The following is a 52445-nucleotide window of genomic DNA, read 5'->3' on the forward strand; positions in this document are numbered from 1 at the left end:
TTCAAAACCTATCAAACCCCGGAAATTAAGGTTTTAATTAACGTGTTTAATTAGTTCGCGTTTTTCATAAGTCCCCAAAATCTCATCAAAATTTTCAATTCGCGGTTTTCACCTCTATTTTGCAAGCCAACCGTTTTTTGTTTATTAAAAAAAACGTGCAGATTCGCTTCGCTATACTCTATTAAGTTCAACAATTCAAATTTTTCTTGAAATATCCAGAAAAACACAAAATATTATCCAATGTTTCCATATTCCTGCTAATCTTGTACAACTCTTTTCAAAAACATTCGAAATTCTAAAATTAACCAAAGTGTTTCCAAACATCTCATGAATAAGAGATATCACGTGCCACGTCACCACGATTTATGACTTTAATCAATTTATGGCTTCCACTTGGTTATCGGTGTGAGAAGGATTAAGAGAGTTGGTTTAAAAGGAGGGGAGAAGAACCATATCGGAATGCTTACAGAATTTTGAAAAATACGATGAAAAAGTATTTTTTATCTAAATTTCCCAGTCCATCTGTGTATCTGCCTATCCCATATCAATTCCCAGGATTCATATCCCTAGGACCCCTTCCCATCTCTCTTTTCTACCCTCACCCGGTACTAATTGACACCATCTCATTAGTCTCGTCGCTCCCTCTGAAATCTGAGAGAGCTCACTCAGATTAGCAGGAGCAAAATACTTGATGAATTATTATATTATAGTTGTTACACATTAGTAATAACATGAGAGAATATTATATGCGCGTTCTCTCGTGACTTTTACTTTTCTTTTGTTTTGTTTCTAGATAGTTGTCAGAATTGTTTAAACTTTTGCATAATGATTTTAATTCTGGCGTGTCTTTGGCGTCCCCCCTGCCTTTAAACTTTTATTTCGCTTTGTAAAACATCGAAAAACGTCGAAAAAGTGCCCTATAACTCCTACTTAACAACAGTCGCTAAGAACTTGACTTGGGAGATTTATGGGATTTTGTGAAAATGGAAGATTTATATATTCGTAGGATCATGACAAATGAGTTGTAGCTTTTTTGTAAGTGGATTCGTCACAGAAGTGCTTGAAGTTGTATAGGCAGAGATTTATGGGTTCGCGGAGGTGAGTTCAAAAAAAGAAAGTGACAAATCTGGGATACTGTAACTGAAAGACTATATATATTATATTTGGAATCAGCGTTTTCTCAGCTTTCCAATGATATAAGTCACTTAATATAACTCCAGGGTCCCTCGGAAGCCTTCCCTAGTAAGATACTCCATATCTATCAACTTGAGTCGCTGCGCAGTCAATTCGCAAATCCAGTCAAATATCTATTTCTAACCAAACTCTAACAATAAATTATGTACACCAGCTTGTTTTTTGCGAAACCGATTACACATATATTTTAAAGTATGTGAGACACTGCAAATTCGATATGTAGGTGAAATTTTAAGCACGTAGGCTGACAATCACAAAACTTATTGGTCAATATTCAAAGAAATTTAACCAATCCTCGTGACATCTATAAGTTTCTTGAACCCCAATAATAAGTGCACAATAGGTTGCACTAAGGGTACATAATCGGTCAGTTTGAGTGATCCGGATGTCCGTGAGGCGAGGGTGGGTGCAATTTGGGGTTCAAAGATACCTATGAAATCATAGAAACAATTTTTCTACAGAAAATGAGTTCATAGATTTGATTCTATTTAACAAGGGAAGTACACGACGGAACAACTTTATAAACTTGGCCATAGGCACTTTTGACCCTGAGGATTCCAAACAAAATTATTTTGTTGCTTTGAACTTACAGAGTTCTTTTCAGACCTACAAAGTTCAAATATACGGTATTTGATCCTTTTCATCCACAAAGCCATTCTCCCTATGCGCCTTTAAACCCCAAGGAGTGCTTGCGAATCGATAATAGTCTTTGAGAGCGTATTTTGGATTTCCCGCCATACAAGTCACGTTAGATCAAACTAACACTCCTACGTGCAAATCTTAACAATTTCTCCCTCCCCTCCCATTTGATCTACCTAAACCCACACCCTCCCTAAAAATGTAGTCCTACTACCCCCGAGAACCTTTTCCTTATTTCTCAACTTTTCTCAGAACAAATCAGCTCTCTCATATTTCCAAGTAGTACCTCCTTCCGCCCCTTCCACTAAGTCATTAGTCAATCGCTCCTTTCTAATCAGAGGTTTTCAATCAGTCTTGTTTTCTTGGTTCTCCGGTTGTCAGGTCAAGATTTGACGGAATATTTTTGAATTTTTCGTTTCTTCACACCACTAGTACTAACAACATGTCTTTTGTCTCAACAAAATAATTCAAGATCCAAATTCCTAATCTAAAATTCTCACACATGTGTATGTACATGGTGTCCACCCTCTCGGCTTCATTTTGAGACAAAATTCATTCCCATTGTTCTGTTTTATGTACTGCTTTCGAGATTATCACGTTAAGTCACTATTCTAGTTTGCATTGTACTCCAAACAAAAAACTCTAAGCTGTCAAAAGCGATTTACAAACATTTAGGATCTATCATGTGTTGTTTCTTAGGAGCAAACGGTTTATAAATTTGATCATAGGTACTTTCACCTGCTTGGGGTCTTTTTCTGCCATCAAAACCAGATAAATGTCTCTGCGAGCTGAGTTATAAACTCTCAAACGTTTCAAATGGTTAAGCCTTTTCACATAGTGTTCCAAATCCAAAATTAAAAAGTGTCCGCAAAGTGGTGTAGTGGTAATTCCCTTGTTAGTAGCCATAAGTGTCACCGGTTTTATTACAAATCCGGGACAGCTATCACAGTTATCCCAAAAATCTCAACTTGAGGAGCTTCGATGCAATATCGGAAAACAGATTCAGAATCAGCGTAAAATTTGCAACAAGATAAAATCTGTCTTTATTTAAAACTCCCTGTTGCCATAGCTCCACTGAACGTAATTCCGACTGCCAAGTTTCAGAATCCATACCTTCCCATATAGTTCTTACTCCGTATCCTCTTCCTATATGATCAAGTCGCTACTCATTTTTTCTCAGTATCTCTTTTCTCGATCCAAATCACGGGTGCATAGAGATGACAAAAAGCTCTATCCCCCTCCACCATTTCAGGTCTCATTCCAATTTTATGTGCTTTTTTCTTCCTTCTTCTCCTTTTCACCACTTTACGACATTCGGAAGGCTCTCCCTGTTTGTTTCTCCTGCTTCTCTTTTCCAAACTGAACCCTATTATTTTGTTCGTTTCAAAAAAAGAGGATAATCGCATGCCTAATGGACTTTGCCACGTCAGAGGTGTGGAGTTGTGGAGGAGTTGATGGATAAGGAAGTGGATATCCGCGGTGGAGTGGAAAAAGATCAGAAAAATATCAACTGTAGCTGTAAAACTGTTAAGCAGCAAAACAACTTGGTTATCTGAAAATGGGCTAAACTAAAAGGCTTAAAATCGGATAACCTAGAACCATTATCTGTATATCAAATTACATGTCGTCAAGGCCAGTGAAATGCGCCAAAGTCAACCCAGTCAGTTTCTAGAGCTTTCCTGACATCAGCACCATTCTCAGAACCGGTCGGTTTCGCAAGATTTCCCGTATTTTGCTTACAGAAAGATTAAAGAATTTGAAATTTCCCACCAAAGAAATTTTCCTGAGTGCGTCAATGGTGGCATTTTTCGAATAATTAGTAGAAAAAAGAATGGGAAAGTAAACTAAGAAAGGTTTTTCCGTAAACCTACATTATGATGGTAAGGATTTACGGTATTCTCCGTAAATGCACACATGACACCGTAAACTTTCTCAAAAGTTCCGTAAACCCATATCTCCCTCTGTAAATCTACCCAGCTTTCCGTAAATCTACACTACATATCTTTTTCTTATCAATCATTGAACCCTTTTCCCTCTCTAGGAACACCTACTCCCCGTGATTCTTCTGAATAATGACAATACATTTTTTTATATCTGTCTGTCGCATAGAATAATCAAAAAAAGAAAATGTGTGGTGTCTACATTTTTCTAATCAACTGATTTATCTTGATACATTTCTTTCTTTTTGATTTTTTTTGTAGGCTTGTGTATGTATGTATCAAAAGAAAAAGCAATTACTGATTAGGAGCTTAGGAGGTTTGATTGAACTCAAGTCAGATGTAGCCTTTCTATTTTATAAAAATGACTTTTTTCTAATGAAACCGAATCAGTGTAGACCGCCCCATCTCATTTTTCGGCACCTTTTGCATTAGAGCGTAACTACTCCAATTAGAGTAAGATGTAATAACCTATCAAATTTACGGGCCATGACTTTTTATGGTCATATTTTATAGCCTTAGATCAATCTTCCTTCTTATAACCGAGATTAATCGTCAAATGACGTCGTTGACATTTGAGAAGAAGGGAATATGCATTAGGCTACAAAAAACTAATATTAGAAAGAAAATCTTGTTAGAAAAAGATTATCAAAAGGATAAATAAGTTTGTTAATAAGAAGATCACGGAAACAATTGGAGATGCCACCAACATTTCTAATCCTTCGTGTTAATACATGTTTCTGCAGGGAAGGTCACCGTGGAGTTATAGGATAATACCTACATATATCATTTCAAAGCTGAGGAAATGCTGATTTCAAATATATAATCAATTTTTGTCCTTGAGGCCTGGTATTCGAGAAAAACGAGGTCAAAGTTTGGACTTGGTGACCATCTCTAGTTAGGCGGGATAAGTTGACTTTGAGATGTACTGTTTTAGGAAAAAGGTTGAGTTGGATGTAATAGATGTAGGTTGCTAAGGCAGTTTTTGTTCTCCTTACAAGACAGTTTTTTTTAGAGATTTCTAATTGATTCTAAGCACTCAATTCCAATTATTATCTTAGAAATCCAAACCGCAAATCTACGTGCTTCCCTCCAAATTCCAACAATTCTCCAGAATCTTCTCCAATAATCAGAAAACCTTCTGACATGGTTTTTGTACCCATTCTTCTCCAATTTTCTAGACGATTTTTATTCTTTTCTCACGATTCTCCATGTATACATCATCTGATTCTTCTTCTTCTTCTTAGTCATCCCTCCAAAAAAGAAAACAGAGTTCTCAAATTCACGACTCCGCCCTTTTCTCTCCTCCAGTAGAAGCAATTATATTCTCTACGTCTCCACTCTCTATTCGTCATTTTCAGAAACTCTTCTCGACTCCGCCCCCACAAACTTTCGAGGAGCGCTCTCTACTAAGCTCCGCCCACATTTTGTGCTGCCCCCAACATTTTCGAAAGAAAGAGAACTCATTCCATACACAACTCTGTCCCCCGGTCTCGAATCATGGTGCATCGACCCCTCTTCATCGCATTCCTCGCATTGGTTATCGTCGTCGCCACGACTTCGGCTATTTCGCTTCAGCAAGCTGGTAAGTCGCTTAGATAGCAAATGTTTTAACATGAATTAGACTTGACATGTATATGATAAGTTTCTATTAAGAGGTAAAATTTTGTGAAAATTTACACGAGCTTTGTGTAGAATTACGAGAGTCTTGTGTAAGTTTACGAGACTGAAAGCAAAAAGGCTAATTATAGATAAAAATGTTTTGAATAGTACTAGCATGAATAAGGCTAGACATAATTAAGATAGGTTCCTATTAAGCAGAGTCAAATTTTTTTTCGATTTACATGAGCCTTGTGTAGATTTACGGAAAGTTCAATGTAAGTTTACGAGGCTTGTCTCAAAAAGGTCTACATTTATATGATTTAAGTTTGTGTTTTGTAGAAAACCCGCAAAATTTAAAGAATACCCTAAGTGTCAATTTACGGGAGGTGTATATCAATAGATTACAAGCCTATATTTTAAATTAAAGGGGATCATCAGTGGAGTAGGCGTTTACTTAACCATAAGACCTTAGGAGTGTCTTCAGCATGTCTTTGTTAGTATTCCAGCCAATTTTAATTAGCTAATTTTTTTAGAAAAACTATTTTTGGTCATTGTAACTTTGTCAGTGTAACTTTGCCAGTGTAATTTCCAATTGCCAATTTTCGATAAACTTGCCGACAAAAATGTAGTTTTTTAAATATCCTTGTTAAGCATGTGTGATTTACTATCTTAGTCAATTACCAGCAACTTTGGACAGTAACTTTTCAAACATGTCTTTAATACCTGGTAGCAATTTGAATTCTTAACTTGCGACCCCCCTTCTAAGCCTCGTATATTTCAATCAGCACTCCCATTGACGAGAGTACCCACCCACACAATTGATTACACCTTAGAAACTCTTTCGTTATCAAATTATCTATGATTCAGGAATAAATCTCTCATGACATTTGATTCTCGTGATTTCCATTTCAAATCATTTCAATTTTCTCATGGGTTAAACTTCAGAATAATTGAAAATAGTCCAAAAACCAAAAATATATGCTATTCTCTCTTGACTAATGAACTTTTCCCATTAAGCTTCTCATCAAGAAAGCCTATTCCCTCCTTTATTTCATTTTCCCTTTTTTTTGGAAAAAGGATTTCGGCGCAAATTTTTCCCATTGTCTTCTTAAGAATAATATTTTTCACACTTAGGATTCAATTATCTGGGAACTCTTACAACTGCGCTCTACCGAAACCAGCAGAAAATTGCGTGAAGGGGATTTCAATGTTGTAAGAACTGTGCTTAGCTAATACAAAATCCCGTTTTCCCCATTTTCTCTAACCCATCTCCACATCCTTATACGTTTCCAATTTATATGAATAGTAGATGATTTTCCTTCCCAGAATCCCTTCTAGACACTAGATATATATGAGGAGACTTTTACGACTAACCAATAAAAAACAACCACTGAGACATAGAAATATGTTGTCTTTTTGCAGTGACGTGGCAAATACATATTGGTGAAAACGGGCGGGAAAATAAGGAAGAAAGAAAAAGAAATATGAGAAATTAGAGATGACGTAGGTAACTTGACTAGAAATTAGAACTTTTTGTGTCTGTAAGGCCAATTTGAAAAAAAGCTCAACTTTGACATGTCCCCTTGGTGTCACTTTTTGTCCCCACTTGTTCCAAATTACATTTTTCTTGTAGATCAAAGCCAGGGCTACATTTTTGTAGTTGACAACTTTTTGATAGCTCTTCACGATTTTGAGATATGCACCTTTAAAGATAGGAACTCGGAAGAGGGAGAAGGAAAGACGCAGACAGTCAGCCGCTCTCTTTTCTCTGCGTCTCTTATGGAAGACACTCAATTTTAAACGCGCATATCTCAAAAGTGTGCAGAGCTATCAAAAAGTTGTCAACTACAAAGTTAGAGCTCTAGGTCTGATCTACCAGAAAAACATAAATTTGAAGCGCTGGGACAAAATCGAACACTAAGGTTATATGTCTAATATAATAAAATTTCGTAAAAATCGGAATGCCCCAAATTCAAGTTCCTAAGCCTCAGATGAGCCCTAGCTACATAATAATGAAAATAATAGACATCTGGTTATCCAGACACAGCTACAGACTGTCGTGAAAATACAGTTTTAAAGTTCTGGTATTATCAGGGATCGTGATCGATTCTGAAAGTTAGGCTATACTACTTTAGACAATTTTCTAATGCACAAATCTTAACAACCTCCAATGGTAGCTTTTATATTACTACTTGCTAAATGCTCCTTATTAGGCTTAACACAGTAACTTGACTGTGTAAATGCTGTGAAAAAATGTTTTAAAAATCGAAAAAAAAACTGAAAGTTCCAAAAAAAAAGAGAAACTGAGCAAGCAGAGCACTGGGCGCCTCCTTTCTCAGAAATTCAAAAAAAAGTTTCCTCACAAAAGTAACCATACCAACACCCCTCCCCCCTTCCTCATTCTATTCTTTGTCTTTCCAGATGGCCGTATGAAGATGTGCCCACCTGGTGGCTCCACCTTCACAATGGCCTGGTCCATGTCGTGCTCGATGCGCCGAAGAAAACGAGATATCGGATCGATGTTCGGTAGGTCACAACACTGTGGGCAAAAACGTTCTGATAATATAAACCGTGTAGTTCACATGGACAATCACTTACAGTGATTTCAAGTTTTGTGCAGTGGAGCGCTCTTACACACCTTCAAAATTTCAAAAAAATTGTTTTCCCAAAAAATTCAAACTTCCCGCCATATCTCATAATTAAAAAAAAGTATATTTTCCACAGAATTCTGATAGAGCACTTTTGCATTTCGCTATTTTTTCGAAAAGTAATTACCCTCGTGTACTTCACGTGGACAATCAATTTAAATGAAAAATTCAAATTTGGGCTGTGGAGCGCTCTTACACACTTTCAAAGTTTCAAAAACAATTTTTTTTCGACAAATTCAAAGATCCCGCCAAACTTCCCGAAAAGGGCGAATTCGCTCTAGCGCACATTCTATACAGTTTGATGGAGCGCTTTTGTATATTTTTCGAAAAAACGTGTATTTCACGCGGATATTTTAAAAACATTTGAAATCACTTTAAAAAGAGATTTCAAATGTTCAAAATTTCAAAAAAAATTCAAATTTCGCGCCAAACCACCTAAATTCAAAATTTGCAGAGAAGCGAGCTCTGATCGCCCCATCGATCCGTCAACTCCAAACGATTTGTTGCCAAGTTGGATGCAACGTTGAGGATCTTCTCGCCTACTGTGCCCCCATCTAAGCCCCGCCCCTTTTTTCTCTAATTCTCTCTGTCTGTCTCTCTCTCTCTGTTCATCCATCCACCCGCAAAGCTTAAAATGTCAATCCTCTTCGTTGTCGTCGATCTTGAATGAAATGAATCAATACTGTTAATTATCTGGCGTTATTTTTTTTTGTCTTAAAGGGTATAAGGGCCCGAAAATTTATTTTAACAAAAAATATGAAAAAATGCAAAAATTCACCGAAAGATTGATATAAGGTGAAAAACAGAAAGGGGAGGGTATGCAAGTGCGCTCTGTTGGAATTTCAGAATCTTCGCTTAAAGTCCGAAAGAGCGCACAATTTGAATAGAAAGAGATCTGACAATAGAGATTTCAGGAGGGATGCAAGTGCGCTCCAGCGAAAAAATATCAGTTCAGTAGAGCGCACTTCAAAGGATATATTTGACAGAAATTCGTTGAAAGGGGACATTGTACAGTAACCATATGGAAGAAGAGAGGACCATTTGTAAGTGAAAAGAGAAAACTATAAATTTGAACAAAAAAGAGAGAAAATTAAATTAAAAAAATGAATAAAACAGATGATTATCACATCGGAATCTCGTCGCGTGGCAGCAATTTGAACGGATCTCCTTCGAACCACTGAAATAAAGGAATTTTGTTTATTTTTTCAAAAAATTTCAAAAGGCTTCAAAATGAATATTACGAGTCCAATAATATACCAAAATGTAGATCTCGACGAGTTCTATGTTTCTGATATAATACGGGACAGATTAGAATTCATTATTGTATCTAAAATCACAGAGAAACTACAAATTTTGGTGCCAAGTATGCCTATTCCAACATTCTCTTACCTGCAACAACTTAACCGTCGACATATTATTAACAAGTGGCACCAAGTAGTCAACATTCAGAATCTTCCTCGACTCCTCATAATCCGTCATCACCAATTGAACCTGTTCCGAGTTCGGATCCACTCCGGCCGCCCGTATGATTCTCTCGTATAAATGATGACTCCACATAATGACAACATGGTCGTGCGACTTTTTACTCCAATCGACAGTCGGTTTGACACCTTTTTCATCAACCGGGAATATCAAAGACATTAGAAGAAGGGCGAGACCGTGGAGACGGAAGAAGTCTTCAGCTTTCGAGTCATCTAACACTTCATGCACTAATGTTTTACATTCATTCGGTTTATTCGTCAGATACGAAAAGAATGCCGACAGCAACTTCACATTACTTTTCAGCATTTGTGAGCATTGAGCTATTTTTGGAGCTGTCAACTTCTCCGCCACTTCATAATAATCCGCCATTTTCAACTGATTCAAGTAGGTCATTGCGAGATTCAAATTGAGAAGAGCCATCGAGTTATTCGATGTACAGTCGTTGAGATGGAGTAGGTTGATAGCTGAGATGAAATGCTTCTCCGCGTATTCGTGTTGCCGGAAATAGCAACATTGGAGGCCCTGGAAAGATGGTGTTGTGAAATAATGATGTGTTCTAAACAATGGAAGTTCATTGAGCAGTAATCCGGATTCCAGATTCTGGGATTCTGGAATTCCAGGGTTTTTTTCGTTCCGGTTCCGGATTCCAGATTCCGGAAATCGAAAAATGTCCTTCCGTACAACTATGCTGACTTTAGACTGAAAAAATCGGTCGGTCCAACACCATTTCCGAGTAAGATAGACTGAAACTCCGGCTAACTATTTTTGATTAAGATTTTCTCAGAATGAACTAATTTCTACATTTTCTGTTGGCATAGAAACTCCCAATCCGATCGTATTCATCCTTAGTAAGGATTCCTTACCAAAACGTATTGAATATGCGGTGCAAAGTATCGATACAAGAGTGGACCACTCGATCGATGACACATTTCCAACATATCCCTAACATTGACGAGTGTCTTCTGAGGTCTACACGCCATAACATTACAACATGCCATCATTTCCAACGTCGTCATTTTTATCATATTAATACATCTGACAACACCGGGTTCTTGTGGTGTTCGAGTCGATTTATAGATGATTTCGTCAGCGTGTTTCACCACTAAATGATAGTATTTCTCGACACGGCCCGGGTTGGATTGGACGAGAGCTGAGATTATGTTCATGACGCATGCGAAGAGAGTCATCGACGTCTCGCCGAGCCATCTGGAAAGAGGAAAATGAGTTTTCTCTGGAATTTTAGTGATCTTAGTAGATTCCATACTTGCAAACCGGACCGGCGCGGAAATCGCTTCAAACTCAATATTATGGGCTTAAATGATCCAGAAACACATGAATTTAAAGCCAAAATTCAGGATTGCTAGCTAAAAATGAATTTTAGATATGAACATTTTAAGCTGAACCTCATTTCGAATTGATTTTAGCCGTAATTTCAGATTTTTAGATAAAAAATAGTTTGAATATACGAAATTTCAGTCGAAAATTCCAGTTTTTAGGTGAAAATGAATCCAAAATGTCTATGCTTTTTATTATAAATCGAATTTTTAGATTTTTAGCTATTTTTCACTTAAGAATCCCCTTTTTGGCCATTTTCGCGCTTTTTGGCACTTTTTCCCGGCCCGCGGCAGAATAAAGATCCGCCATCCGGTCCGTAGTAGGTCACAGGCGTTAAACTCGCTGAGATCTACATTTTGGTATATTTTTCAGATCATAGTATTGCGTTTTACGTATTTTGAGTGAGTTACGCCCCGGCCCGGTTGCAAGTATGGTATATTCCCTACCGAATTCCATGAATTTTCGTCTCTCCACTCGTCTGTGACTTCTGAATCTGTCTCAACAATTGTCTCGACGTTCTCGATTTTCCCTCATAAAACATATAGGCGAGTTTCGTACAAACATAGAAATCTTTAATACACTCCAAGTGTACTCTATCCTCCGGTGTCGTTTCCAATGACTTTATCATCGATCCGATTCTTGCGATTTCAGTTGCATTCGATTCTTCGTGCATCAATTGATAATTGACAAGAGTCCGTGTGATTCGGAAATATAACTCCATTTTCGGATCGCTTGATGACGAATTGATGGCTATTTGACACGCTTCGAATGCTCCTTCCACGTCTTTATCGATTTTTAGAATTTCCTGGAAAAATGGGATTTTTGAAAACTGAAAATTTCATAAAAAATCAGGTTTTCCCTTAATTTTTATAGTAAAAATCAGAATTTCTCTCAATTTTATAAGGATAAATCAGGTTTTTTCCTGTAAAAATGGAATTTTCACAGTTTTTAATAAATACATTTTTCAGAATGGGCGGAGCCTCTCCTCAACTCACAATAAGCTGAAACATCAATTTATTGGTGAGTACTGGATATCCACGAGACGTCGAGATCTCATGTCGGAGAGCCGATTTGATACCGGCGATAGGCCAATGTTGATCTGTAACTATGGGAGAGGGATGAAGGACAAGTGGATTCACGGATGGACAGACGGACATCCGGACTTACAGTGAATATATAGATCGGCAATCATCGATATTGCATGCATTCGATCACGTGTGTAGAATGTTCCCATTGGTAGCATTTTGTCGTACTGAAAATCTTTTTTTCAGTGAAAATGGACGGATGGATTTTGAGGAATTTTAGTTTGAAAATTGGGTTTCTGAGGGATTCGAATTAGGAAAATAGGTTTTTTCTTTTGGAAATAACGATTTTAGTGATGATTTTACTTCTAAAACCACAAAAAAAGGATTTTTGAAAAATCTTGGTCGAAAGTTTCGGAAATTCAAAATTTTTTCAGTTTTTATAGTCTCCATTAGTATTTTCAGTAAAATTTCAAACAAAACTAACTTCAAAATGAAGAAAAAACTGAAATAATAGAGGAAAGCAGCTTTAAATCAAAAATTGTGAATTCCAGGGATTCCCGATGGATTTTGAGGGATTTTAGATAAGAAAATAGGTTTTTTTGGTAAAAAGTAAGAAATGCACTCAGTTTTGACTGAAAATAACGATTGGTCATGGTTTTGTGAATTTCAGACTGAAAACACTCAATAATTCGAATTTTTACGAAATTTTTAATACTTGGAAAGAAAAACTAGTTGAAAGCAACGTTTTAAAAAGAAAATCTTATTTTAATCATTTTAATTTAAAAAAGAAGCAAAAATTCGTCGCCTTTTACTCAAAAATTGTTTTTCAATGAAAAAACACAATTTTGAATGAATTTCCACCTCTCAAAACACTCACCGCAATCTGAAGATGTGTCTTGGCCAATTCTGAATTTTCCGTGTAGAAAAACAGTAATTTTCCTAATTGTAAATTGCAAATCGCCTGCATTTCGTCGTTTATCTGCAGGGTGAGGGAGCTCTGGAATAAATATAGTGTTTAGAGGGTTTTCTTGAGGATTTCATCAAATTTAAATGCTTTTTTGCGTTTTTGAGCATTTTTTGAGTGGGAAATCAGGTTTTTTGAATTTTTTAGAAAACAAATTTTTTTGAAGAAATTAATTTTTAAACGAATTTTTCATGCATTTTTTATATTTTTGAGCAATTTCATTATATTTTTTATTAATTTTCAACGCCTACCCTTGCACATTTGATAGCCATTTTTAGTTTTGGTGGTTCCTGTGTTCGCAGCGCTTCCGCCATTCCCAACAGCGCTTTTGCCACTTCATTTTGGCTCATTTTCCTGCAAAAATTTATTATTTTTTAATTTTTCATTTCAAAAATCAAAAATTCCCTGAAATTTGATATCAAATAAGCTTTTATTCGAATCTGGCGGCTTGGAAATATCGAAAAAACAGAAAATCCGATTGGGGTCAGTAAGTGCGCTCTACTGCTCTCCTGATTTGTTTTGGCGCTGGGAAGCGGCAAATCAGGGTTTTCAAGGTGAAATCTAGTTTTTTAAGAAAAGAAAATGTGAAGAACGTGTTCAGAAGAAAGTAAGGAGCAGTTTGATATATAAAACTTTTATTTTTCATAAGAAATGCGAGTGGAAAAATTTAAAAGATATGGAAATTTCCTTAAGCATTGTAACCGACAAGCTGTTCTTGTTGTTTTCAATGGTTAGACACAATAAATAACTATTTTTAACGTTATTTATTTTTTGAAAAACCCGAATTAGTGACATTTTCAGAAAAATAGTATAGTTTGGAAAAAAAACTGAAATTTCAGCACCCCTCTAAAAATTTATATAATATTCTTCAGATGTTTGATGGATTAGAATTGTTGCAATATCCAAAGTCCATGAATAAATAAATGGTCTCATTGAAATTCCATTGAAGCCTCCGGATACGATGCGAAAAGGACGTTGTAAGCATACTTAATTAGACTTTTGCATATTCGGACATCCGGATAACTGGATTGACATTTGGACAGAGATTACATAATTCTGAAAACTTACAAAATTTTGACAATAGAGCGCAAATGCGTCATTTCCGAGTTCACAAAGTGAAACTGATAAGTTTTTAACAACCTGTCATTAAACACATTCTTTTTGTCAAATTGACACATCAATACGTGTCTTGTAATGTTCACATAGGTGTCAATTCAAGGAGCATCACCGTGACACAGCAACAAAATTATTTTTGTTTAACTTGTGTTTAACTTTTTCAGCGAAAAATTCAAAAAATTTGGTCCCCTAGGCTTCATTTTTGGACCATTTGCTTTACATTTGTATTTTTCTGGTAGATCAAAACTTGATCTTTATTTTTGTAGCTAACAATTTTTGATAGCTTCGCCCACTTTTGAGATATGCGCCTTAAAAACTTTTTCGACCTGCACCATACTTTCAAGCTCCGTATATCAAAAGCCTGCTGCAGAGCTATCAAAAAGTTGTTGACTACAAAAATAAAGATCTACATTTGATTTAACACAAGAATGTCAAGTTATTTTTCGTTTTTCCTCATTTTTTGAAATATTCTCACGATCCTGAGAAAAAAGAGTCATAAGTGGTGTGTAGAGTAAATATGATTGTTTTGAGTAATCCTACTTGTAGATCAAATTTATCCCACTTTTTTAAAAAATTTTCTGCTCAACACCCCAGTCCTGAATAAGGATGTGATGATTTTCACAGATTTCCAAACAGCTAACTTTGAAGAGGTGTTGTGCTTGAGATTGCCATCAATTTTTTCGAATTTTTTTTTCATCATGTCCCCTAAGCGTCACTTTTTGTCCCAAAATGTCCTAAATTCATATTTTTCTGATAGATCAAAACAAGATCTTTATTTTTGTAGTTGACAATTTTTTGATAGCTCTGCAGTGTTTTGAGATACGGAGGTTTAAATTTTGGCGCTCTTCAATGCGGAGGGAGAGGGGCAGAGAGAGCTCTCAGCTTTTAAGCCTCATATCTCAAAAACTTACAGAGCTATCAAAAAGTTGTCAACTACAAAAATAATGGTTTAGACTTCATCTACCAAAAAAATATAATTTTAAAATGTTTTGAGTAAAAAATAAGGCTTGGAGATAGTCAGGAACATGACCCTTCGCTGTGGTGCGAACAACCAATATTTCGCCCACTTTTGAGAGCACATATCTCAAAAGTGGGCGGAGCTATCAAAAAGTTGTCAACTAAAAAAATTAAGCTCTTGACTTGCTCTATAATATATCCAAATTTCAGTATTCAGTAGCAATCAATTTTTTGGTGACAATCTTCCAAACTTTAGTTAGATGCTTGTAGTACCTCCTATATTTTTGAAGGCGCATATCTCAAAAGTGGACGGAGCTATCAAAAAATTATCAACTACCGAAATGAAAATTGAGACCTAATTTCCCATAATTAAAGACATTCAGAACATAATATAAGCCTTCTTATGCGTGTTCTGAACAAATAAAGGAATCGTCTGTGAACCCTAGTGTCCGGATGTCCCCGGTTAGCATGTTATCTATATCCCTCAGATTTTATAATAATCCAAGTTTTCCAAAAAATCTGAATAGAATCTTACCTACACATACATAATCCTTCTCCTCAGTGTCCTCTCAAAAGTGTCAATAGAGAAAGAGAGAGCGAAGAGACGCAGACACGCTCTCTTTCTCTGCTCCCACTTACTCTCTCACCTCTAAATGATCGATAGAATGGGTGTAGAAGCGACACGGCGGGGAGTGTTCTCCTTCTCTTCGAATCGCTATACTCTCTGCGTCTCTCCACTCTTTCTCTCTCATTGTCTGCGTCTCTCACTCTCTCTCTTCTGAAGGGGAAGAAGACGTCCCGAGGAGCCCGGGGGGCTCTGTGAGCCTTCTATCTTTTCTCGCATTTTATTTTCCCACAATTTCTCTCTCTTTCCCTCTCCCTCCGGCCATCTATTTTCTGGAATAGCCAACACAAGCGGAGAGGGAGCTCATTTATTTCATTTGACCATTTATTCATCTTTTTCTCCTTTTTTCTCTTTTAGTTTCAATTTTAATGGAATTCCCGTAAATCCACACATTAGCCTCGTAAATCTACACACTTTTAGCATTTTAATATATTGAACTAAAAATTGCGTAAATTCACTCTAAAAATTCGTAAATCGACACGTTTTTTTTACGTAAACGTTGTTTTTTTTCTCGAAAATGAATATATTGCCGTCAATCCACACTTAGGATCGTAAATCAACACGTTAAAGTTTTAAGGTTGTAATTTCACAACGATTTTGCACAAAAACCCCCGTAAATCCACACCTAAATCCGTAAATCGACGCTCAACCCGTAAAAAGCAGTTTTTAGTTTAATTTTATATTAAAATTGTGGTTTTCTGAAATTTAATTAATTTTTTGAAAATTTGTCATTAGAGCGCATTTTCTTGTACGTTAACTAATTGTAATTACTTAGAATTTAGAAAAACCCACAAAAAGACATTTTTTGAAAATTTTGTGCCCTAAAAATATTAATTTCACTAAATTTTCTAAATTTCCACTAAAAATTTAAAACCTAGTGTTGAAAAATGTTTACAACAAATAAGTACAATGTTTATGTCTATTTTCCTGCTCATTTTCAAATTCTAGATCGTGTACTCCTCTCGGACAAGACAATTCAAATTTGTTCCCTTTTTGGGGGTTTTCAGACCTTTTTTGTCTGAAAATGACACCTTCCTATTTTTCACAAATTAGAGGGTCCCTTCACGTCATGCATACATAGTCTGTGAGTAAGAAGGGGGATAAGAAGAGATAACGGAAGTGAGAGAGAGAGACGCAGGGATAGAGAGAGAGAGAAGGCCAAATCGATGAGAGGGGTTCTTCCTCAATGTTCGTGTACATGCACTTCCTTATCATTATAATAACACTTGTAAATTATGAATGTTTATGTTAGATAGGTAACAGAATTCATAATAGTATTTTATGCCCTGTTATTTTAGTATGTATTCTGACAAAGAAACGCTCTTCAATGTTCTGGGTTATATTACGTTCTTAAATGTTTGACAATTATGGTAGACCAGATCTCAATTTCCATCTTTGTAGTTGACAATTTTTTGATAGCTCCGCCCACTTTTGAGATATGAGCTCTGTTCTTGAAGCTCCGAGTTCCTAACTGTCTCCAAGCCCAATTCCTTACTCAAAACGTATCGAAACTATTTTTTTCTGGTAGATGAAGTTTAGATATTCATTTTTGTAGTTGACAACTTTTCAATAGCTCTTCTTTTGAGATATGCGCCTCAAAAACTTCTCAAACCAACGTCAAACTTTTAACCTCCATATCTCAATACCCTGCGGAGCTATCAAAAATGTGTCAACTACAAAAATATAGCTCTTAACATTGTCTACTTAACCATTACAAATTCAAACCAAATGGAACACTATCTGTTACGCTAACAAGATCTTTACTCATACTCAGACTTCCCCCCTTCCTCGATGAAAGTGCCGGTTTCATTTTCTTTTATCTTCTCTCCTCCCTCCCCCTTGATGTTTTGTTTTATATTCCGTTTTCCGATTAAGTGAGCTTTCTCTTCTCCTTTTTCTCCTAGATTGGCTGATTCATGCACACACATTCGAAACAACCGGAGGGTATGGGTGTTCCCACGGGAACACCCCCCTCAACTCTTCTTTTTTCGTTGTTCTTCTAGTAAGAGTTGTGTTACTCCTTTTTCACTACTTTAACTATGCGTCACTATTTTTCTAAAAAAAAGTTAGGCAGTTTTCACAAAACTTCTAGCGTTTTGGCGCTTATATTGACTAATTTTGGAGGATTTTGAGATTGGTGGCGTAGAAATCCACAAATTCTAGGCCACGGACTTTGTCTCCCACTCAGGTATTTTTTCGCACTTTGCCCACGAAATGGGCAGCATGGCCCAGAGAAAAGGGCCGCGGGGCCTGCCCTACGCCGGCACTCGTGCCGATTTTGAGGGCCACATGGCCCATTTCGTGGGCAAAGTGCCGAGATTTGGTTCAACGCGCGGCATTCCTCTCCTTTCGCTCCTTACCATTTAGCACTATAATTAACCAGATTACACATTTTTGTACTTTACTACTATTTATTCATCAAAATTGAACACAAAATAGTAATTTCAGTAATAATGGGGAGTAATAAGATAAAATAAACTAGAATTTGTCAAACTTTAAAATGGGGAATAGGAATACAGGAGAAAAATATAATTTTCAGTAAAAGTTACAAATATACAAATTAAAACAAAAAATTTAAAGTAAACGCGAAAATTAACAGAGACGAGCAGTGGAGTAGCCGAAGCGCAAGTTGATGATGATGCTTGTATTGTTGAATTTATTTCTCGTTAAGCTGAAATTTGTCAAAAATTGAAAGATAAAAAGAAAAAAAGAAAATAGTAGCGTCTTACCTGTCTTATCGGCGGATCTGTGTAGATTGTCTCATCTTCTAATTGAACAAAGTAGCATAAAATAGAAGGACGAAAGAATTGAAAAAGAAACGAAATAAATTAGAAAAATCGTGGTGAAAAATCAGCGTGTGCTGTAGAGCGCGATTTCTCAACTTGTGCCCACTTCGGGCCAAAGTGGTGCCCAACCGGGGCCAAACAGGTGCCCAACCCGTGCCCACATCCAACCAGCTTCTCCTTTCGGCAACCAACTCTCCAGCTTGTGCCCAACCCGCGCCAAACTAGTGCCCACTGGGCCATGTGGCCCTTTTTGTGGGCAATTTGCCCTATTCAATGGCCACATGGCCCTTTTAACATTTTCACTGCCCAACCCTCGCCAAAAAATACCTGAGCACTTGCAAACCTCGTAACTCGTTTAAAACGCAATATTATGAACTGAAAAATATACCAAAATGTAGATCTCGGTGAGTTCTATGTCTCTTACATAATAGCAGACGGATGGCAAATTGTTAATGTGCCGCAAGCCGGACTAAAATGACTGTTTGCCCATTTTGCGTTTTTTGCGTAAAAATGTCGAATTTCTGCAGTTTTTTCGAGAAACGTGGATTTTTGGTGCCATTTTGATAGATTTTTCACACTAAAGTTGCAAAAAACAAACAGGCACTCGTATTATGTCAGTAACATAGAACTCACCGAGATCTACATTTTGATATATTTTTCAGCTCATAATATCAAGTTTGAAGCATGTTCGGTTTGTTGCAAGTATGTATGAATTATAGTTCCCTGAATTATTATTTTTTTTGCAAAAAATGTCTAAAGATTCAGAAATTCACACATTTTGTAATTCGATATTTCTCTTCTTCTTCTTCTTTTTTCAATTTCTTTGAACTATTGTCTCTTAAATCCACATGAAGACTCCGTAAATTCACAAAACCGTAATCTCCGTAAATTGACTCAAATGCACGTAAATCTACATGAATCCTTATCCAAAATGTTTGTATACCGTAAATCTACATGAAATTGTATGTATTCGCTTGGAGGTTGAAAGAAGCGTGTCGTGATAATAGATATAAATGAAGCCTCCGTAAATCTACTCCACCGTAATCCCTATGTACAAGATTTACGTAGTTTTCTTTTATAGCTCTCATCTCATCTATTAATGAACACCCCTTGATAATCCTCTATGGCAAACGGAAAGCGGTTCGATTTTAATTGTGTAATTTCTCTCTCTCTCTCTCTTTCCAACCAATCTATGTATCCCTTCCGACCGATAAACCGAATGATGAATTACTTCAAGTGAGGCGATGAGAGGAAAATGAGAGAAAAATGATGAGAGAGAAGATGATATTCGAATGCTCTTTCAGTGTAATCCAGGAGAAGAGAGAAGGGTCATACATATTGATTTTTAATTGGGCTATTTGGTGGGGGTGACCAGCTCTGTGCGAAATTTTTTCGGAAAGTTTTCGAAAAAGCCTGTCAAAAATTTTTGGATATTTCTACTAAAATTTTCAAAAATTATTTAGCAAAAATAGGGTCTACCTTACTTCGTGTAGATTTACGAGAGTGCTTGTGTAGATTTACGAGAGAACTAGTGTCGTTTTCGTGTTAAGAGCTTTACGTGTAGATTTACTGTATCTGTGGGTAGATTTACGAAGCTCGATTGCTTTGTTACTCTTTCCATGTGGATTTACGCCACCGTTTGTAGATTTACCTTACTTTGTGTAGATTTACAAAATTTTTGAGCTTTTTTAACGCATTTTCGATTTTTGTTTATTTTTTCTTCTTCTCCGGTCTTCTCAGCTATCTTTTTTCTCTCTCTCTCTACTATCCCTAATTTTTACCGATTTTTCCAGGTATCCATATATTGCGTGCCAACAATTCATTTTTTTGCCTCCCTCCATCCAAACCACCCATTTTCTCTCCGAACAAGTATACAAATCATGGGCGCAGTGCAGTAGTGCCCCTTTCTCAATGTCTCATGGGAGACGCTAGGCAAACATGATTTATAGTAGTACCTGTCAACCTTTTCCCTTTCTCTTTCTCCCTAAACCCGTTAGACACCTTTTTCGCCACGTTGTTCTTAGAATTTTGAATTTAGTGACATTCTCAACAGAGCGTAGTTACACTAGTTCACTCTTCTCACAATGCAGGTGAAGCTACGCCCACCACCAAAGTTATCAGCGCCCTTGATCCCTCATTCTGCCTTACATGTGTGGCCGAGTGGCTAACGCGTTCGTTTTTGATTTTGAGGGTCTCAAATTCGATTCCACATGGGTCGAAATCTTTTTTTTCTTTTTTTTTTAACATGAATCGTCTCTAGCCTAGGGACTAGAGCCTAGAGACTAGAGAAATGAAAAATTCAACCAAAAAATCGAAAACCTCATGAATTTCAGAGCCCCTTTCTGTTTCATTTCCTCTATTTTCCCTTCAAAAACATTCCGGGGGTAAGACGAAAGAGAAAAAAAACACATAAAAATCTTAATATTGCCCCGAGTACGCTGCCCATTTACGAGCGTAAAGACGACCCGGGCGGCGGTCATTTTTCCATTTTTCAGTTAGAGCCCTTTTTACTATTCATTTTGACCCCCCGAGGGCAACCGAATTGTTATTTTCAACATTTTGAGGTTTTTAGGTTGTAAAACTATCCAGAACTGTGTCTTATTTTAACGCGAAGACTAAGAGACCACAGGTGTGTGAGGCGTAAAGTCCGCAACGAACAAATTTGATTTTTTTTCGAGTTGCGTTGCGTACCCGTCGCGGTTTATACGACAAATCAACGTAAAAACCATTGACAGGTCTTTTTTGGCACCGTGCCAAACGTTATGGGACGGAGCGCGTTTCCGCGACCCGTGGTCTTTTCCCCTAGACCCCGTCACTCTCCAAATAATTTTTTCGCTTCTTTTCAATCCATCGTTCCAAGCCGAGTGATTAACAATTCTAATCTGTTCCTTATTCTTAGTCTCCCCCTTCTCAATGAGTCAGGATACATTGCGTCAGCTTCTTCCTCCCATCCCTTTTAATTTATAGCCATGTCCTTCAAACAGAGGACACTCTAATCTAGAAAAAGTGCACACAGCCAGCTAATCAAGGGAATTGAAATGCTCAAAGTTCTCGGTGAAGTCGCTCGTAAATCGACACTATTTGGAGATCGAAACTATTTGCTTAACCTCGAAAAATTCGAGTCTCTGGTTGAATCAGGAACAAAAAGTTTTCCTTAATGTTAAAGTGACAGTTCGGGGACAAGCGGGACATGCATTACCGAAACAAATGTTATTTTAGTGATCTCTGTAAAATTTGTGACGTTTCGATTCCATTGTTGACCTGATTCCGATCATTTTGATTTTTACCAAAACCGGCTTATTTTTGGACGGTTTTTGGACCAAAACTCAAATTGAACCAAAATTCGTCAATATTGAGCTCGAAACTTTGGAAATTTAGTGATGAACTCAAATTTTGCAGTTGTTTCCTATGAATCCCGATTCCTGCAGAAAAACGTAGTGACACATCCATTCTCTATGCAATCTGCGTCTCTCACAATCTCTCCCTCCGTTATCCTCTCTTTATACCAGTTTTGTAAAGTGTCCGTTGTCATTTTGTCCTTTTCGACACTTTTATTTCTCACAACTTTCGAAAAGGGACATCCGGATACACAGAGAGAAAGAAAGAAGAAAATATTTAATTAGCATAATTATGTGTGCATATTCATCATCATATATTTTCTTCTTTTCCTTTTTCTCTTCTTGACCACAGATTCCCATGAAAAGAAGGCTTCGAGAGCTTATTATTATTATTATTTGCTCCGTCTTCACTCCTTCATTTTCATTTACTTTCTTCTTCTCCCAAGTATAATAGATCGATACGAGGGTTTAGTAAATTTACACTAATTGCCATGTTGTATTGGTTTTAAGCACTAAGATTAGAACTTTTATGAGTATACGTAAATCCACTCAAGTAGCTCCGTAAATCTACATCAGAATTTAGTAAATCGACAAAAAAAACAAGTTTATTGCCTGTTTGCGAAGAACAGATTTCACCATAAATCTACAAAAGCTGCTCGTAAATCGACACTCCGAGCTTTCCCATAAATCCATATAGCATTAAAAAACTCGTCCGTAAATCTACGCCTGAATTTTTGTAAATCCTCTGTTGAGCACGTAAATCGACACGGCGCCCGTAAGTTTTGGATCTTAGAACGCTCCTAGCCAGTAAATCGACATAAACTTTTCGTAAATCTACACACAACCCCGTAAATCCACTTGACTTGATTTCTCCCCATTCTCTAAACTTTTTTTTTTCCAATTCTTGTCAGTTCAAAAAGTTCAAATCTCACTCTTCTTCCCTCCAAAAATAAAAAAGAATAGAGATTAGTATATTTGTTGCTACATTATGTAACAACACAAAAAAAGCGACAATTTTGCAATGATATTTCTTTCTTCTGGGATTAGTGGTTAGAGTCCAGAAACAGATAGAAGAAGAAGAGGAAGAGAAGAAACATGACAAATGAATTGGCATTCAGAAGAAGAAGACTTTGATGCTTCGTGTGGTGTGCTAGAAGACACTTTTCAAAAATTCCCTTTTGCTGGAAATATGCTCAAATGCAAATAATAGTTTTTGACTAAACGTGATTTTTTTGTAGTAGAGCATACTTGCAGCCTTCCGGAACAAAATCTTTACCTTTTTTGACAAATGCGCTCTATCGACGAATTTTGGCTCAATTTGAGTTTTGGGCCAAAAACCGTCCAAAAATATTCCGGGTTTTGGTCAAAAATCAAAATGATCAGAATCAGGCCAAAATTGGGCTCAAAACGTCACAAATTTTATAGAGATCACGAGAACAACACTGTGATGTGTCCGGTGTATCTCGATTGTCCCCTAACTGTCACTTTGTCATCAAAATTTGGCACTCAGCCAAGTCTTTTTTGGGGCCGTGCCAACCGTTGTCTGATGGAGCAGACCTATGTAAAAAGTCAAAGATTTTTTCATTTGTGTCAGTTTTCACATTCTACTTTACACCGAATTTCTGTCAGTTAATCCGCAAGTGCGCTCTATCGCTCTTTTCGGAAAAAAGTTCAAATACTCTTTCGTCCTCAATTTTTTTTCAATTTCCCTCTTTTCAGAGCATCAACTTGATGTGTTTGATGAAAGAGAGAGTAATTTCCCACGTTTCTCACTCTTATCTTTTACTCTCTCTCCCTCTCTCTTTATCTGACTGTCTGCGTCTCTCTCCCTCTCTCTTTCTCTAATTAATTCGGAAGAAGACACGAAGCATCCAATAATCTATGTCCTTTTCCCCCTTCTCTCTCTACTGGTCCATGAACAATTTCTATCGGTTTGCAGGCGATGTCATCTGAAGCGACGACGACGTCTCCAGAACACGCCGTCTCCTCCACAACAACACCATCCAATTCGGCCACGCCCCCTCCACCGAGCAAAGGGGGTGGAGCTCCTGGAGGGGGAGGAGGAGGGGAGCAACAACAAGTTCCATTCCGTATGCTTTTTATCTTTTCTGCGTTATTTTGACTTAAGACTGGAGTGAGAGTAAAATAATTGAATTTTCAAAAATTTGTAAATTGCGTTCTATTGACAAAAATTGAAGGGACGGTCAAAGCACGTCATGTTTATACTCATTCAAACCGCAATTTTACGCTGATTCAGAAAATACAAATTTCTTATTTGTTGGTCTAAACCTAATTTAGTTATAACACTCTAAAAATTTTGAAAAACTGTAACTCTGTTAATTTCTGAGGTATCAAGGTTATTTTTAGGCAAAAAATTTAATCAATTTCATAGGTTTCCGTTGAAAAATGAAAAATATACCACATTTTTACGCTGATTCTGAAAATATAAACTTCATAGTTGTAAGCTAAAAGCTTTTGACAAAATTTGTGAATCTATAGTTTTTTTTCAAAATTTTCTGAATACCTGTGCTTCCATGAATCTTCGAGAAATCTAGTTGGGTTTAAGACCGTTGGAATGTACTTTTTTCAAAAAGTTTTTAAACTTCCGCTTCCTTTCTTCCCCACTTACTTTTTCCAAATCCTTAGTGTCGAATTGACAGTTAGGGGACAAGCCGGACACACAGGACACAACACAGTGTTATTTTCGTGATCTCCATAAATTTTGTGAAATTTTGAGCCCACTTTTAACATGATTCTGATAATTTTGATTTTTGGCCAAAATCCGTCTTAGTTCTGGACGGTTTTTGGACCAAAACTCGAACTGAACCAGATTTCGTCGATATTAGGCTCAAAACCTCGGAAATTTAGTGGAGGATTCGAATTTTGTATTTGTTTCCTATTTCGAGCGGATTTTTCCAAAAATATTATCAAAAGTAACCAACAATGATGTCTGAACTGTTTTTCTTCTTTCCGGCATTGACTAAAAAACTAAAACTATCAAAAATTCCTTTCTCCGTAAAAGAAGAGACACACGATGCTGCCCTCTATTATTTTTCCTCCTTTTCTCATCGTCACAACAGAAAAAATAGGCTATTATTCATGTGCCTAGCCTAGTCGCCTCCTGTCACCGTCTTAAATAGGAAAATTGTTGTGTCTGTGAAGAAATGAAATTGTTTTTTTCATGGAACAAAATTAATTTTCTTTTTCAATTTTTTAAATAACACTTTTACGACTGTTATAGAACGTAAAATATATATTTTTTGGCGGTCCCATAAAATTCGTAAAATTTGGCCCAAAAAGGCCCAAAACGGGTCCAAGAGTGTGTTAGATGCTCAAAGTTTAATAAATTATATAGAAATTACAAAATTCATTGAATTCAGGAACCCGGAGACACGTGAATGCAGTTTTCTGACAGTATTCGATACATTTTGTTATTTTAAGCCGAAAACTTGAAAAATCATTTTTGAACTAGTTCAAAAAGTTTTTTTTACTAAATGTTTTAAAAAACCTAACGGTGTAAAACTCTTTTTTTTTAATCACCGTAAAATTGATGTTTCAATGCATTTACTTATGGGTGGGATTGTTAGATTTTCAATGGAGAGAGCTTTCACAATTTACAGTTTTGTATTTTTTTCTGAGTTGCGTTGCGTACGCGTCCCGGTTTATATTTAATAACACGACAAATAAATGTAAAATTTGATATTGACTTATGGAATTGTTAGATTATCAATGGAGCATGCATCCATCTCTCCCACCAACTCAACAATTTTCCAGAAATGATACCACCCGGTCACTTCTTCGCGAATCCCTTCATGAATCCATATATGCCGACACCAGTTGCCCAACAAGAAGGAGATCCGAATGGCGGTGGGATTCCTCAGATCCCGAATCAGATGGTGTTCTCCCCGGCACAATATCAAGAAGTGATGCATCACTACTTTCAACAGATGATGGCGGCGAGTGGTGCACAATTCCCAATACCATTCCCAATGCAGTTTCAACCGGCGTTTCAGCAACCAAGGCCTAGTTCTCAGGTTAGTCATCATTTATGTCGAAACCCCCTATGTGGAAATCTGTGGTTTCGCAACATTTTCCTTCAGAGAAAAACGTTGAAAAAAGAGAATATAGAAAAATTGGCCACAATAAAAACGTGAGGATGGACATTCAAAGAAGTGCTGTATTGACACTATTATATATTTGCAGTCTCTTGCCGCAGGGTGTTAAAGACTCATCAAATTTGTTCGAAATGATCTCGAAACGGAAAACATGAATTGCAGTTCTTTTCAGACCTACAAAGCTCAAAAAATACGAAATTTGATCCTTGCATCGAGACCATTTCGCGAAATCTCGAATAAATTAGATGCGCCTTTAACACCCTCCGGAAGCAGACCGTGAATTTATAATATCACTGATTTATCTAATTGAGTCTTTTGTTTTGTTTTCTTCCTAGAAATCTAAAATTCTCTCAGTGATAGGGAATCCTGGGCAATTACCTTTAAAAGCTTTCCTCAGACATCCGGACTCACATACACATAGACAGACAAAACAAAGAGCCTCAAGAGAGCCTCAAGAGACCTCAATCTCTCCCAAATGACATTCATCTGTTTCTCTCCTCTTATATAAGTATCATCTCAGGCATCATCATCGCATCGGTCAGAAGACGATAATGGGCGGCAGACAGCTGGTAGTGCCGTCTCGACGAATGTATCACCGAATCATCGAGAGGTTCGTGGGGAAAAGGAGGGAATGGGTACTTGATATAAGGGTATACGGGTTTTAGCGCACAAAGAAAGAATTTGTTGAAACGTGCCTTGGTAGTCCTATACATAAAACAGACTGGGTGACCTCTGATACATTCGAGTCCGCAGATGCCGAACCTGAAGTAAAATTCTGCTAAATCCCTCTGTGAACCAAGTTATAAGCCGTCAAACTTCTCCAATGGCTAATCATAGATTCGGAATCTACGGACTTGAAAGTATCAGGGGCCAAATTTTTGAGTCGTTTGAAAGATACACTTCCCTTGTGAGATGTTTTAATTTCATTGAAAATTTAAATTTTTGAGTAGGGTGAATCAATAGCTAAAAAATACACCAAAATATACATCTCGGCAAGTTCTAGATCTGACATATTGTCATCATGGGTAATGCAAGCGCGCTCTACTAAGATGCTTAAAATTTCAATGCAAATTCAAATTTTTGAGTAGAACATCTCAACTGTTTCCAGACACAACCAGTGGAAGAGCCGAAGGAAACAACCGATGGACTTGTGGATAATGCTCCTGGTAAGTTTTCTGACTTTTCTGTTATCCTTTAAAAGTAGTCATCCCTCCACTCCGCTAGACATGGTGTCCCCCCTTTCGTCACCACCACCACAAATCCACATAGCGAACAATTAGTGAATCGACAAACGAGGAGATGTTGGAGGAGAGAGTGTGCGATGAGTGAGAGACACAGAGAATCTCTCTCCAAAAGAGAGATGCTCTCGTGTTTCAGGATGCTTAGCTAGCAGTTGTCTCACTAGAGAGGGAGGATACTTACTACTTGTGTGTGCATGTGTTCGGGAGAAAAAGGGATCAGGAAGGCAAAACCTTTAATGGAGGCGCACCTAACTGTGCCTGTTTCCGGCGGTATATCTCGTTTTCCAAAGGAAATTTTAAAAATTTGCTAACTGACAAAATATAGTTTAATAATCATAAAATATTTCTTCAGTTGAAAACATTTCAAGCGAATCTAATATCCAGTGACAGTCATTCAAAGCATTCTAAATTCTTCAGAAGACCTCCTGGTGCCAACGTCCACATCATCAGCAGAAGTCGTTATTGGAGATGTGATCGGCGACTCATCTGAAAATTCGCAGGAATCCACTGGAGAGGAGAAATCAGAAGAGAAACGGAAACTATCGGGGGATCGAACGGATTCTCTGATAAGGAAACAAATGAGTGAAATGGAGAAAGAGATTACGAGGAGGTCACAGAATAAGAATATCAAGAAGGTAAGAGTTTTGTAGTCCTTTTGAAGGAGTCGAGGGACAGAAATTTTAATTTTAATCTAAAAAATTGATATGAAGGTATAATTTAAGTTCAAAAACATTGATTTTGAAAAAAAAAACATTTTTTTCAAGACTAATTTGAATATTTAAAGTTTCTTATCAAAATGCTAACAAACCTAAACGAAAACACTCTAAAACAATAAACAACTTAATTTTTCAATTGTAGTCCTTTTGGAAAAGACAAAAACTTGAGATTTCCCCCCAATAAACCAAATTTTAACGCAAAAATAGAAAAAATCTCTCTTCGTTCTCGGAGATTTTCCCATTTTCACCACAATAATCCAATAACGGTCCCCCCTCCTCCTCTTCTTCTCCCTGACCAAAGGGGTCCCAATTTCACAAATGCACTCACTTCTTCTTCTCCTTTCCCCTATTTCCTTTTCACTCACTTTTTTCTTCATTTTTTTCTTCAGACGCGTTTTTTTATTATAGATTTTTAGTACTAGGAGCTGACTTTGAGTGGGTGTGTCACGGTGTGTTGTATAATTGTCTTGAGGTCATTATAGTTAGTAGTGTTATTAATAAAAAGTATATATACGCACTCATCAGAGAATAGGGCGAAAATCCTCAAATTTCTCAAATTTATATTTTTCTTAAAGATCAAGTTTAGACCCTCAAAAAATTGTAGTTGACAATTTTTTGATAGCTCCAACACCATCTTAAAACTTAACAGTATCTACTGAATTTAGGCTTAAATTTTTAGTTTTTTTTTTCGGGTTATTCGGGTCCATTTCGGTTCTTAACCTCTCACCTATACCACCTCCTTAATCAGATCGACGACGACGGTCTGGCTGAACTAATCGGATCGTCTTCATCTTCCAAACTAACCGCCGACGATTTCTCGCCGTTCACGGATAAGGTATTATCGATTGATTTGTGGATTTCGATGTTGTGATATGGTCAATTGTCCACAGTAACCCCCTTTGCATGTTGTGCACCTTTTAATTTCATGAATAACTAATTTTGACGACAAATTGCGTACTGTACGTAATTTTTTGTAAAATATGGTGTATTGTTTCAAATTTCCCTATTGTCGTGATTGATTTTCATTGGAAATTCAGAAAATTTAAATATTTAAAAATTGCAGAGCGGTCTCTCCTACCAACCACCCGCGGCAACTCCGCCCACTTCTGAAAAGGCGCCGAAAGAATCGTTGAATCAACTCCGTTCCTCATTTAATCTCCCGGAGGATTCACCTACAGTAGGCCCCGTTCCAACACAACAAGCTCCGCCCCCTCCTGCTGCTCAATTCGCGAATAACTCAATGTTTATGGCAAATGCTGGAAATTTCGCGCAGAACGCCGCGTTTGTTCAGGTATTGTGAAAGGACAGTGGCAAAAAAAGAAATAATTTTTCAGATGACACCGCAGGCACCATTCGGCGCCGCGCAAGGCTTCCAAATGATGCAACCACATCAACATAATCTCTTCATGCAACAACCTAATCGTGAGTTTTTACTTTTAGTGGAAATGCGCTCCATTAATAAGTCCAATTTTTCCAGCAACCTTCGTGAACAACGGCACGAATCCATTCCTCCAATCGCAACCTTCTCTACCAAACTTCGTGAATGGCAGCGGTGGCACCGCTCCTTTGGTACCTACAGTAACCGCTCAACAATTCACACCGGAACAACTCGCCGCCGCATTCGCCCAACAACAAATCGCTCAACAACAACAATTCCAACAACACGCCGCACCAACTCCATTCGACGCTCCGCCCCCTTCCACATCTCCAGCTACAGTAACCCCCGCTGGATCTGGATCTGGCACCGGATTAGCTCCACCACCACCACCATCTCATCCGATACCAAGAAGGGTTAGTGGTGGAAGTGGATGGCCAGAAGAGAATAAGGAGAATGGGACTAGTGGGACACCGAATGGGACGACACCTGTCGGAGCACCTTCCACGTCTACAGGTCCCGATGATCCAGTTTGGGTTTTGAGGGATTCGTATTTGAAGAAAATGCAGAGAGAGCAGAGGACATCGGCGGAAGAGGTAACATTTACAAATTTCTTTTGGTTGGCTGGCTGGCGCTCTTTCGACGCTTTTCGGAGCACGTAGAGATATTAATCTTGACGTTACACTTTGATTTTAGCAATTTTTAAGCAATTTTATTCGTTTTTAAAATGTTTAAAATGAAAATTTTCGCTTTAAGATGATTCAGCCGGTTTTTGGGTATCTCACATTGATTTACTCGAGGCTTCTTGTTTTCGCACACTAAAGGTGCGCCAGACGACTTTTAGACTAAAATGTTCTGCCCTAAACGTCACGACAAGCAGAATTTTGTTCTTTTTTAAAAGGAAGAATCTGGAACATTTTTATATCCATTTTTATAAGATTATACAGAAAATCGAAAATATAATGATACCCTTGGGGAGACAAAGAGTTCAGAGCTTCGACTCTAGTTTTCGCCGTTTTTAAAAAAAAGTTTGAGTTTTATGAAAATAGTGAGCCAAAATTGAGTCGTGTCTGTAACTGCTCTGTTTTTAAGCTCCGTAAGTCGTAAATTTATATTTTTTGTAATAAATCAACTTAAGATCTCTATTTTTGTAGTTAACAACTTCTCAATAACTCTGCAGACTTGTGAGATACGTCCTATAGAAGTTAATTACTGGAAATCTAGCTCAAAGAATTTTCTTTTCATCTTACTCCCCGTCTAGTTTTCTACAATTCTCAACAGAAATAAATTCTCGGTCACAAAATAACTGAGTTACACCTCTTTAAGCTGTCATTACGAGAAAGCGCAGAGAAGCGAGAGTGTCTCGTTGTCTGCGTCTCTCCGCAAACTTCTAGAGCGCATATCTCAAAAGTGGGCGGAGCTATCAAACAGTTGTCAACTAGAAAAATGAAGATCTTTTCTTGGTCTATCCAAAAAATGTTAATAAGGAAGCACACGGGCAACAGATGGTTGAGAGAAACTTGATGGGATTTTCTTAATTTCCGTTTCAATTTAATTCTACAATTATTTTTTCCCTACAGGAAATGAGTTGGCATGAAGCGGCGACAGCTGCTCAGGAAGCGGCAGAAAATGGAGTTGGCGACGAGCAAGAGGAGCAAGAGACTGATCGATTACTGAATGGAGCAGGAGGGACATCCGGACAAAAAGGATCGATTGGTGGCGATAGGCGGGGATCCGTGGATAAGAAAAAGAATAGTAAAGAAAGTGAGTCATAATGTGGGGAGCTATAAGAACTACGACAGGAACAAGATGCAAGCGCGCTCTAACGAAATTTGTTAACTTGCTGTGAAATAACATTTGCAGTGGTGCAGTTTCTCTTTAAATTTAAAAAAAAATCTCAAACGCGCTCTATTGCGAATCGGGAATTTTCTTGTTGGTTTTGAACAGTTGGAAGTATCAAACTGCGCTCCAGTGCACAGACATTTAATTTGCGTTAGAGCGCGAACACCTACAGTAGGAAGTATCAAGTGCGGTAGAGCGTATTTTCCACAAAAACTTTTAAAAACTAAAACTATAAATCCTCGGAACATCCACGCACCACATCCACCGTCCACACCCACCCACCTTGTAGTTGTTAATTTATTCGGTGAGTTTTGTGTAAATCAATCGATATCCTGCAAGAATTCGCTATGAAAGTGCGCTCTATTGAGAATTTCTCATTAAAGCGCATTTGCACACTCTGTTTTTTTCTTCCTTAGTTTTCAATGGTTCCCTTTCTTTGGTTTCTTTTCTCTTGTGCATGGTTTTAGTATTTCGTTCGTAGTTTTGCAAACGCGCTCCATTGACAATATATGGTTTTTTAAACAGAAAAAAACAGTTTTGAGCTTGTAGAGCTAGTTTTTGAGTTATTCACCTCAAACTTCCACACTTTTATGCACAGAAACCAATAAAATGTTTTTTTTGAAAAATGCATTATATCTTACGACAATTTGCGTACACTACAGTAACCCGTGTAAATTTCTCAACAACTGGCGCCTGCTCTTTTCAACCACTTCTATCCGTGATGGCTACCCAATGGACTCGGCTTATTGATACTTATTTACAGTACTTGTCAAAAAATTATTTATATTCTTTAACATTTTTTTCAGTGGAAACTCATTTAAAATCTTAAATTTCTTTAAAGCACTATTTGCTATCTTCTAAGCCTCTTATCTAAAAAAGGGGCGGAGCTAGAAAAAAGTTAAAAACTAGTAAAATGTGTAATATTTCAAGGGCTGAATTTTTACTGTTGACAACTTTTTTAAAACTCCGCCCTTTTTTGAGTTATGAGCTTTTAAAGAAAACGTTTTATAAAAAATTCAATTTTTTTGGTAATGAGACTTGTCAAACTTTGTAAAGTTGTCATTCTGTCTGTTTTGTTTTTTTTTCATTGAATTTACATTTATAAAATAGACTAAATCTAGATCTTTATTTTTGTAGTTGACAACTTTTCGATAGCCACGCCTCTTTTTGAGATATGCGCTTTTAAAGATAGGAACCTGTGGTGCCGAGAGAGAGAGGGAAGGGTGAGACGCAGACAGTTAGCCGCTCTCGTTTCTCTCGTCTCTCCTCCCAGGTGCCTAACTTTAAAAGCGCATATCTCGAAAGTGGGGCGGAGCTATCAAAAAGTTGTCAACTACAAAAATAAAGATCTAGACTTGATCTTTAAGATTAAAAAAAAAAAGAAATTTGGAAGTTTGTTAACTATTCTTTGACGAGTACTGTAATTTTTTAATGTTTCAAATATTTCTCTGCTGGTAGTGGCTTATACGAGTGAAATCCCCGCCCTTTACGCTTACAAAGCATCCACACACAACTCCCCCTTCAAAACTCAAAAATCCTTCTTCATCCCCTTCTATTTTCAGCAATGGTACATGAACCTGCAGTATTGATCGAAGGAGTTCTCTTCCGTGCGAGATATCTCGGCTCAACACAGATGTTGTGTGAGAGTAGAGGGAGCAAAGCTGCTCGGATGGCACAGGCGCAGGAAGCGGTGGCGAGAGTCAAGGCACCCGATGGAGATGTTCAACCGTCGACCGAGATTGATTTATTCATTTCGACTGAGAAGATTATGGTGTTGAATACTGATCTACAGGTGGGTAGAGTTAAAAATTGAAATTTGAGTATTTCATTTTGAAGAATTGGTGAAAAGTCTTTGTCAAGGCCCTTTTATTGTCGCCAAAACTCAAAATTCAAAATTTCGATTTTTTTGAATTGATGAATATTTTTCGCAAAAAAGTCAAATTTTCGACTAATCTTCAGAATTAAAAAAAAACTGAAAAATTATCAAAAATTTTGACACTTTCGATGAAAAATTGAAAAAATGTCAAAAAATTGGTTTTTTTTGAAGCCGAGTCTGCGGGTCTTCCTGGGTCTTAAAAGCATGGAATTCAGAAAATTAGCAATAGAGTCCACTTTCACTTTAGTGCTTATAAATTTTTAGAAGGCCGCTCTGGAACTTTTCGACACTAAAATTTTTCTCAAAATTTTTGCAAGGTCAAAAATTCAAAAAATAAAAATATAACTTAATTTCTCTCTTCAAATTTTCAAAAAGGGCTTTGGGACGTTTTGAAACCGAGTCGTTTTGAAACCGAGACGTTTCGGAACGAGACATTTCGAAATGCCAAGGAGTGCCAAAACTCCCATGCGCATTGATGATAATTTTCAAAAGTAAGCGTTAGAGCGCGCTCGTATTACCTTTTCAATTTTTCCTTAGAGTGCACTTGAAACACAAAAAAGGACCGTAGAACCCGATAAAACAATAATCTTGCAGAGAATATCGGACACCGACGTTCGCCAGGACATTCTAATGGATCACGCTCTCCGAACGATCAGCTATATTGCAGATATCGGAGATCTAGTGGTTCTAATGGCCCGTCGAATGTCGACGAGTCATTCAGATGAGAGTTGTTCGGATGGGTAAGCATAAGCATCGCCTAACTTCCCAAAACTCTTCCATATTCAGTGACAGTCAAAGTGGTGGCGTCAGGAAGACACCGAAAGTGATATGTCACGTGTTTGAGTCGGATGAGGCGTCGTTTATTGCTCAATCCATCGGACAGGCATTCCAAGTGGCTTACGTCGAGTTTTTGAGGGCTAATGGCATTGATGATCCGTCGTATTTGAGACAGATTGATTATCAGGTTGGTTGGATTTGGATAGGCTTAAGCAATTTTAAATTAAAAATGTGATGTATTTAATACAGTACCAAGGTTTGCTACAGTAAATTGCTACAGTACTCCCCTACCGTATACAAAGTTTAAGTACAATCCAAAAGAAGTAACAAAAAAACTACTGTAGCCGGGAGTTTATTAAGCCTGCAACTTTACATTAACTTTACTTAAAGTTGTCAATTGCAAAAATGTTGCCCTTGAATTTCTACACATTTTATAGGTTTTCAACTTTCTTCTAACTCCGCCCCTTTTTGATTTATAAGGCTTAGAGGATTATAGAAAAAGTGAGAGAGCGCAGAGAAACCAGAGAGTCTAGTTTCTCTGTCTCTCCCCCTTCTCCCTATCTCTCTCTTTGACGCGCATAAACTTCAAAGCCACGTAACTCCTCAGCAATTAAACCTATCAAAAAGTTGTCAACTAACAAAATGTAGCAAATTTTTCGTAGATTATTTTGTTAATTTACATTTTTTTTTAGCTTATCAGTTTGTAAAAATACAGCGGTTTTAAGCATGGTAGGGTGCAAAAGTTCAGTTTTCAGTTTTTGTGTGAATCTCGGGTTTTTGAAGTTTTGAAATCAATTGCGCCGTAAAACCCGTTAGAAAGAAAAAAGAGACGCAGAAAAACTCTCTATTTCTGTCCATCAAAGGGGCGGAACTAAAAAAAGTTGAAAACTAATAAAAAGTGTAGAATTTCAACGGCTGCATTTTTGCAATTATTAACTTTAATAAAACTCCGCCCATTTTTGAGTTATGAGCTTTTTAAGAAAACTTTTAAAGAAAAATTTTTTGGTAGTGAAACTTGTCAAACTTTGTCTCTCTCTCATTTTTCTCAACCTTTCTCTTATTTCAGGAAGTGCTAAACTCGCAAGAACTGCTTGGCGACGAATTGGAGATGTTTGCCAAAAAAGAGACTCAAAAGGAGGTTGTCGTCCCTAAGAAACCCGGAGAGCCCCTCGGCATCGTCGTCGTGGAATCCGGTTGGGGCTCAATGTTGCCTACCGTAGTCCTCGCCCACATGAATCCGATCGGACCGGCCGCTCATTCGAATAAACTAAATATCGGAGATCAAATCATCAATATCAATGGAATCTCTCTGGTCGGGCTGCCCCTATCGGCTGCTCAGACACAAATCAAAAATATGAAGACAGCGACAGCGGTGAGGATGACAGTAGTCTCCACACCGCCCGTTGTCGAGGTTCGCATCAGGAGACCCGATACGAAGTATCAATTGGGATTCTCCGTGCAGAATGGTGTCATCTGTTCGTTGTTGAGAGGTAAGGAACAAGTTTTAGTAAAGGAAAACTACGGAAATCCGATTTCTCAGCCTGGTGGCCTAGAAACCCAAACTTTGGCCATCAAACCTATATATTCAGTATCTGCGTGACGAGAGCTTTCAGAAAAGTATAATCATGATTAGGTTTGAAGCAAGTTGGGTCTCATCACGAAGTGATGGCCTAGAAACCCGAAATTCGGCCACTAGCAGTTTTTGACCAACTTTGAGCGGGAAATTGTGCGAAAATCGTGAAAAACAGTATTTTTCACCCGAAAACCTTCAAAGAGGGCAAAAAAGGTCATCATACCTATATATTTGAGCTAAGAATTTCAATTGTTGCAGGAGGAATCGCGGAACGAGGTGGAATCCGTGTGGGTCATCGAATCATCGAAATCAACGGGACGTCGGTGGTCGCTGTGGCACATGACAGGTATTTAAATTACCTTTTGCAAGATTTTGAAATAAATTTTGAAAAAAGATTTTTGGAAAAAAAATCAATAATTTTTCAGAATCGTGAACATGTTGGCCACCGCCGTCGGCGAGATCCATATGAAAACAATGCCGACATCGATGTTCCGTTTGTTAACGGGTCAAGAGCAGCCACAGTATATTTAATTATCGATTTTTTGTTCCCTCTGAAAATCCTCAATTTCCCGTCCATTTCATTGTTTTCATTGTTCTGTGATAATCACTTCTTTTTAAATTCCAAGAAAATGCGCTCTATCGCTAATTTCTTGAAATTATCAATAGAGCGCGTTTGCCTTAGTCCTTAATTCCAAAATTTGCCATTTTAAGAGTGTCTTTTTCAGTTTTTTTTTTCATTATTCTTTCTACAATTTTTTCATTGCGGTCACAATCGGGATTACTTTTTTTCTTCTTTCTTTTTTGTTTTCTTTTCATAATTAAATTAGAGATTCTTCATTTTTGAAACATTATAAAAAGAATAATTTTCTTTCAGTACACATAATTGATGTATATTATAAAACTTGGGGGAATAATTGTATAATTGATACCAGGAAGTGTTTGGTGGGCGGGGCAGTTCATTCATAGTACAAAGAAGAGGAATTGGAAAATGGGTATATAGTTGCAAGTGCGCTCTAATGAACATTTTCTCATTGGAGCGCACTTTCAGACCCGTACATGAAATAGAAAAAGGGTATATTCAATCACACTAATAATGGGGGATAAAATTACAATAAAAAAGAGATGTCTAGAGGGAATTGAAAAAAAAAACATTATAATAAATCGATAATTAATTCATCTTTTAAACAATGGTTACAGTAGCTTTTGGCGGTATGAGACCCATTTTAAGATATGAAATTGTGTCACTAGTTGTTGTCGCCGTCTCTTGATTATCTTTCGTCGATTTCTTCTTTGGATCATCCGATCGATGATCGACTGACATGTGGAATCCCAAATCTTCAGCTACGTGGCAGTAGTAATCACATGACGGACATTTCAGCAGTGTTCGAGACTTTTGAACGAATTCCTCCGGCGTCGGCTTAGCGTGTTTTGATGTCTGAAACTTGACGAGGCGGTTTTTGGCGAAATAGATATTTTTCAAAAAAAATTCAAAGTTTTCTGATTTGTGTAGTCCTCGCGAACCTTTTCCAAAAGTCTCTGTAGAGTTAGAGCGCATTTCAAGCTCCGCCCACTTCTGCTAAATTTGAAGCCCCGCTCACTTATTCTGAACACTAAGCTCCACCCACTTCTCCAAAACAATAAGCTCCATTCACTTGTCATATACTAAGCCCCGCCTATTTCGCCTAAATATGAAGCTCCGCCCACTTCTCCTAAATACTAAGATCCGCCTCTTCTGAAAGGCTTTTAAAAGTGTTAGGCACGCCAGACTCTACAAACCTTTCTTCTATAGCTAAACTCCGCCCACTTCTTCTAAATACTAAGCTCCGCCCACTTCTCCTAAATCCTAAGCTCCGCCTCCTTTTTGGAAGCTAAAAAGCGTGTTCTTATGGCTGAGCTCCCCCATTCTCGCTCCATTTCCAGCAAAGCTCCGCCCCCCTCTTCCACATCATCCCCGACCCCAAATTACCTCCGGCGTCTGTATCTGTCCATTGTCGATGCGGAATTTCGAAGCCTGATTGATGCCGTGAAGCGTCTGATCTCGAACAATGTGATGAGTCAACTGATGGAAGTCGACGACCGATTTATTGTTATCCGAATAATCGCACATATAGCATTTGTACAGCTGATTCCATCCGTGACGATCCAAATGTTCAATGTAGGCGTTCTGGGAGACACACTTGAATGTGCACTTCTTGCAGTATTTGGCATTTTTCGCTACAAATTGAGTTTTCAGTTTCGGCCGCTGATATTCCTCTTTCGGTGGCTGCCGTTTCAGTGTGATATTGATTCGATTGATGAGTTGATGACGATGATAGGCCGCGTGTTCGACGAAACTCCGATGATTGATTGTCTTGAAACTACAATTCTTACAGTAGAAACCTTTGGCGCCCGGCGGAATGTAGTCTCCTTTTCGTTGATGTTTCGCCTGTCGCTTGTTCACCGACGGATCGAAACAGACACCTTCCGAGTGGAGTTTCAGATGTTGGAGGAGGGCGGTGGGTGTGTACGTATTGAATGTGCAATCGGAGCACGAGTACGGTCGGGGATGCGTTTTTTGAGAGTGGAACGAGGTGTGCATACTCATCACTTCCGGATCGTCCGTCTTGTACGGGCATTCGGGACATTGCTCGGGATCTGAAAGAAGTCAATTTTTTTCAGATCTTTTTCTGGGATTTTCAGCAAAATATGGCTTTGAATCCATTCTTGCAAACCGTGCCAGCACATAATTCCCTTCAAACAAAATTTTATGAGCTGAAAAATATAGCAAAATGTACATCTCAGCGAGTTCTATGTCTGTGATCTACTACGAACCGGATGGAGTACTGGTAATGTGTCGCGGGCCGGGAAAAAGTGCCAAAAACGCAACAATGGCCACAAAAGTCATTCTAGCCCGGCCTGTGGCACATTAACGAATAGCCATCCGTGCCGTTGAAAATTACAAAAATCGACTAAAAATTATTTTTCTCGAAGAATTGCCAATACTCGGCATTTTAGCTCATTTGAAGATTTTCAGCAGTTTTGAGTGTGAAGAATTTAGAGAAATTGCATAAAATCTCCCAAAAACCACCAAAAACTTCAAAAGTTTATCACAAATCCACTTTCTTCGAATTTTCTCAAAAAATCTTACTGACAGTGCAGGGATCGAACCCGTAAAAATCGCAAAAATGGGAAAAATGTTATTTTAGACCGGCTTACGGCACATTAACAAATAGCCATCATGCCCATAGACATAGATCTCGCTGAGATTTACATTTTGGTATATTTTTCAGCTCATAATATTGCGTTTTAAGTGAGTTACGCCCCGGCCCAGTTTGCGTATGGCTCGTTTTTCTCCGGGATTTTCAGCAAAATATGGCCTTAAATCCTCTCTTCTTCGAGTTCCTTACCTTTCGTCGACGCGAATTCCTCATTCAAAAAGCTCCGAATCCTCCAGTGTGTTACCTCGAGCGGCTCTTCGGGCTCTTCCTCCTCTTGAACCGCGCCCAACTTCTCCAAGTTCGCCGAGCTCGACGACGGCGTCGGTTTCCCAGACCCATTCTTCGATAGAAGACTATAGTTGATACGATTGCGAGTGGCTCGTTCCGAAAGTTGTCGTGTCGGCTGAGAAGACGGTCCGGGGATCGAGTAATCCGGATCAGGGGACGGCTCCAAACTCTGTTTCCTCGTCTTCCGACCATCCGGCTTCGGCGGCTTCTCCTCCTTCTTCTTCGGCGTCTTCTCTTTCGGCTCTTTCACCGGTTTCGGTGCCTTCGGAGTTCTCAAAACTCTCTGCGACGTCGTCTGCTGCTCCACCTCCTCTTCCTCCTCCTCTTTCACCGTCGCCTTTCCCCTCTTATTACTCTTCCTCTCGCTCATCTTCTCCGAATTGAGATCTGTCAACGATGAGACCGGCCGCCCTTTGTTATCGACTCTCTTCACAAATGGCATCGGCTCTCCGACACCACCCAGAGCCAAGTGGATCAACGTATGCTCCTCCATCTTTCGTTGCTCCAGTGAGCTGTACGAGCAGTTCGAGCAAATGTTACTTCTCGCCGGGCTCCGATGATTCCGATGGTGTCTCCAGAGGCATCCGACGGTGAGCGTCGTAAACGGACACTGATCACACGTGTAGATTCGGAATTTTCCAGCGCCTTTGCGATGTCCGATGGGGATTCCCTGATTGACGACGACTTTCTTGCTCGCGGCATTCTCCAAATTCACCTTATTCAATGCGACATGTTGCTTCAAGTGATCCTTCAACGAGACCGGTCGATTCGTAGTGTATGTACACTGAACACATCGATACATCTGCTGAATGTCGTGCCGCTTCTTGTGACTCCGCATGTCTCCCCGATATTTCGATGTGTAGGGGCAATCGAGGCACTGGAATCCCTTGACTCCGTCAATCATCTTCCGTGAGAACTGATCGTTGAGCTCCGGTCGCTTCGCCTTCTCAGCGGTGCACCATTTTTGGAGTGGCGCGAAAATCGGTGAGGCGATGAGATCTTCTGAGAATACAACGACTTTCGGTGGCGATTTCTTCGAGTCCTTCTCCTCTTTCTCTTCTTTAGAATCCTCCGACGTCTCTTCAACTTTCGGCTCAACCGGCTCCTCAACTTTCGGCTCTTCAACAACTGGCGGTGGTGGTGGCGCCACTTCCTCCGGCGGTTCGTGCAACTTCTGATGTGAATGGATGACCTCTCGACTTCTGGATGACCACGAGCAGTGTGCACACTTGAATGGATCGTTGGTGAAGTGTTTCGCGTAGTGTCGCTGGCATCGATTCATCGTCGGCGCCTTGTACGGACACATGTTACAACAGAAGAACACTTCTTTCTTGTTCATCGCGGCGAGCGTCTCTGGCGGGACGTCGGTCGAGGCAGAGCTGAAAAACATGATTTCCCGATGAGAATGGATTTCGCGACATCAGGAGGGATACTGTAGTTCCCTTAAGATTCTCAAATTCTAGATAACAAAGGTACAGTGATCTGGGTCTCAGATAGCTCCGAAATCATCTAGGATACTGTAGCTATTGTACCCTTAAAGATGTCTGTCTGTGTTCGACACTGTCCGGATGTCCGCATCTAGCTACTACCTAGACTGTGTGTGTCTGTCCCAATGAGACTACATAACAAAGGTACAGTAGTCTCCGGAATTACTGTAAGTCATGATGTAACTATTGTATCCTTAAAGAAGTCTGTCTGTCTTTGACGCTGTCCGGATGTCCGTCTCTAGACTGTCTGTGTGTCTGTCAGTCATAAAGGGATTACTGTACTTCTTGCTAGACTAAAAACTCACATCGAATCAAAGGATTCATCTCCAGATCCATCATCCTCCTCGTCCTCCTCCATTCTAACTTCAGAAGTCGTCGGGGGAGCTTCCACTTCTGGAGTCACTTCCTTCACAACTTCAGGTTCCGGAGCAGGCAATTCCTCCTCTTTCTTCACCTTCTCTCCACTCTCCTCAGGCATTTTCCCATCGGCAAAGTATTTGATGAAGAATCGTTCGCCGAGAATCTCTTTGAGGTAGAACGTACGATGGAATCGGTGGCCCGCAGCCAAGTGGTTCGTGAGTTTATGTGATCGGAGGGAGGCGTACGTCTTGGCACGGTGTCCACATGTTGTACACATGAATTTGTGAGAAGCGGCGAATGCGGATTTCTGGAAATAAGAAGATTGTTTAAGAGGGGCTTATTAGATCCAAAAGATTAAGGATTGAGCTAACAGATCTAGGATCGACTACAGTAACGAATGGGATCCTAGATCCAGGATCAAGCTACAGTAACCAATAGGATTCCTAAGATCCTAGACTAAGGATCGACTACAGTAAGCAATAGGCTCCCTCAGATCTTAGATCCAGGATCAAGCTACAGTAACTAATAGGATCCCTAAGATCCAGCATTGACATGATCTAGGATCGACATGATCCAGGATCAAGCTACAGTAACCAATAGGATCCCTACGATCCTAAATCCCGGATCGACTACAGTAAGATCCCCAATATCCTTGTAACTCACCGCTCCATGAACTTTCGTCTTGTGGACGATCAATTGAGTCATTGAGACCGTCTGGAAGTCGCATTCCGCAATGTTGCACTTTTTGTAGGTCACATTGTCTTGTTGCACTTTTGTGTGCGTCTTGATTTGGGCCTGCAAAAACTCGATTTTCAGCCAAGTTTTTGACAATTTTCACTCAAAAATTAATTAATTAATTACCTGTCGCATCATGTGAACTCTCTTCTCCTCCTGCGCCTTCTTCTTCTCCTCCAACTGCTTCTTCTCCTCCTCCACATTCAACTTTCTCTTCTTTCCAGTTCCCTCCTGCTTCTTAATCTTCTTCTTCTCCTCCACAACCTCTTCCGTCTTCTTAACATTCTGATGGCTCTTCACCTCTTTAACTCGTTCTCCGGCTCCCCGTTTTCCCACAACTTTACAGTACTTTGGTGGCCACGGTAGAGTGGCGTCCTTGTGAAGAATAAAGTGTTTGGGCAGGAATCCCGGCTTGCGACACATGAAATGACACTTTTCGACGGGACACATAAAGCCTTCGCGTAGGCGATGTCCTCCAAAATGGCGATTGAGACGAGCCGTCGAGGTGCATGTGTACGGGCATCTGGGGCACCGTTTACGCTTCTTCATCGTCTGCTGCTTCTTTTTCTGTGGTGGCGGTGCAGCTGCCGGTGTCTTCTTCTTGTGGCTCTTCTTTTTAGTCACAGTAGAGGTAGAAGGTTCCGGCTCTGGGCTCGACTCCGCTCTCAGAGGTGGCGGGGTGACCGAAGACGCTGAAGAGGTTGGCAGAGAGCCTCCAGAAGTTTCCATAAGCTCCAATTTCGGAATCTTCTTGGCATATGGCCCACGTGGTCCACGCGACTTCTGCTCCAACTTCTTCTGTGTCGGTTTCGCGGATCGATTCGACTTCCGAACGGGGAGCTCTGGTTCCGGGGATTCTGAAACCTCACGCTCCAACACTGGCGGCCCATCATCGTCTTCATCTTGACGGTCGAGAAAGGGTGGCCCACCGTCTTCCAATGCGACCTCTTCTAGTTCACCGGGCTCCGGCGCTGTCACCTCAGCGACTTCGACCTCAAGTTGTGGAGCGGACGTCGATGAGGTTGATTCCAAAGAAGTGTTCATTGCTGATGCTCCATTCGCTGCTGCTCCATTACTTGTTCCATTGACAACAGAAGCGGCTCCAGGAGACGTCGAAGCCGTCGATACCTTAACCGCCGGACTAATTTGTGGACTGAGCACTCCGAATTGCTTGTGCACATTGTTGTGATGAGTCAGTGATTTCAGTGTGCTCGCCGAGAAATCGCACAGTTCGCAGGCAAACTTCCGGATTTCTCCAGTGTGCATTTTGTTGTGATTCGCCAGGCTTGACTTTGATTCGTAACGGGATGGACACTTCGCGCACGCGTATGGTCCGGAATTCTGGAAATAGTGGAGTTAGACGGAAGTAGGGAGTTTATCTCATATTTCGTAGATTTTGAAGCTAAAGCTCAAGTTTTTCTGCACAATTCTCTTGAAAAATAACTAAAATTCAGTCTATAACCTAGACATATGGATTCCTAGGCCGTATTAGTTCGACCCAGTTCTTACAATTACGCTCCTCCGAAATGCCCTTGAAAAGCGTCTCTTTCTCTCTGAATCTCCCAGTTTCGCACACAATTTTCTTCGGTTTCAGTAGAGCGCGGTTGTAAGAAGCATGCCGACCTAATATATCAAATCAAAAACTTACAGCATCACTCATTTTCTATAAGAATAATCCCTAGCTGCTAGACGACTCCAAATAAAAAGCTTGTGCTCACTTTGAGCTCAAGACTCCGCCCCTTTCTCTATTTCTTTGCTCTCTCGACAAGGCCACGCCCCCTACGTACCTCAACCCAACTGCCAATCGTATCCTGTTGATAGTTCTGAAAGACTGCGGTGCTTCGTCTCGTCCGTCTCTTACTCAACGCATCATCATCATCGTCTACATACTCTGTCATCGAGTCATCCGTCGTCACATTCAACTGCTGCATCATCTCATCGTCCTCGTCAAAATCATCCATATCCACATCGTCGTAATCATCTCCACCTCCACCCGAACGACGACTCTTCTTCTGATTGTTACCGTGAGCGGCGGCGACGACGTCGAGACGAAACTTCTTTCGTTTCGAGCGACGCAGGTTGTCAGATTCTGCTTGATCGGACATTCTGTTTAGCGGATGTCCTGTAAAGAGAGTTGGTTAAAATGAGAAATTTTGAAGAGAAACTGAAAAAGAAAGAGAAGAGGAGAACAAGGGGATTATTGTAAAAGAATCGTCAAAAGTCTAGGACTACAGTAACAATAAAACCTCGCTCTGTTGAGAATTGGTGACTTTAATAGTAATGGAGCGCGGTGTAGGTTACTAGGTCTCATCGACAGTCGACTGAAGCAAGACCTACCTGAATTACTGTAACTACCAAAGACTACAGTACCCTTTTTTTGATGCTCCGCTACCTGATTTTGAAGCTCCAGGGACTACAGTCGCCCTTGGCTTAACTTCTTCTCATTCTAATTAGACCAAGGGAAACAGAAAAATAAGAGCAGAATACGTCAAAAAAGGAAAGATTGGAAAGGAGGGATTACCGTAGAAAGAGTACTGTAGGAGAATCGTCAAAAGTCTATGACTATTGTAACAATGAAACCTCACTCTATTGAGCACCGTTTAAATTACCGAAGTCAAAGTTAGGCCATACGGAATGCTAGTCATAAGAAACAGCGTAAACGCGATCTAGGCCTTCCTGGATTACTGTAGCTCCCACAGACTACAGTACCCCTCTTAAGCTTAAAGTGGGCGGTCCGCTACCAGCTTTTGAAGCTCAATCGCCCTTGTTTTAATCCGTTACCTCTTCTAATTAGACCACCACCACTAATTTGTCAGCTGCATATATCCATCTTTTCCTCTATAAAAAGGAAGCCGTCTGCTACGAACAGCATGGAGAAGGGCGATCGAAGAAAAGGAGCGGATGGAGAGTAGTGGAAGAACAGAAGAAGGTCTCTGCGTCTCTTCCTCTTCAACACTCTCTCATTCTACATTCCCCTCCTTTTCAAACACAACCAACGTGTGTTTTCATCTCTCTTTCTCTCGCTCTCTCTCCATCTGTCTCTCCCTCTTTTCTATCGGGGGGTGAGGAGGTTGAACATATATCGATCCGAACTTGATTATGGGGGGACCAAGAGATTGAGAGGGTACGAGAGAAAATGGCCGGAGAGAGAGTGTGTAGGACTGAGAGTTTTAGGCGGAGAGCAGAAAACGAAGGCAAATGAAAAACTAAAGAAAAGCGGAAGGGGAAGTCGAAGAAAGTCGGGTCAACGAGTTCTGGGGTCTACTGTAACTCGGATAGCGCTGGAAGTGGGCGGGGACTCATTCCCTAGAGCTAATGAGGGCGGAGTCAGATCTAAAACTGGGCGGAGTCTAATCTCCTCAAAAAGCGTCAGACACGGAGAACCAAAAAACCGACTTTCCCCCTCTATCCATAACCGTCCAATTAACGGGGTCACTCATCTCATTCCCAGAGATCTCCCGTCTAGATATGACTCCCTACACACACCTGTCTTAAAATGGGCGGAGCTTGGGAAATACATTTTGCATATCCGAGCGACACGACCTCCATCATTGAGAAATGAAGCAGATGGTCTAATCGACTAGAGTGAGAAACGCCGGAAGGCGGTGAAAAAGGGGCGGAGCTAGGAAGAGCGCGAAAACTTTGCGCGTAATTCGGAAGATCAAAACTTTCAGATTTCTGAATTTCAGAAAGTCTCAAGACTTGTGGACTGCCCGAAGTCGAACCAAATATCCAACTTATAATTTGAGCGGGGCTCAGCCGAATAACAAAGGCTCCCATATGCTCCGCCCTCCTATGCGATAGAGCGTACATTAATCACTACAGATGAAAGAGTGATAAAAGTGACAAAACCTCCGACCATATTTGCTCATACACTCATTTCTAATGATTGTGGTGGGGAGGCGAACACAACGGAGACAGGCGCCGCCGCTGGCCGCAGGCAGAACGGGCGGCATGAAGGTATCTGGAGACATTTGGATATTCAGACAGACAGACGTCTAGATGATCGAAAATTCCGAAATTTCTATGCTTTTGCGCCAAAAACTGCGTAATCTTCCAAATTAGAGTCAAAATTAAGGGAAAAGACGAAGAGAGAGACTCAGAAGAAGCAGAAGAAGAAGACAGAGGTGAGGGCTCTGCAAGTGGGAAGAGCAAAAGTGCAGATAAAGGGCACACGGCTGAAAGTTCAATTAGAGAATGGATGAGACTTTGGAAACGATTCTGATAGGGGGTCGATAGCCTAGAAACTCAGAACTGAAGTTTCTAGGCCAAGAGTTGAGTATTGACTCGGAAGTCATGATATTCAGTCAAAATCTTTAAAATTTGAAGAATTTTCAAAGTTTTTCTCTAGAATCCCTAAATTTCAGATTGTTCGACTTCACTATAACAGTTTTCGCCGAAAAAAATCAATTTGACACCGAAACCATCATCGATTTGAAAATTTTCGAATCAGAAACTTCGAGATTCTTCCGGAATCAAGAAATATACTTAAAAACTGAGCGAAGAGCTCAAAAAAGAGCCAATAAATGCTCAAAAACCCCCATTTCCTGAAAAGACCCTCAAAACTCCAAATTTCAGATCTAGAACTCACTTGACTGTTCACCATATCAGTTTTCGCCGAAAAAATCGATATGACACTGAAATGATCACCAAAATAGAGATTTTTGCCTGGAAATCTCAAAAATCTTCGAATCAGGTGATTTATCGTCGAGATTCTTCCGAAATCACAAAATATACCTAAAAACTAAGCGTAGCGCACCCCGATTTCATGAAAAGTGCCAAGAAAAGCATAATTTTGTGCTAAAACTATTCAAGATTCGAGAAATCGAAGACTTTCGAGTTCTGAATTGGTTCCAGACCACCGAAACGCCGGATGCCCTTCTAGAAGTTCTAGAACTTTCAGATTGCGAGGAATGACTCATTCTATCAACTTCTATCTTCCAAAACTGGCAAAAAGGGTCTTAAAGTCGGAAATTGATTGAACAGAGATTTCAGGTCTTGGTCTTGGAGCCTAAAACTCAGGCTCCAAGACTTTGAGATTCTCAGTTTCGACGCCAGAAGAGGTGTCGTCCGAATCCGAGCCCTCATGCTCCTCCCCCTTTTTAACCCTACTAATCTAGACCAAACACGGGAGGACAGTCACAGGTCTTCAACAACAAAAAAAACTAAAACCACCCCATCCTCATTCTCTCCAAAAGCACAGAGAGAAGACTCCACATACAACACCGAAAAGTGACAGACCCGAGTGGTGAGGGTATGAGACGAAATAGTATCGCCGGGTGCGGAGAGCGGCCAGTGAATCAATAGAACACTGGGAGAGTGAAGAGAATCAGACAAGACAACGCATCATTTTCTTCAAACGGGACGAAAGAAAAACGAAGATGAAGAAGAGAAACGAAGAAGAAAGTGGGCGGAGTCCTGGGGCGTTGACGGACACGATGGAATGGAAGAGAGTAGGAAGATGAATGTGAACGACCGAATGAATCAGGGGCAATGATGGAAATGACTGGGAAACAAAAAATATTTGTGTGGGAAGTCATAACGACATCATCTAGAATTCCGTTAGGGTCATCAGCACGATCAGAGTTACCGTAATGTACGGTATCCCTTTAGGTGCCACCAGACCTCAGATTCTTAAGACCTTTGTCGTCAGCCTTGCGGCTATACCACTTGAAGGGTACGATGTGCTAAAACTGTCCAAGATTTGGGAAATTGAAGACTTTCGAGTCCTGAATTGGTTCCAGACCATCGAAATGCTTCTGGAACATTCAGATTCCGAGAAATGACTCATTCTCTCAACTTCTGTCTTTCAAACTGACAAAATGGGTCTCAAAGTTGGAAACTGAGCCGAAACACCTATTAGAAATAAGTTTCAGGCTCCAAGACTTTGAGATTCTCAGTTTCGACACAAGAGCTTCGTGCCGATTCTTGAAGTTTTGCGTATCTGTATGTCCCAACCGACGTCAGCTTGAAAGCGCAACACTGAAACTGTCGGTTACAGGCAATTTCGCACCGATGACATGGAGATACTGTAATTCAGGGCTTGGAGCAGCTTCCAGGTGGTAGCTAAACCATAGAGCCATCATTCTGGCGCCACTGCTCAAGGTCCGGTTTATCAAGCAATGGATCCTTAGGACATCAACCGAAAAGGAGATTCTGGCAGCATTGACCAAGAATCTGGATTCAGAAACTTCCCATTGCTCTAGAATAGCCTAACTTTCAAATCAGGTGAGCTAGCGTCGAAATTCTTCAGGAATCAAGAAATGTAGCGATAGACTAAGCGTACCGCTCAAAAAAGTCCAAAAATGCTCATGAAACCGCGATTTCAAAGAAAGTGCCTAGAAACGCATAGTTTTGTGTTTCTAGAACTTTCAGATTCCGAGGAATGACTCATTCTTTAAACTTCGATGTCCCCAAAACCGGGTCTGAAGACTATGAGCTCCTCAAAAAACTGGAAGGGCTAGCGAATGCTACAGTCCCCATTCCTCAGGGCCTCGATGAGTTCATATTAGCACAGCACGCTTCTTACAACCGCGCTCTACCGAAACCGAAGAAAATAGTGTGCGAAATTGAGAGACTCAGAGAAAAAGAGACAGTTTTCAAGGGCATTTCGGTGGAGCGCAGTTGTAAGAACTATGCTGAGCTAATATCACACGTCGAATCTCATTTCATGATTTTCAGCCAATTAACCCAAAACCGCTAATTAAGTTATTTACTCCCGGCGCATTAGAACTTCATAGTTTTCCGATAGCAATCTTGTTCTTCTTCTTTCGCTCATTCCTTCAATTCGTTGAGAACAAGAGTGTAATAAAGAAGGAATGGTCACATCTATTATTCCCAAAAAAAAGAAAGAAAGAGAAACCCATTTACTGTCAAAAAATAAAACTTATGATTTTGAGAGAAAGTGATAAATCGATATTGATAAATGAGAACTTTTCGCCCAAGTCAATGTGTGACTGAAACTTGCTTAGAGACCACCCATAGAGACATAGATCAATGGCTAAACGACACTTTCGCTGTGTCTTGGGATCAGGTGACGTCTAGGAGACGTTTTTCAGGTAAAAAAGATTCTTACAGGTAAAAAAAACACTATATGACTTTCTACAATTTGTTATGAATTCCTGATCGGAAGAACCTTATTTTTCGGGAATTTGAAGAAAATGCGATCGTATACCGTATGTCGGGCGAAAAATTTCGATTTTTTGAGTAATTTTCGAGTAAGAAAGCTGGAGACTGCGCGTAAGTCTCAAAAACCTTAAAATTTGAAGAAAAAGAGCTTGGAACCGTTTTAAGCCTTATTTTTGGGCGAAATACTCAGATTTTTTAAAGTAATTTTCGAGTAAGTTGAGCCAATTCAAACATTTTAAGCCGAAATTCAGTCAAAATCGAAAAAAAAAACACAAGAACCAATCTATAAATCTACAGTACTCGATGAATTCGCACATTCTGCGGCCGCGTAGCCGAGAATCGATAATTCACAATGTGAAGAGGCATATTGAATTTTCATTATCTTACTATTATAGTGAGTGCAATGGGAAGTAATTATAGTGAGACTATTATCAAGAGACGATGATATGAAGAGAAAAACCGATAGATATTGAATTTTCGAATGGAAATCGGAAAAATGAGAAATTTGATGAACCTGATGAAATTTCGAGTAATTTTCTTATAGAAACACATAAAAAACCACCCAATTCTTACCAAAAATGACAAAAAATGAGCAAAAACTTCAAAATAACGATGAGAGCGAAGAGGAAAAGAACTAAATTTCCAAAAAGTCGGGAGAAATGACGAACGTTTTTCTCCACGTGGCGAAAAACTCCGTGAAGATTTTTTTGAATCGCCACGTGGATTTCGAGACTTTTTTCTTTTTAAAAAAGATTTTTTACTAATTTTTATAAATTCCTGATCGTTAGAACCCAATTGGCTGCTATAAACAGATATAAGCTGGAACTCGGTGTGCCGGGGCTTAAAAACCTCGAACATTTGAAGAAAAAGCGGTTTTAGCCTTATTTTGGACGGAAATTTTTTAGATTTTTGAGTAATTTTTGTTATTCCGAGTCACGCCAGACAAGCTAATCGTGACATTTTGCACCGGAACTCATGACCAGTTTATTCTAGACGGGACCGCCCGAATCACAATTTTCTCAGTTTTTGGCAGGGATTTAATGGCGATCGGTCGTCTTTCAAGACTTTGAGCATTCTGATTACAGAGAATAGCTCTTTCTGAAAAATTAAGTTCCTAATTCCCTCCACATGGCTTCGGGAATCGAAGGCGTCTGCCGCTAAGTATGAGACAGGAGACATTGTGATAGCGCTCAGACGAATGTCAGCAACACTAATGATGATTAATATGAAAAAGTTATCGATTTTGTCGCTAAAATCCGTTTTCGGATTCGGATAACAGGTCGAAATCCCGGTTCTACATCAAAATTCGAGATACAACGCCAAGTTTCTCAGAAATGCATCTAGATGGCACCTAGATGGTTTCAGCTGATTTTTATACTGAACTCTGAGAAAACCTCTATAATTTTAGATTTCACTGCGACAATCTATCAATTTTGGAGATTCTTGAGTAATCAGACATTTCTGCCTTTGAATTGCGTCTCCAGGCATCCAAAATTGAGGTAATACATCAGAAAAGCTAGAACTAGACCAAGTGACTATTTTGAGGAAAACTTATATGAAAAAAGTTCGGAATCTTCGATTTTATCGCTGAAAATCGATCAAATACAACGATTCTCAAGCTACTCTGTGCGAAACTTGTGGAGATTACAGAAAATGAACCGGGTGTAGCTACACTCACAGTTTTCCGATAGTCGGAATCTGCCTAAAAGGTTTCAGCTGATTTTCATACTGAATTTTTAGAAAAACTATAAATTTTGATTTCACTATGAAAATCTATCAATTTTGGAGATTCTCGAGTAGAATTTGCCCGCTTTCCGATTCTTCTACATGGAAGTGAGTCTATAGCATCTACTACATCCCTCTACGTACCGAAAGCCTAGAACTTGGTGAAATTTGGTAGATTCTTACTTTCCGACGCTCTGAACCTAAAAATTATGATGACTACCTTCAAACTATACTAGAAATCTAGGAATCTAGGCATTCCAGAATTCCAGAATCCCAGCGTCGGAAAGAGAAGAAAACTTAAGTTTTTCCGGGATTCTGAATCCCGCAGAGTAGCGGCACAAGCGTTCAGATTTCTGAACTTGGAAACTACCAGTGACACAGATTCGCAAATGAAGGTCTCTAACGTCTTCTGGCGGCGTTGGGATTTGGGAGACTAGGAGGCGCGCCGACAGCTCACCTGGCAGCACACTACGGTAAAAGATATCGAAAATATGAAAACATGGGACGATCCCTCATTCAGTCTTCTTCTTCTTCGTTTTTCGATTCATTCTTCGATGACAGAGAGAGAGAGACACTCACATACACACAACACGGAGACTAAACACTGCGTCCCCCGTACACACACTCTCATACACTCACACACTATTCCGCCTTCTTTTCTTCATTGGGAGGGGAGAAAAGAAGGGGAGGACCCCTACGGGTTCTCTTCCTCTCTCCTCATGGTCTCTAACTGTGTGAGGCAGACGGCGAGAGTCAGTGGTGAGAGTGTGTGAGAGCGAGAGGGAGCAGAGAAAACGAGGGACGAAAAAGTGGGCGGAGTCTATGAGAATTATGGAGAGTGGTACGGTCTGGAACGTTTGGGAGCTCGAGGAAATTGAGGAAATGAGAAGTGATGCTGAAAATTTTCAGATTTTTCGGAAAAATCCGGCTGAAAAACTCGAAAAATCATTTCAAAAATGCTGAAAATCTGAAAATCAAAATTCGCAAAAAATTCTCCAAATTCTAGAAGAAATTTAAATAGGCAGATCAGTAGATCAACTCAAAACTTCAAGAAGTGGGTCTGAACTTGCAGAATTCCACCAAAACCCCGAAAATCAATGATTTTCAGACGGAATTTTTTGTCCCTTGTCGATTTATAGCGAATTTTAGCCATTTTCCAGCAAAAAATACAGAAAAAACCATGAAAAACTTGTCAAAAGCCATAAAAACCACCGAGTTACGATTAGTCATCACTACCGCCGCTAAATGGATTTTCTAAGTTAATTTTCAGTGATTTTTGTCGATATTTCTGGATTTTTTTTTGAGTTTTTTTTCGAGATTTACGACGTCTTTATTATACCTTAGCTGTTTTTAACAAGAAACTCCAAGAAAAAACGATAAAATCCAAGTTAGTCATCACGGGCGCCGCCAAGTGAAATTTAAGTTGGTTTTTGGCGGTTTCAGCAAGATTTTCGAGATTTTCACCAGCTTTCAGCAATTTTTAAGCAACTCTAGCGGTTTTCTAGCTAAAAATCCGAGTAAAACTATGGAATTAACGCTGTAACTGTTTAGTCGCCATCATCGCCGGCGGACTTCAAAATGAGCCGGTTTGGACCGAATTTTGAAGATTTTTAGTCAATTTTTAGTCAATTTTTAAAAGGAATTCACAGCTTTTAATTATTTACCTTATCTTCGACGACTTTTCACAGAAACATTACAGAAAATTCCAGAAAATCAACGAAATCTGAAGTCTCCACGTCGGCGCCACCAAACCTGATTTTGATCATTTTTGTAGGATTTTTCGAAAAATCGATGAATTTTTTGTGATCTACAGCTGAAAATCTCTATAAATCACGTGTAAATTCACAAAAACCACTGTCATTGAAGTCCGCCGGTGATAATGGTGACTAAACAGTTTTAGCGATAATTCCATAGTTTTTCTCGGATTTTTAGCTTTTTTCAAGCAGAAAACCGTTAGAATTGACTAAAAATGACCTAAACATGGTAAAAACTCAAAAATCCATCTCAAACCGTCAAAAATCGACCCGAATTTCACTTGGCGCCGCCCGGGATAACTAACTCAGATTTGACCAGTTTTTCTTGGAGTTTTCTATTGAAAATAACTAAAATATATTGAATACGTCGTAAATCTCGAAAAAATCTCAAAAAATCCAGAAATATCGGCGAAAAACGCTGAAAATTGGCCTAGAAAGTCCATTTAGCGGCGCCAGTGATGACTAATCTTAACTCGATGATTTTTGACACGTTTATCATGATTTTTTCTTAATTTTTTGCTGGAAAATCACTAAAATTCGCTATAAATGAACTAGACGACCTCGGAATCTAAAAAATCCATTCAAAACCGCCAAAAATCAACCTAGAA

At 39.2% G+C, this 52445-nt stretch overlaps 3 protein-coding genes across 3 annotated transcripts; 2 read left to right on the plus strand and 1 right to left on the minus strand.

Annotated features, from left to right (window-relative positions):
* Nucleotides 1-5270: 5270 nt before the first annotated feature.
* Nucleotides 5271-8578, plus strand: GCK72_000047 (uncharacterized protein; the record flags this gene model as incomplete). Its single annotated transcript, XM_003100610.2, has 3 exons — nucleotides 5271-5355; nucleotides 7794-7898; nucleotides 8475-8578. The coding sequence occupies 3 exons, from the start codon at nucleotides 5271-5273 to the stop codon at nucleotides 8576-8578; spliced, it is 294 nt and encodes a 97-aa protein (XP_003100658.1).
* A 565-nt stretch (nucleotides 8579-9143) lies between these two features.
* GCK72_000048 (uncharacterized protein) lies at nucleotides 9144-13176 on the minus strand (the record flags this gene model as incomplete). The annotated part of the gene is made up of 8 exons (XM_003100592.2): nucleotides 9144-9197; nucleotides 9410-10024; nucleotides 10366-10708; nucleotides 11284-11642; nucleotides 11833-11936; nucleotides 12005-12089; nucleotides 12740-12859; nucleotides 13078-13176. The coding sequence occupies 8 exons, from the start codon at nucleotides 13174-13176 to the stop codon at nucleotides 9144-9146; spliced, it is 1779 nt and encodes a 592-aa protein (XP_003100640.2).
* Nucleotides 13177-23590: 10414 nt separating this feature from the next.
* GCK72_000049 (uncharacterized protein) lies at nucleotides 23591-35694 on the plus strand (the record flags this gene model as incomplete). Its single annotated transcript, XM_053722237.1, has 16 exons — nucleotides 23591-23738; nucleotides 25423-25682; nucleotides 26284-26373; nucleotides 26872-26929; nucleotides 27422-27639; nucleotides 28469-28555; nucleotides 28784-29011; nucleotides 29055-29142; nucleotides 29198-29691; nucleotides 30676-30859; nucleotides 32500-32729; nucleotides 33408-33553; nucleotides 33600-33777; nucleotides 34657-35080; nucleotides 35422-35509; nucleotides 35589-35694. The coding sequence occupies 16 exons, from the start codon at nucleotides 23591-23593 to the stop codon at nucleotides 35692-35694; spliced, it is 3027 nt and encodes a 1008-aa protein (XP_053590882.1).
* Between the last annotated feature and the right edge of the window lie 16751 nt (nucleotides 35695-52445).

This window comes from Caenorhabditis remanei, chromosome I, assembly GCF_010183535.1.
Source record: "Caenorhabditis remanei strain PX506 chromosome I, whole genome shotgun sequence".
Classification (NCBI taxonomy): Eukaryota; Metazoa; Nematoda; class Chromadorea; order Rhabditida; family Rhabditidae; genus Caenorhabditis; species Caenorhabditis remanei.